Source organism: Mytilus trossulus, chromosome 13 (assembly GCF_036588685.1).
Source record: "Mytilus trossulus isolate FHL-02 chromosome 13, PNRI_Mtr1.1.1.hap1, whole genome shotgun sequence".
Taxonomy (NCBI): Eukaryota; Metazoa; Mollusca; class Bivalvia; order Mytilida; family Mytilidae; genus Mytilus; species Mytilus trossulus.
In genome coordinates this window covers 4,256,935-4,329,023 of record NC_086385.1, presented here as the reverse complement: position 1 = coordinate 4,329,023, position 72,089 = coordinate 4,256,935, and the positions used below count along the sequence as shown (strand labels likewise).

The window sequence follows — 72,089 nt, the reverse complement described above, 5'->3', positions numbered from 1 at the left end:
TTAACTTCATAAGTCTTTTTAACATGGGTGTTACATGTCTTCGGTCAACATATTGAATTTCGTAATTTGACCTTTGACTTGACACTCTTCCCCATTTATTGCTTTTTTTTAAATCCGACACTTTTGTGATACTGCTTACTTTTCCATTTGAATAATAATACCTCTAAATTGTGACCGTCAAAATCATTACATTGATTTGTATGCAACTTTTTTTTCTGAAGCCATCTTTATTTAAAAAAAATATAATATAAACAAATAGGCATAGTCTTCAAACCAAGACGACATTATTTGTGAGGTGAATTTGGAGAATTTATTTTGTTTTGTTTCGTTTCGTTTCAATCCATTTTTCAATTATCTTCAAATCATATCAAATTTATTGTAGAAATACACTGTCCGACCTCCAGCCCCCCGTTCATTCAATGATTACCCCTGATTGTAACTATTAAAATAACATTTGTAAATTGCTTCCACTCTTTAGATATCTTTAAAAACAACTCATTAAAGTATAGTCTTCTAACTTAAATGATTTTATTTGTGCTTGTTGTGATGTGATTTTGGAAAATTGAATTTTGTTTTAATCCATTTTTTTCCATTATTATTCATAAAAATCAAGTTTATTGTACAAAAACAGACCTCCAGTCCCGCTGTTCCCTAATTGTAACCCCAAAAATAGTCTTCTAAGTTAGATGATTTTATTTGTGAGGTGATTTTGGAAAATTGATTTTGCTTTTACCTCCAGTCCCGCCGTTCCCTAACAGTAACCACCCAAACATAATTTGGAAAATTGCTTTCACTCTTTAGAAATTTTATTAGGAAAAAATATGAACTCATTAAGGCGTAGTCTTCAAACCAAGACGACCTTATTTGTGAGGTGAATTTAGAAATACAAATGTACAAATAAATTGCGTTGGATTCCTTAATTGTTTTGTAGTTGTATGTTTGTTATACAAACCAATTGACATCTCTGACCAGGTTGATCTGATAAAAAGATATATACTCAGGTAGCTACAGTACGTTCACACTTATCTTACCTTAACATTTTTGACATTTTACTACGTTTCACAATGGGTATTTAAGGTTTTTCAAACCAGTTTATATCTGGTGTCTGATGTTCAGTAGTTGTCGTTTGTTTATGTGTTTTTGCACTAGTATTTTTTGGGGGTCCCTTTATAGCTCACCTTAATTATCATTTTTCTTTCTAATTTCTTGATTTTACTACCATAGTATTGATAAAGATGATTTTCTTCTGTTGAGATGTAAAAGTACCCCTCAACGTCCATTCTATTTTTTGTTAGATTTTCTGATTGAATCTTTCTGGTGATTTGAGCCTTTCTGTTCCAACAAAGTTTGATAGTCTGTTCTTATGTTGTACTGTTACGCCACTGTCCCTGGCTACGGGGGAGGGTTTTGAGCCTTCAAACTTTTAACCCCACACCATTCTGTATGTGCCTTTCCCAATTCAGTTTTTGTCGTTTGTTGCTGTGTTACATATTTGATTTTCATTCATTACTTTGTACATAAACCAACTAGGCCGTTAGTTTTCTCGTTTTCTCGTTTTCTTGTTTAAATTGTTTTACATTTTTGATTACGGGGACATTTATAGCAGACTATAGGGTATGGGCTTTGTTCATTGTAAAAGGCCGTATGATGACCTATAGTTGTTATTTTCTGTGTAATTTGGACTCTTTTTAGCAATCATACCAAATCTTCCTTTTTTCAACAGAAAAGAGAGAAAATGGGGTATCCATTCATGTCACACAATCAGTACTTGCGTAGCAAAACACACAATAAATTAAACAGCAGAACAGCGCTTTTATTGTTGTACTTCATCTAAAAGTTAAAGTGCTGCATTCAACACGGAGCAAAACCTTTCACTTCACTACCAGGTTATGATTGTCCCTAGCACTGGTTTGAGCGGAATACTTTACAAACTGTTATGATTGCCCCTAGCACTGGTTTGAGCGGAATACTTTACAAACTGTTATGATTGCCCCTAGCACTGGTTTGAGCGGAATACTTTACAAACTGTTATGATTGCCCCTAGCACTGGTTTGAGCGGAATACTTTACAAACTGTTATGATTGCCCCTAGCACTGGTTTGAGCGGAATACTTTACAAACTGTTATGATTGCCCCTAGCACTGGTTTGAGCGGAATACTTTACAAACTGTTATGATTGTCCCTAGCACTGGTTTGAGCGGAATACTTTACAAACTGTTATGATTGCCCCTAGCACTGGTTTGAGCGGAATACTTTACAAACTGTTATGATTGCCCCTAGCACTGGTTTGAGCGGAATACTTTACAAACTGTTATGATTGTCCCTAGCACTGGTTTGAGCGGAATACTTTACAAACTGTTATGATTGTCCCTAGCACTGGTTTGAGCGGAATACTTTACAAACTGTTATGATTGTCCCTAGCACTGGTTTGAGCGGAATACTTTACAAACTGTTATGATTGTCCCTAGCACTGGTTTGAGCGGAATACTTTACAAACTGTTATGATTGTCCCTAGCACTGGTTTGAGCGGAATACTTTACAAACTGTTATGATTGTCCCTAGCACTGGTTTGAGCGGAATACTTTACAAACTGTTATGATTGTCCCTAGCACTGGTTTGAGCGGAATTCTTTACAAACTGTTATGATTGTCCCTAGCACTGGTTTGAGCGGAATACTTTACAAACTGTTATGATTGTCCCTAGCACTGGTTTGAGCGGAATACTTTACAAACTGTTATGATTGTCCCTAGCACTGGTTTGAGCGGAATACTTTACAAACTGTTATGATTGTCCCTAGCACTGGTTTGAGCGGAATACTTTACAAACTGTTATGATTGTCCCTAGCACTGGTTTGAGCGGAATACTTTACAAACTGTTATGATTGTCCCTAGCACTGGTTTGAGCGGAATACTTTACAAACTGTTATGATTGTCCCTAGCACTGGTTTGAGCGGAATACTTTACAAACTGTTATGATTGTCCCTAGCAATGGTTTGAGCGGAATACTTTACAAACTGTTATGATTGTCCCTAGCACTGGTTTGAGCGGAATACTTTACAAACTGTTATGATTGTCCCTAGCACTGGTTTGAGCGGAATACTTTACAAACTGTTATGATTGTCCCTAGCACTGGTTTGAGCGGAATTCTTTACAAACTGTTATGATTGTCCCTAGCACTGGTTTGAGCGGAATACTTTACAAACTGTTATGATTGTCCCTAGCACTGGTTTGAGCGGAATACTTTACAAACTGTTATGATTGTCCCTAGCACTGGTTTGAGCGGAATACTTTACAAACTGTTATGATTGTCCCTAGCACTGGTTTGAGCGGAATACTTTACAAACTGTTATGATTGTCCCTAGCACTGGTTTGAGCGGAATACTTTACAAACTGTTATGATTGTCCCTAGCACTGGTTTGAGCGGAATACTTTACAAACTGTTATGATTGTCCCTAGCAATGGTTTGAGCGGAATACTTTACAAACTGTTATGATTGTCCCTAGCACTGGTTTGAGCGGAATACTTTACAAACTGTTATGATTGTCCCTAGCACTGGTTTGAGCGGAATACTTTACAAACTGACGATCACGTAACAACTGTGCATTGAAGAACACAGCAATCTGGCAAAGCAATCTGGTAAAGCAATCTGGCATATCAATCTGGCAAAGCAATTTGGCAAAGCAATCTGGTAAAGCAATATGGCATATCAATCTGGCATATCAATCTGGCAAAGCAATCTGGTAAAGCAATCTGGCATATCAATCTGGCATATCCATCTGGCATATCAATCTGGCAAAGCAATATGGCAAAGCAATCTGGTAAAGCAATCTGGTATATCAATCTGGCAAAGCAATCTGGCAAAGCAATCTGGCAAAGCAATCTGGTAAAGCAATCTGGCATATCAATCTGGCAAAGCAATCAAACATGTAACATATAACTCTTATAAGCTAAAATGTTATCCGTTGTCGCTTTAACATACAGGTAATACCCTTTTCCATTCTCAATTTTACATATACGTACTTTCATAACAACTCTTCTTAGACAACATAATATTCTTTGAGTGTTTAGGGGTTCATACTACTTTCAAAATTATTGGATACATCTTTCCATGTTTGACATCAGTTTCAGCGCTATTTGTTATTTTGTAGTGGCCAGTATTTCTTCACCAATTCATAATCATTTTTTTATGATCTAGTTTTCCTAGAAATGTTACGTACTATCCTAGCTATAGTAGGCTAATTAAATTTCACAATTTGATTACAGGACTTTCAATTTGTAAAAGCGCTTACATGACCCGCTCCGATCCCTTGCATTTGTTTTTCTCTTTTTTCAAAAATAATATACGTTTTCATTTAGATTTTCCTAATTGACTACATCTTAAAATGCCATCAGAGTAACAGATACATTTGTACGTAGTTGAAATTACGTTTATAATATTTTCACATATCAAGATTAAGGGAGCTTTCGTGAGCTTTTTTATGCTCTGAATTAGTTATGATATGTACTTTTATGCTCTTTTAATTGTTCTTCTTATAAAAATTACAGCAGGAAAGGTATCAAATAATTAAAAAATACGCAATCTGAAAAAAAAATCAACATATTTCTGCTCCAGCCAAATTTTTGTGTTGTTCGGATATTTCTCAGTATAATTCTCGCTCAGAAAGTGATTAAATCGGGGATCAATCATTTATCAAATAAAATATTAAACAAAATTATTAAGGTATTAATATTATCAATGTATTCAAATATTTGTTTCATACTGTAACTTATGAGTAGGGGTGTATTTCATTAAAAAAAAATCTCCACTGACCATTTTTATAAATGATACAGATATTTGCAGATATAATTTTATTCGCAGACAACAAAATATGTGAAGCATCAGTAAAATCACATTTTGAACAGGATTATTGAAGAAGTGTTGATAACGTTCACGTGTGGTTTGGCGAGAATTAAATTTTCTAGATGCATTTGATATTTGATCGAGTTTGGATGAACAGGGACAAAGATTTTGAATTGTTAAAAATCTTCTAAAAATTGCTGGTACATTTATGCGATTAAGAACACATAGTTTTTTTGTTTATTTGAACAAATATAACTTTTATAGATTTTAAAAAGTTTGAAAAGTTAAAAGTGAATTTCATTATTTCATTCAACAAAAAAAGTAAAACTGCTTTGTTAGTACTTTTTTTTGTGCATAATCCGTAATTCGCGTTCTTTTCATGTTAAACGGTTATTACATCTGTAAAACGGTAAACATCATTATCATTGTATAGATGTCGTCTGCGTTGCCACCTTATTAAAACATTTGCAGCAAATTCTTTAAAACAAAAGGATTATGATAAAGTAGGTTCGGAAGACTACGTTAAAAGTACCGAAAATAACCAACCCATCCAGTCAACTTTGGATTTTAACAGATTAACGTACATGTACAAGTTTAATCTATACACCGTTTGATACAGAGAGTTATTACAAGACCAATTGCATCCTGAAACAATGTTTACATTTCGACAAAAGTATCTTAAGGCCGTTATCTACCTTTAAGGACAAACAACGTCTTTCGGTTATTAGTGATACCGGCATGACATAGATCGGCTGGACAGAGTGGAAAGTATCTATGACAATTAATAGCACGGATGCGGATAAACAATCGATTTGGACCACAAAAAGTAAAACTTGATACAAGTCTGGCCTCACCCAGTCTTCAATACGGAAACTGAGGGTATATGTTGGGATTATTTGCAGAAGCTTGATAAAAAAAAAAGATTGGGAAAGAACTTATACAAATACCGAATGTAAGTAAAAAACCAAGTATAATTTGTCTCTCTTATTAAAATGAAATATGTATGTATTCTTAAGTATTCTCATCCTTGCAGTATTTACAATGTTAGGTAAGAAAGTCGTCAATACGGAAACTGAGGGTATATGTTGGGATTATTTGCAGAAGCCTGGGGGGAATTGATAAGAACTTATACTATTACCAAATGTAAGTAAAACAAGAATATTTTTCTCTTTACTTGAAAAAAGCGGTTTTCTTGTTCATAACTATAGGCCGGAGCATATTAATTGCAATTTACAGTAAAGAAAACTATTTAGAACTCACACTTATGATAGTTTTTGTAATAAGCGCTGGTACATACATGTTCTTAGTACTTATTTAAAACTTTTCTTTTAATTGTTTTCTTCTTCGGGTGTTTTTTTCTTATTTTGTAATACTTTTTTTATGAAAGTTCTATTCATATTTTCATTTATTTAGTGTGTTCTTGGTCTTAGGCATACAATATTACAATTTATAAAGTTTATATAGGTTCCTCGATCTATCATAGTCTCATTTTCCGTAAGAAAAAAGGGGCCCAAGCATAAAGCACTTTCGTATTTCCTCCGTTGTGAAAATTTTCTTTTTCCATTTTTCGACTTAAAAGGATCATTAAACTAGAGATGTTATTCTTTTTCATACTTTTTGTTCAACCTGCGGTAAATTTCAATTGGAAATGCCAAATGACTTCAATAGATTTAACATTCTAGGAGTATTTATACAAAACAACAAAACAACAAATAAACAAACTTAAAAACATGCAACAAAATATTTATTTAAATTCCAAGCAAAGTAAAAGATATTGAGAAACACACATACTTGTGATTGCTATATAGTATAGGAGATTCAGAATATGCACAAGTTGATAAAAAATAAGAAACAATGATTGAGTTACTAGTATACAACGAAGGAATAGCCATTTCTAAATTAAACAAGAACATCCAGTCAATCAGAAAGTATACTAGTCAACAACAAAAAACGTAACAAGGCAATTTATTATGTTGTGTACAAGATGTAAGTTTGTACAAATTATAATTTATACAGGGTTTTTGTACAAGTTATAAGTTTTTTGACACCTACCTTCTTGCAACAGGTGATACAGGTTAAACTTATAGAATGTACCAGTATAATGTTTTAAATTCAAAAAAATATACGGCAACCTAACATTTAGTGCTATTCTCCCGGTTGCCTTCAAACTGGAAATGAGGATACCTGAATGGTTTTAATTCTTATTTTATTTTTTTCCTTATGCCGTATTCATATCTCTACAAAAATCTTTGTGTGGTCTTACAATGTTTTTATATCAATGCTCAGTAAAAGACTGTATCATGAAGTTGTGAAAAATTGACAGAAATATGAACAAAAGACTGTGTGCTTGCATCATCCAATTTTGTTCAGCAGGACATAAAACACTGATAACTTGTACAAAAATTCTTTGTACACAACATATACATGTTTAATGAAATTGGATAGACTGTACCAATGTGCCCAATTGGTCTAATATTTACAGAGTGTTATTTTCTTATCAAAACCATTGATTTACTGCAAACACGAGATTTTTTTGGGCAAGTTTTGTTATTTCAAGCCCAGAATTAAAAAATCGAGTTTAAAATTTTTAACTTAATCATGATCTGCTTTAATTTGTACACTTACAAGGCCAGTCTCATCAGGGTTGAGATCTCATAAACATGTTTAACCCCGCCGCATTTTTGCGCCTGTCCCAAGTAAGGAGCCTCCGGCTTTTGTTAGTCTTGTATTATTTTAATTTTAGTTTCTTGTGTATAATTCGGAGTTTAGTATGGCGTTCATTATCACTGTACTAGTATACATTTTTTTAAGGGACCAGCTGAAGGACACCTACATGTACGGGTGCGGGAGTTTCTCGCTACACTGAAGACCCATTGGTGGCCTTCGGCTGTTGTCTGTTCTATGGTCGGGTTGTTGTCGCTTTGACACATTCTCATTTCCTTTCTACATATTAATTTCATCTTCAAAAAATAAGTGCCGATTTTCGTCATCATTTGCCGCAAAATAATTTTGACCCCTAAATGCAGTGACATGGTACTTTTTCACTTTCAAATTTAGTCAGAATACTTTGGTGATATGCATGAATGTTTTTCATTGGATAATATAACAACTTTTCCTTTTCATTATATTCTATGAAAATTTAGACTTCAAAATATTGTTTCGTTACTTTGGTTAATTATACAAAAAGAAGATGTGGTATGATTGCAATTAATGAGCCAACTCTCCACAAGACACCAAAATGACACAGAAATTAATAACTATAGTTCACCGTACGACCTTTAACAATGATCAAAGCCCATACCCCATAGTCAGCTATAAAAAGCCCCGAAATGACAATGTAAAACAATTCAAACGAGAAAACTAGCGGCCTTATTTATGCACAAAAAATGAACGAAATACAAATATGTAACTCATAAACAAACGGCAACCACTGAATTACAGGCTCCTGACGGGACAGGCACATGCATATTGTAATATAGTATATTACAGAAATAGTCTCATTTTTCGTAGCATTATCATTTTTGTCTAAAGTTTCAACGACACACAATTGGTTGAGTTTTACTGTATGTCAAATAGTTTATACTTAACGGGACGAGAAAAAACAATATATTCATGGCATGCAACCGATTAAACATCTTTGAATTCTAATTCGTAAACTCAAACGAACATCAAATATTTATCAAAAAACCACAAACTCTTACATGGGAGACGCCACTTGTAGAGACAAGCTCACATTTTATTATAAATATAATGAGTATAATATTGTTGAAAGTTCATATACATATATAGCTATTAAGCAGCTGGTACTGGTTTCCCCATACTTGTGGTCCACAAATCTGAAAATAAATAATATGATTAATAATATTATTTATTTTGCAAAATGCTACTGTACACTTTGACTGCAATGGCTCGAATGACTTTAAACCACATTTTACATGGTCGATTTTGTACAACTTTGATAAATACATCAATTTGACCTGAAGAAGATATGTTCCTTGGTATCTATAATACATCATGCAAAGCCGAACTAAAACTGTCTTTGTAATAAAAAATCATACGGTTTTTTGATTGAGTTAAGTCTGCCAATTGATATCTTATCGTGTGTTTTTCTATGTTGTGATGTTATGCTTTTGTTTCATAAAAAGGGAGAAGGTTTGGATTCATTAAAACGTTTAATCCCGCTGCAAATGTTTGCACCTGTCCTAAGTCAGGAATCTGATGTACAGTAGTTGTCGTTTGTTTATGTAATATATACGTGTTTCTCGTTTTGTTTATATAGATTAGACCGTTGGTTTTCCCGATTGATTGGTTTTACACTAGTAATTTTGGGGCCCTTTATATAGCTTGTTGTTCGGTGTGAGCCAAGGCTCTGTGTTGAAGGCCGTACTTTAACCTATAATGGTTTACTTTTTATATTGTTACTTGGATGGAGAGTTGTCTCATTGGCAATCACACCACATCTTCCTATATCTATTATTTGAAAGAGAAAAAAAATAGGTTTAATACTATTTACCTGTATTTTCCTGTAATACCGACTCCAATGAAAGATTTCAATTTTGGCGCAAACTAAATATGGTTTGTGGCTCAAATGAAAGCTAATTTGGCGAATATGAAATTTCTATCGGCGCAAAAGCAAAGCACCGAACAAAACATGTCAGGAGTTTCATGATTAATGTTAATATTCAATTTTACTTCTTTTTTATAATAAATATCACATTGGTGATGCTAAAAAACAAATTATATACATGAAATATTTGCTGCTGGCATTCATGCTATTAAACAACTGATAGCATATAGTATTTGCCGCTGGCATTCATGCTATAAAACAACTTATATAATAAAACAAGAAAAGAAAGATAAGAAGTTAGCAATATCCTTTAACTCTACTTTCCGCTATATAGATGATGTTCTTTCACTAAATAATTCAGAATTTGGTGACTATGTGGAACGCATCTATCCCATCGAGCTAGAGATAAAGGATATTACAGATACAACTAAGTCGGCCTCATATCTTGACTTACATCTAGAAATTGACAATGAGGGTCGGTTGAAAACAAAACTTTACGACAAAAGAGATGATTTCCAATTGTGAACTTTCCATTTCTAAGTAGCAACTTTCTAGCAGCACCTGCATACGGGGTATATATATCCGAATTGATACGATATCTCGTGCTTGCATTTCCTATCATGATTTTCTTGATAGAGGGTTACTGCTCACAAGGAAGCTATTAAAACAAGAGTTCCAAATGGTGAAGTTGAAATCATCCCTTCGTAAATTTTACGGACGCCATCACGAGTTGGTTGCCCGTTATGGAATAACCGTTTCACAAATGATATCGGATATGTTCCTTAAGTCGTAACTACAATCCCCTTCCCTTTCATGATGTGACCTACCGAATTAGACTATTTACCGGATTTGTTTCCACATAAGCAACACAACGGGTGCCACATGTGGAGTAGGATCTGCTTACCCTTCCGGAGCACCTGAGATCACCCCTAGTTTTTGGTGCAGTTCGTGTTGTTTTTTTCTTTAGTTGTCTTTGTTGTGTCATGTGTAACATTGTTTGTCTGTTTGTCTTTTTCATTTTTAGCCATGACGTTGTCAGTCTGTTTTAGATGTATGAGTTTGACTGTCCCTTTGGTATCTTTCGTCCCTCTTTTATAGCATGAATTATTTGCCATTGGCGTTTATGCTATAAAACAACTTATAGCATGAAGTATTTGACGCTGGCATTCATGCTATAAAACAACGTATAGCATAACAATAATAATAATAATAATAGCTTTATTTAAAGAGAGTAACTTATTTGGATTAAACCAATTTTCAATAAGGCTCTCTATAATATACATACAATGTTAACAATATGAATTAAACATAATTAATCTACTATTACACACATGTTAAGAATTGGCATGAATTATTTGCCATTGGCATTCATGCTATAAAACAAATTATTGACATGAAACATTTGCAACCGGTATTCATGCTATAAAATATATAGAGGCATCTAATATTTGCCGAATTATAGGCATGAACTATTTGCCACTGACACTTGTGCTATAAAACAAATTATAGGTATGGAATATTTGCCACTGGCATTCATGCTATAAAACAAATTATAGGTATGGAATATTTGCCACCGGCATTCGTGCTATTAAATAAATTATAGGCATGAAATATTTGCCACTGGAATTTAAAAAATAAAAATAAAAAAAAAAAACAGATCGATCACCGTCTTCTTAATTTTTATATATCACTACTGCGTTGCAGATTTCTTGATTTCAGTGGATATAAGAAAGGCTAGCACATTTGTGCCTAATATTAACAAACCTGCACCTGTCTTAAGTCAGGAATCTGATGTACAGTAGTTGTCGTTTGTTTATGTAATAAATACGTGTTTCTCGTTTCTCGTTTTGTTTATATAGATAAGACTTAGGTTTTCCCGTTTGAATGGTTTTACACTTGTAATTTTGGGGCCCTTTATAGCTTGTTGTTCGGTATTAGCCAAGGTTCCGTGTTGAAGGCCGTACTTTAACCTATAATGGTTTACTTTTTAAATTGTTATTTGGATGGAGAGTTGTCTCATTGGCACTCACACCACATCTTCATATATCTACTGAACGTAATTGGTATATATAAGCTAGGAGAAAGAGAGAAAAAAAGAGAAAGAATAATGACGGACTCTAGATGTGTGTGGGGGATGATAAATGGTGTACCTTGTGAGTTATTAAAGAATTAAATTTCAACGTAAAGCGAGAAATGCTAGATTCATAGCTCTTTTTCTTTTTAGAATCCTCGACCCCGCCCCCTTCCTTTTTCCAATCCCACGTCCCCTTCTATTATAAGGTCCTGAGGCCGCTCCTATAGGGGTCACACCATCTCAATCTCACCATTACTAATAACAACAGCATCAGCATCGTCTGGTATGTGAACAATTCTGGATCCAGGTCACCGAATCGTTTATTTACATATATTTCTCACCTAAGACCTTTTATCTAACCATTACCAGCTGACCATCTTGTTAAAACTGTCCCTCATATTTCTCTTTTTATCAAATCCCTTTAATCCTTTGTATATCTAATTTAAAATTCTTTCTTTTCTCTTTGTGTGGTAAATATTAAGTGGTAAAAATAATGACCCACTTTATTGGAGTCTATTTATCTGTTTGTTTTGACAAATTATACAATTTATTTAAGGATAACTTTTACCTGCTTTAGGACATATGTTGTGGGATTTTTCAAGACATACCATTGTAACCCGTATGTAGAGAAATACCATCGTTACCCGTATGTAGAGAAATATCATTGTAACCCGTATGTAGAGAACTATCACGTCAGGGATTAGCTAACCTTTGGAACTGAAAGCTATCCGCCTTGATGATGCTTTGGCTTATTGTCACGTTTTTTTTTCTTTTTTAACTTTTCATATTTGAACAAAGTTAAAGTAGTACAAATAAACACAACACCTACAAAAGAATGAAGGACATAAAACACGGCCACTAAACAGCTACTGAAAAAGGTGAACAATTTACTCTTTCTCTTCCCTCTTAATAAATTAATAAATTAAATAATATGTATAGGAAAATTAGAAGAAATAAAGAACACTAGACGTCATAATTGAATTATGACCAATCATTTGCCGGCCAAGACTACATTTAATCCACTTGATGTTGGATGTGTACGGCTTGATATTTTAGTCTTAGATGCATGATTTTTTTATTAGTTGTTAGTGGCTTCGAACTAGCTGTCAGATAGCTGCGAGTACTCTAAAATCTGTTCATTGTGGGTTTTTTTTTTGTGTCGGGATGTATAAGTACCCGGCCACATCCACTTGTATTTTTGTCCATCTGATGAGTTAAGACATTTTTCAACTGATTTTTATGGATCCCGTTAACATGTTTATCCCCGCCACATTATTTATGTATGTGCCTGTCCCAAGTCAGGAGCCTGTAATTCGGTGGTTGTCGTTTGTTTATGTGTTACATATTTGTATTTCGTTCTTTTTTATATATATTTATAGATTATCGTTGATTATCTCAACGAGATTGATTTTCTCGCTTGAGCTGGAACAGCGAAAGTGAGAAAAGCAATCGAGTTGAGATGACCAATGATAATCTTTTTATCGCTATTTTACCTATGACGACGTTGTCAATTTCAATGTCAATTTCGTTAACAACGCCACGTGGCCTCCTTAGTTTCTAGCAATAATTTTTCCATATCAAGCGAGAAGCATGATATGAAAATTATCACAAAAAAGATCAAAGGAAAAATGCACAAAATAGCGATAAATATATATATATATTTTTTTTTATATGTATATATATACAACTCGTCTAAACATCAACCCAACAATGTTAGATCTGTAAATTTGCTTTCGCAAATTTTTGGTTCTTCCCTCGCCGGGATTCGAACCCATGCTACTGTGATATCGTGACACCAAATCACCTGCACTGCAGCCGTCCCGCTAGACCACACGACCACCTGGGCTCTCAAATAAAAGAGCTTTCGCTGGCCATATGTTACCTTTCCACGTCAGTTTTAGTCTAGCGGCGTACTACAGTACATGATATATAAGGCATGAAGATGTTATTGTTAAAGATCAGCTAAATTATCTATAGTATATATATATAAATAAGGCCGTTAGTTTTCTCGTTTGAATTGTTTTACATTGTCTAATTGGGGTCTTGCATAGCTGACTATGCGGTACGGGCTTTGCTCATTGTTATAGGCCGTACGGTGACCTATAGATGTTATTATTGCCTGTGTCATTTTGGTCTATTGTAGACAGTTGTCTCATTGGCAATCATACCACATCTTCTTTTTTATATTGAACCTTGATATCGAGACATGTGAAAAATTGCATGAAAATTAAAGATATTTTTATTGAAGTGCCAGTCTTTGTAAGAATCAGGCAATTTTTGGTAAAAATCAAAACATGATTAGAAAAAACCCACCGAGCTAATCATGCTATTTAATACTAACCATCATCCTGAGTTAAAAAGTATTACTCTTTCGTTTGTGTGTGGCTGGTAATATCAAATAACATGGTTAGAACATTGGTTAGAATGATTGCAAATTATAGAGTTATCTCCCCTTATTCGTTAATTTCTAGTGCATTTCAACCAAATTGTATCTTCTATTACCAGAACAGAAAATGGAAATGAATATTATTTTTGTGCATAAATACTTATTATGAACTGAAATCAATGTCAAGTTGGGTGGGTTTTTTTTGTCATGTTTTCACCACTGCCTGATTCTTAAATAAAAAATAGATAAAAAAAATATGAATTAAAAAAGATAGAAAAAAACAGAAAGTAATAAATAAGGAAACGAAAAAGGAACAAGAGAAAATGAAATCAATTTATAAAAACTAAATACATGAAAAAGTAAGAGTTGAAGACAACAAAAAACAAAGCACTTTATTTTGTTCTATCTTTATGTTATGTTCGGTGCCTACATGAATTGTAAACAAAAAGAGAGTAAAAAATCAAAGTTTTATTTAAAAATATTTGTTTAGCAGTTGTTTATTTGAGAAACATTGATATTCATTAAATGCGTTTTTCCATTTAATTTGATTGACTGTTTGATAGACGTTTATCTATGGCCGAGTGACACATATTTCATACTTCTTTATACTCGTTATGTATCGTTTGTCCTTTTAATTTCATAAACTGGTTGGCAACGTTTATCCATGACCCAGTGGCAAATATTTCGGGACGAGAAAAAAATAACTGAAGTATCTGAAATTGAAGGCTCTATCAATGATAACACGGCGATGAAGAATTAGTAAATTTTGACAGTATTTTTAAAACAAAGTATCATGTTACATGGTGTATAGTTCAATGCGATTTTTAATTTCTCTGTACCTTATACACTTACGTACCCAGCAACCTATTATTTCTGTATATTTTGGTTTTTTAATTGGAATATATTTCTTGTTTTTGTCATGTTTTGACATTTCAACACCTTTCTCCTTGTTTTTGTCCTAATAAAGAATTTTCTGACAAGAACGGAAAGTTCAAATGGTTCTAAATGCTATTTTGATTTGTGGTTTATCTTATATACATCACTTTTACGTAATCGCGGACATTTTGTGTCATTTCTGGTTTTCCAATAATAGCATATAAGTACAAGTATGCTGTAAATAACACTATTACTAAGAAACCTAGATTTGAAATGTGAATTGTGTTTCTGAGGAACAAATATTTGTTTCTTTTGGGGCTATAGAACACGACAAAACATGTAAAATTAATAATTCATAAATAAATCAAACTATCATTTAATAAATTATTCAATAATGTATTATTCAAATAATAATAATAATAATTATAATAATAATAATAATGTCCCCTACCCCTTTCCCTTCTCCCACACATACAGTGACAGGGACAGATTTGTATTCAAGAAACATTGCACTATACCATTTCCAATTAAGGAATGACTGTAATATTTTTTCTGTCTATGAAGACATATTAACATAAAAAATGTGGTGCACACTGAATAACGCGCGTAGCGGTTTATTTAACAGTGTCACGATCACATGACTAAATTATGTCTTTAGGCTAATAACAAAATAACGTCAGTCAATCAGAAGACGCGTTACATCCAACATTAAATTATTATTCTTTAGACCATATTTACTTCTATACAAGCCTTGTTTTTATACCTTCTTTGGTATTGATAAATACTAAAAGTTACGTAATGTATACTCAAGTTATCTTTCCTTTATTAATATTTTGAATATCAAATTCATTATAAAATATGAAAATGTGATATCGTAACCAGTGAGACAACTTAAAAGCAGAAATTCTGTTTTTAATTGAAGATAAGTGAAGCAATTCTAGGCTGGTTATCGTAAGGCTAGAAGTTCTGAAGCTAGATTTCAATAGTTTAACGATGTTCTTTTAAAATGTTATAACAAATACTTACATGTATACATACAAGCATTGATTATATCAAGATATATGCATTTGCATAAAATGTGTAATCTTTAGTAAATAATATTAAATAAAGAAAGAAAGAAAGAATTCATGGTTTGAAGGACTATACAAATGTAGTTTGATGCAAAAAGTTAACTTGGGACATATAACGGGAAACTCGTGTTGTGTATTCATTTTTAGTATGTTTTTATAATTTTCATTTGAAAAATACACTGAGTCAGGCAAACATATCTAATACAGATATCGAAGAACTACAAATATAATCATAAAACATAGTTATAAATGGTAATTAATGTAACCTTTGATGGACATGGACCTCATTTTCGTAATTCTAAAGATTGCTTTATAAAGTTACCAACTTCTCTGTCAAAAGCTACGATTCAGAATTTAAAAGTTGATTTAGCTGTAAAAGTGGTCGAAAATTTGTATAATCAGGGTTATTATAATATCATTAATCAATATTTAAAAGCAATTATATCCGGCATTGTAATTTTATGTTGCATTATAAACACATCACATATCGGGTATATAGAGGGATTGAGGGAGCTACCATTTGATTTTTATGGGGTGGGGGTGGGGGCTAGGATGAAATTTGAAAAAAATAGGCAGGACAGGAGTTTTGAGTAAAAGAAAAGGCAGGATGAGACACTTGCAAAAAAAAAGTCAGGACGATATTTTAGGTTAAAAAAAAAAAAAGGCAGAACCAAACAGAGTGAAAAATAAAAAGGCAGGACAGGGATTACAGCTAAAAAAAAAATGCAGGACAAAATTTGTCATCCTAGCCCCCCCCCCAACCCCCCCCCCCCCCCCCATAAAATTCAAATGGTAGCTCCCTTACTAATAAGTATGAATATAATCAATTCTGATGCGGGTTTTCGTAAATTGTGCATCAGCCCAACGAATAATAATCCAAACTGAACGTAAAATTTTTACAAAGGTCCAAATACGATCTATATAAATAAACTGTATAGATATACAGTATATTATTAAATTGTCGCGAGTCTAGAAAATCTGTAATCCAATCAGCAGACTAGCAAATGAGACTGTCCACAACGTTCCCAAAATAACAAAATCTGTAAATGATTAAAAAGACACTCTTATTATTTTGATATTACAAAAGACTTCATGACATGATTTGGACATTTGGCGGGGTTGTCCCCTGATCAGGGTTTCCCCTGGGTCAATTATTTTTTTCGCCACCTCTTTCGCCAAAACAATATATTTTTCGCCACTTTATTATTTTTTTCGCCAAGTAACAAAAAATTATATTTCTTTTAAAATCTTCCTTTTTTCCAGCCCCCCCCCTAAATAAGAAGTGGTTTTTACAACAAAACGAAGCATCATGTATCACTTGAAATTGATCCCTCGTGTAAGTTGTAGTCATTACATTGAAGGGTAACTCTCATCCTTTTGAATAGACCACTTCATAACGACAGTTTTCTTTTCTAGACCATCGTAAATAAGTCAAACTATATGGCTCGAAAAAGTTATCAAAAGTTATCTTGAAACACGTGTGTCACTGAAACGACTTTGAAGTACAAAATCAAATCAATGATTTATATGAAAATTAAACGATAAAGTTTCAAATCAGAGACCTTTCGTGCTTTTGAACATTTTTCATCATAAAAACAATTTTCTTTTCTGGACTATCATAAAAAGAAGGAGAGGAAGCGTAAAAATTTTGCTTCAAACACGTGCGTCGCAAAGTGGTTAATAAATCCTTTTTGTGACATTGACAGAAGCCATTTAATCATATCATTTTGTCATATCATACAATCAACACCTTTTATTAATTAGTCCTTTGATGTCGATAGCTATGAATGCCATCAGCTGATTATTGATTTTGTCAAAATCTTTACGAGTTCAAGGTGAATTCCGAGTATTGTCTGATGGGTAAAGTCTGAGAAACCCGAAAAAAGTAAATAAACAAGATGGGTGAAAATAAATCGTTATATATATTTCTTTCGCCAAATTCTTTCGCCAATGAAGAATTTTAATCGCCACAATTATTATTTTTTCGCAAATTGCGAAAATGGCGACCGCCAGCGGAAACCCTGCCCCTGATCCATATTCAATGAGCCAGATTTATCAGTCTGCGGTTGCAGACAAAAGTTGATATTACAAAAGACTTCCTGAATTTGGACGTGTGGCGGGGTTTTGTATAATTATTATTTCCCAACTCCTATATTTTTTTTTACCGAACGATATTTGAACTAGGTCTTTTCCTGCAGAATATTCAATGAGACAGATTTATTAGTCTACGCATGTTTTCTGCACGAAAAAGAAACACTAAAGGTTAATTAAAGGCTACCATTTAAATATCCGTCTGGACAACTGTACTACGAAATTCCATCTTTGTTTATCAAAGTTTGACACCAAACATTGTAATTTAATAACTGTCCGTCCTCAGTCGCCAATAATCAAAGTTATTAATCCGCAATCAGAATGTCTTTTGTTGTATGTTCGTGATAACCGAATCACACAAATTTTAAATTAACATTCCGCAGGTGCTGAGTAAGGGAAAGATTTTAAGGCGCGGATACAGAAGTGTTTTAGTTGTTACAAACCCGACACAAACTTGAGAGTTTGATGTACACAGATAAAAGTGAAACTCCAGTTAATTATTTTCTTGATAAGAAGCAGTTACGCTAGAAATAGTTGATTAGCAGACCTCATTTTGCTAGTTACATGTATAAAACATCATAATGATAAAATTCTTCATTAGTTTTGTTGTGAAGCTTTAAAGTTAACAAAACAAAAGTATTTGTATTATCTCAGAATGATATAAAACGATTAAAAGGGTTGATACAATTTTTAAGTACTCTAACATAATTAAGTAGGTTTTTTTTGTGCATTTTAATATGTAAACTAAATGAATACATGGGTACATGTAGCCTCCGACTGTTTTCTGCTATTGGTCAGATTGTTGTTTCTTTGATACTTTCCCTATTTGCATTCTCAATCATAAATCAATCAATAAATCATAGATCAATATATAATCAAACTCAATAAACGCCTGTTTTCAAAAATATTGTAATAGTTTAGGCCCATTTTAGTCATATAGCTGTCCTCATGTTTTGGTACTTTTCTGTGAAGGTTTTTGATATCTTATTAGTACCTATTTTATTATTTATGTGGTCATTTGTCAAAGGTCGCACAACGATTGTTTAATTATTCGATTTTGATTTCACCCAAAAGGATAAATGTAATGCATTGGAAAACATCTCCTTTATGAAGTATTTTTGTATCTAGGGTCGACAAAAAATTCCTATATAACAGACATGCAATTTTATTTTATGCTCTGGAATCTCAGACTCAGTGAATCAAACTCAGTTAACCCAACTACCAAACTTCAAGCCTTCGAATCACCCAAAAGTGCTGAAAATAATCCAATCAAAAACCACAAAAATCAGTTCTGTAACTTAACAACAATTTACAACTTTACAAATGTTTTACTAGGACTTCTGTTAAGAAAATGTGCATATCTGACCCTTTTCTACCTAAATCAGAAACATGTCGTTCAGGTGTTGTCGTTTGTTGATATGCAGTGGCGGATCCAGAAATTTCATAAGTGGGGGCCAACTGACTGACATAAAAGGGGGCCCGCTACAGTCACGCTTCAGTGATTCCCTATATAAGCATCCTTTTTTTCCAAAAAGGGAGTGCCCGGGCCCTCTGCCCCCCTAAATTCGCATCTGATATTGTTTATAAGTGTTTCTCGTTTCTTGTTTTTAATATAGATAAAACCGTTGGTTTTCCTGTTTTCCTGTTTTGATTTAGTCATTTTTATAAAATTACATTGCATATAGATATAAGCAGATGTGGTAAGAGCATGTTCATTTTTAAATTTTCAAATAAGGTAATAGTTCGGTATCCATGCCTCGCTATAGGCTTTTTCTTCCTCGTTCTTTTACTCTGTTTCCGGAAATGACAGATGACTTGTTGGTTGCACGAGAATGATAGAGGCCCTGGTTGGGGTGTACAGAATAATAAGCAAAATGAGCACAATAAACGGTTAAAAATGTTTAGAAAGGGGGAAGAGGATAGGCATCACACATTTAGAAAAGAGAATTAAATGGTGATAAAATAGAAAGAATAGAAAATAACAAAAAATCTTTATGAAGAATTCAGAAAAAAGGCATAAAAAAGAATACAGAAATAAAGATCCCCCATCCAGACCCTTAAAACAGGTTTCAGAGATGTGATACTTCTTAATTAAATATTTTCTTAATATTTCTTTTTTTCCCATCGTTTGAAGAATATTGTTGATTTAAAACAAAGCATCCGGTTTTTTTTTAAGTCAGGTAGGTGATGCATGATTTTAAGTACAGTAATAAAAAAAAACTTCTGATCGGTCTTGAGCTCGACATTGTGTTTTCAAATAGTTTGTTATTGAAGCTTGTATGTTAAGCGGACGACAATTTTCATAGGAAGAGGGTGGCATAATCATTTTTTGCAGACGGGATATTCATTTTCAATTGTTGTTAATCTGTATTTTGTCCGTTACGTAACTGTCACGTTTTGTGTGGATGGCGTAATACTGCATATTTTCAGTTCTTTCAGTCTATGTTATTCATTTTCAAAATCCTTATAATTTACCTTTCTACTCTGTCAAGAATAAGAGCAATTGAAAGAAGTATGATTAATACCGTCTTTTTGTTGATCATGTCCCTTCAGTTTTTCACTGGTATAACTATGATGGTTGTAATACTAATATTGTTCACAGTTATTTCCGGCTGAAAATTTCAAGCACAGTAAAAAAAAAAAAAGTTATAGAATGGCGCATTAGGCAGCAACCATTTGATTTTCGGGGGTGGGGGGGGGGGGGCTATTGTGTTTTTTTCTGTACAAACAATCCATTTTTTTTTAGCGACAAACCGAAAACATTTTTTTCTTTCAATATAAGCATTACACATATACTGGCAGCTGAGGGTGAAACAAACAGTTTTTTTTTTCACAGGGTCCAAAACAAATTATTTTTTTTCACCAAAAATTGGAAACAATTTTTTTTTCCAAAAAAATCCATAGACTGTCCCAAAACCCACAAGTGTTGATGTCTGTCCCAAAACCCACAAGTGTTGATGTCTGTCCCAAAATCCACAAGTGTTGATGTCTGTCCCAAGACCCACAAGTGTTGATGTCTGTCCCAAAACCCACAAGTGTTGATGTCTGTCCCAAAACCCACAAGTGTTGATGTCTGTCCCAGAACCCACAAGTGTTGATGTCTGTCCCAAAACCACTCTAACTAAATCTATGACTGCACTTGATGCTTATAAATAATGACAGCTTTACAAATAAAGAAAAGATGATAAAAAAAAGAAAAGAAAAAAATAGCAAACAAAAAGAAAATTTATCACAATTTTTGGTTTTAGTTCTAATATGTGGCAACAATAGATTGAATGTTAGTGTAGTTTCGATCAACGATTTGTAAAATTGTTAATGTACGCAAGTTGAGGAAAACATTAGATCCGAAATTCAAGTTTTTAAGTATTCCTCTTTTTACCAATCCTTATTTGGTATGTACCGTTTCATTTAATTGATATCTATGATGAGGTTAATCTAAAAGAGGATTGTAAATACTATGATCAAAAGAGAGATGTACACATATTCTGGTGACGTCATAAGGAGACGTACGTCAGAGAGTAATGGGCATGTTTGACGCATACAGTCCTTTTAAATGATATAATCCGTAATCTTAAATCTCGAGTTCTAAAAATTGACCTAATATAATTTTCCCTCACCTATTTCAATTTAATATTTCTGTAGATAAAATACGCTATTTCATGTCGCCAGTGATATTTGATTATAGCTTAGAAGGTATTTTACTAAATAAATACTATTAATGTTAATAAAGTATGTTGACTGTTATAGAGTTATATCAAACAGATTAATATTGAAACAATTTTAATATTCAACAACTCTGTATGTCCTTCTGACATTTTGGTTCAAATAATAATTTATTCAATAAATTATGTCAACTTCAGTCTTGTCTAGTGTATATCCAGTAGGAGCACTATCGCGATGCATTGTATCTAAATGTGTGTTTTGATTATTTTTGCATTGCTGAATTATTTTCGTATGGTCCACTAACTTTTTTACACATACACTTTTATGATATAAATGTCTTTTGTTAATCTCTTAACTCCTCAGTAGTTTACTATAGTTAAAAAAAGGAAAATGGAATAATAATATCAGTTCGAATATGTATTTGTCGTTTTGGTATTTTATTTTGCGTTATAATAATTAATTTTGCCAAATCAGACTTTTGACCTCAATTTCACGATCCACTGAACATAGAAAATGAAAGTGGGAGTTTCAGGTTAAAGTGTTTGGTCAAGGTAGTTTTTGATGAAGCTGAAGTCCAATCCACCTGAAACTTAGTACACTTGATGCTTATAATATGACCTTTTTCATTTTAAAGCCGAATTAGACTTTTGACCCATTTTAACGGTCCATGGAACATGAAAAATTATAGTGCCAGTGGGGCATCCGTGTACTTTGGACCCATTCTTGTTTTCAGTATGTTTTTATAAACATAGAATAAGGCTGATGTTAACTACGAAATTTCTTGTCAACCACTAAACGGTTTTGCCAACTACAAAACGCATCAAAATGTCCACAGCGTAACATGAGTTATACCTTCATATGTGAGGTACTGTTTAATTTTTAACGATACGAAATGGTCCTCCAATTCAGAAAAAAATGAGATATTTCTAGTATTTAAAGTAAACAAACTGGAATGTTTATAGGAAACATTTAAAATTACAATAAGATGTGTGTTTAGAAGCAGTTTCGTAGTGGACAAATGTCCTTTACGAAACAGTACACAAATTATGAAAATAATATCATTTTAAAAAGTACTACGAAACTGAACGTACGGCCTTCAATAATGAGCAAAACCTTGTGCTGTCGTTTTAAGAGAGTAAACCGTAAGAAGGTTCTCAAATCAAATGCGTCGTTATTAACTGATAGAAATTGATTAAACTACCTATTACAAACGCCAAAGCAAACTGCTAATATAGAGTTACTTCCCTTTATACCGATTCTTCGCCCCCAATATAATTGTATTTTCACTTTGACAAGATCAAGTACTGTATCTACAACTTGAATGAAATAATTCCAAGGTTACACCCTACCTGAATTTAAAACCATTTAAGAATCAAATTCTGTCAATAATCCAATTTGCAATTTCGACTGCAATTTACAAATGCTTAGTATTTAAAAACACAGCAATATATTTGATTAAATTAGTTTGTTTGTGTATTTTTTGTTGAAATTGCAGTGAAACTTACCGAATGAATGTATTTCTTTTAAAGTTAATGGTAATTATACATAATGATGTAATTTATGTCTAAGTGCCAAACTGTAAATAAAAAAAAAATGCAAAATGGAATAACAAGTAAATTCTAGCTGCTTTCATCCTGTACACTTCACAGTTTGGGAACACCAAGCTCCTGTATCCAAACAAAATAGAACGAACAAAAATTAAAACTTTGATGCCTTTTAAAGAATAAGTAAGTTGTTACTCTTGATCAATTTTAATCAGCTACATCAAAGATATGTTTGCATATTAACTTGCATAATTATCCATCTTCTCGTGAAGTACACAATTTTCATATTTATATATTTCTTTGGTATATAAAATTGAGAATGGAAATGGATAATGTGTCAAAGAGACAACAACCCGGCCATAGAGCAGAAAACAGCCGAAGTCTTCAACACAGCTAGAAAATTCCGCTCCCGGAGGCGGGCTTCAGCTGATTCCTTAATAGAAATGTGTACTACAAATGTAGTTCATTGAAAATAGGCATCATACTGAACCCTAAAACATATAAAATGAAATACTGCCTCACTTTAGCAAAAGGCAACATTGTAAAAACACATTTAACAGAACACAGACGTTTGTTGTTCTTTTGCAAATTTTAGATCGTCAATATTGGTTTTCAGATATGATATTGTCAAGTCCTTTTTAGGGTCTCAATTTAGGTAGTTACTGTAACACATTTTAAATGTTACATACCGATTGGGAAAAGGGGGCACCAATAATTCAAAATTAGGAGTTGAACTTTAGCAATATTTGAGGCTCCATAAGAAAGCAAGCAGATAGCTGTGTATATTAATTTAGTAATCGTTCTTAACCTCAGATCAGAACCTTTAAAGGTAAAGTATACCGTGGAGGAACTTCGCTGTCTTGTAAAACAAGTTTTCTCCTCTGAAATCATTGGTCCCGAACGCCCCTGGTGATAGTCTGAATGTAGTTACGTGTTCCATGCATTTCAGTATGTTGTTACATGTATGTAAATTATTCTGTAAGTGACCCTCTTAAATCATTGGTCCAAAAGGCACCTGGGCATAGTAAAGCAGTTACATCATTCCGTGAATTTATGTTGTTATATGTACATGTATGTAAGATATATACTTCTGCAGATGCCCGCGAAATCATTGGTCCCGAACGCATCTGCCGATAGCAATCCATGCACATACATTGTACGTCGTTACCCATGAATGTTAAGTATATCTGCAGGAGTACTTTATATTAAACATATTACTTCATATTCCAACTGTACAGCTATACAGATGTCATAAGTTATTAAAAAGTTACGCCTTTCCTCATAAGAGAAAGTATGGTATTTTGTAAAATATTCCACTACTGTAAAGACATACTTATACAAATATTATACGCCAACTCATTTTTTAATCGTAAGTTGCATATCATAAATACCAAGTATCATCAAACGCCATTAGAAAGTGTCCATATCTACCGGTAGATTAATTGTCGGCAATCCTTTTATTGGATTAATCTACTGTTTTAAAGTTAGACCACATTTGACACGTGAAAAACAGATTAACAAGTTAGATATGGTATGTTTAAAACAAATATCTATTTAATATTTTCAGTGTAGCCTCCGTCAACGTTAACTGGATCCAGAACGAGGCTGATGATACTGAACACCTGATGACAAAGATATTTACATCGTGATGGAGTAAAAGATACCGCCCTCAAAATAGTTCCGTTTGTAACTAAAGCTGTATTTACAAACATTTCTCCGCCCTAACAAACTTTCGCCATTTTATACCAAAATGGACCCTAACAATATAAATATTCATCCTTCGGAGGTGACAGCCAAAAAGACATTAAAATGGTGAGGCGTAAAATTATTCAACATTTAGTCATAATCATAAACATTGGTACGCATATTTTTTTGTCGGAAATGATTTTGAAATAAATAGGAAATACTTTTTAGAATTTAATCAAATGAATATTTCGTTTGTTCCGAAAAGAAGAATAAATTGTGAACAGTTTATCACTTATTTGTAAATGTTTACGGAAGAAACAGTAAACGAGTAGGTTCATGTTGAAACAATTAGAAAAAATCTATTTGAACTTTTAAAATTTTTAAATAACTGAAAAGTAGTTGCTTATACTCAAATTTTTAAAATTAAGAGAATCTCATACATAAGTGTAGACTTATATACACTTTTCGGTTTCATTTTTTTTTTAGTTTGAAAATATACCCTGTTTCATTGAGTTACCAGAAAAACTGAATTTAATTTGTACAAATGTGTAGAAAAGTACAGCATACATGTACATAATAGGAATACAATGTTTTACGCCAGATTCTAGTTTCGTTTACAAAAGACCAATCAATGGCTTTTGAATTAAAAAAAAAAATCAAAAATGCCAAATAAAGCACGAAGTTGAAGAGGAAAATTACAGTGTTTCCTAGAGGAATGATAAATATAAAAGCTTCAGGACATTAGAGAGGATTAATGCTATTTCATTACTGATGACACTGTCGTGCGTTCATGTGAAAAAAAGACATTATAAATCTATGTCATGGGCAGTACCAATACTCATATAAAAACCGGAAGTAAAATATAGTGCGTCGAAAGAGTGAGTTAATATTGCTCTGTATGCGGTTCCGGCATTTTTATTTTTTTTTATTCTGTATTTAATTTTGTGTTTTAGGACTTTCGGATACATTTTAAATGTTCTATTCTGTATTCAATTTTGTGTTTTAGTACTTTCGATTATTTTAAATGTTCTATTCTGTATTCAATTTTGTGTTTTAGGACTTTCGGATACAAGCAGAAGTACCAAATAACCAACATGGCAGCAATATACAACAATGTACAGGTAAGAAATTTGACGTGACAAAATATCTATGACTTTACATCGTGGAGGGGTGGGTCCTTTATTTAATTTTTTTCTGTTTGTGATATTTTTGGTAATTTTTCTCTACATTTTTTTTTATCTCTTTACATTTAATCCCCATTTTGTTATCTGTTCCTTATTTATTTGACATATTTTCTCTTATTCTTTTAATTTTATTCTTTAATTATTTTTCTGCATTGTTTTTTACCATTAAAACTACTTATTCTGTAAACTCAATCCACACCCTCGTATATTCAGTTCTGTGCAAAGTTTTTATATTAATGATGTAATGTCTATGCTGTTGTTAGAAAACAAATTCTGAAAGAAAAATTGTTTGTCAGAGAAAGAAAAGAAGAATTAATTTTTTTTTCTATTGAGAATAAGTTAAAAATTAAGAATAATATTGATTCGAATAATTGTATGTTTGTTTTTTTATTGAGAAGCATAGTTGCATTTTATCTTAAAATTAAAAAAAACAGCGTTTTCTCGAAAAATAAATTAAAAAAAATCTTTTTTTCTTAACCTTTTTTTTAAAACTTGCCATACAATTTTCAATATTAATCCTTTTTATATTTTTGTTCTTGTGCAAGCCAATGACTTTTGAAATAAATCCACACTGTGAAAAGAAATTCATTTATCTTTTTATGAAGCAAAAACTGTTTGATTAGTGTTGAAAAAGTCAAAAATAATTGCTATTGAGACACTTACCACAATATAGTTTTCTAAGTAAATCTGAGACTGTTTTACAATCAAATCTATTGTATGTTACTTCAGAATTTTTAGAGAAAGTACTGTTAATTTTTTTTAACAAATGAAAAAAAGGATGAAAAATGTTGTCCCGCATTTTTTTTTAGCTGTAATCTCTGTCTTGCCTTTTTATGTTTCACTCTGTTCGGTCCTGCCTTTTTTTTTTAGTTTATCCATTTTGTTTTTACCTAAATTGTCGTCCTGCCTTTTTTTTGCAAGTGTCTCATCCTGCCTTTTATTTTACTCAAAACTCCTCCTGTCCTGCCATCCTAGCCCCCCCCCCCCCCATAAAAATCAAATGGTTGCTCCCTTATGTCCTCAATGCTATTCAACTTTGCCCTTGTTTGGCTTTATAACTATTTTGATCTGAACGTCACTGATGAGTCGTATGCAGACGAAACCCGCGTCTGGCGTATTGAATTATGAGTCTGATAACTCTACATGCAGCATGCTTAAATAGTGTTTAAAACAACCAATCTATAAGAATTTAAGAATTAAGACCAAATCTCAAATTATTGAAAAATAGATCGATTATGATTGCTCCATGTTTCTTAACCATTTACAACATAATGTATAGACATTCTGTTGCCAATACTTTATTACTTAGATAATAACATGTAAATGTATTATTTTCCAATCATCTATTATATGTCGAAGTAGTTGCATATTGAGTATAATTTATCTTGTATTATATCTGTTTAAGGTGGTACCCAACACCTTCACTAAAATAAATTTGGCTCGTTTAATTTCCATTAAATTTTGTCAAAGTATTTTCTTTGACACTTAAACAAAAATATAAAAATATAAAAAAAATTGAACCGTTTTGTCAGAAAAATTACACTGGTTATATAGCAATTTGACAAACACTAATTTTGATCATTGAGAAGCTTTATATTCTTTTTACAACACAACGTAATTAAAACGTTAAGCTGACTTTACAGAGTTATCTCCCTGTAGTGTTATGTACCACCTTAAAGGGGTGGCAAATGTCAAAGTGTTATGATATAACACATCAAGTAGGTTCAAGTAAATGAAATCATTCTTTTTTTTATTAATTTTAGACTTTGGTATTAACAGCGTTTCGTTTTTTATATCTCTTTGAATATATTTTCGACCTTCTCTTAGACTCAATCGGATTAAGAGAAGGTCTGAATATGCACGGAACAATTACCACTGGAGGTTAGCAACCCAAAATTAATCATATCTTAAAGTTAGCTATTTAAGGCATGATATATAACATGGTTTATAATATATCATATATATGTGGACAAATACTACAATAAAATATGCCAGAAATTTAAGAATTAAAAAAAAATGGCCAAAAAATAAGGAATAGAAAATAATGTCGTGATTAAACAAGTTTGAACAATAAGTAAACAGTATTATGAAGAGAGAATAATAGGTTGTTTAATCAAATTTGAATAATAAATAAAATATATGATAAGCAAAAAAATTATGCATAGAGAATTATAGGCTGTTTAATCAAATTTGAATAATAAGCAATGGATAATGGGTTGTTGAAATATATTTAAAAAAATAAGTAAAACATATTATGAATAGAGAATAATGGTGTGTTTAATCAAAATTGTAAAATGAGCCAAAAAAAAAAAAAAAAAAAAAAGGACCTCCCATCCGGATCATCTTCTATCCGACTCTTGTGTACCACAAAAAATGGTATGCAGAAAATATTTGGTAATTTAAAGCTGTTTGGTTAATTGTTTGTTAAAACATCATCTTGTAAAAGTAAGACAAGGTATAACTATGAATGTAGATTGTTTAAATAGTAAACAGGCGACTTGTAAAAAGTTAAGTAGTGCTAAAGACAAGGTCAAATAAATTGACATCGAATTTATAGTATGGACTTGTATTTTACAAATTGATCTGGGACTAAAAGTGTAAGAATTTCGATAATGATTAAAATTTGCTAGATCGAAATAAAATGAATTTCATTTTTTTTTATTATTGGAAATTTGTAAATAAAATAATATTTCAACAAGGTATTGTAATCAAAGCTTGGACACTGACAGTATAAATGTACTTTCATCTCTTTATTTGAATGAATGGAGAAAATGTAAGAAAATACAATTATAGTCCGATTTGTCACAAACTAATAGCCCAATATGCAACAAAATATAAAGGGCGAAATGCCACAAAATAAACGCTTGACTTGCCACAAAATGACAGCCCGACATACCACAAATTCATAGCCCAATATTCAACCAAAGAGAAAGTATAAAATGTCTCAAAAACAGACCAACTTGTTTTTAACTATATGTTTTGATTCAATCCAATCAGCTGCATTATATTTCGTTCCCCTTTCCCCTGGTTTTAGTCTTTCTTACAGTTATATGTAAGAATATTTACGAAAAGCTGACGCTCGCAAATAAAAATTATTAAAAGAAATCATCAAATTTATGAAATTAAAATTTTGAAACAAGTGATACCAAAGTTCAATGATGCCGCTGTTTATTTTATTCACACCAAACAGAGGGCGATATTCGTCCGCCATAATCTGTGTTGTTTATAAATTTTAGTATGAATTACAAATTGTTAGGCGTTGGACAGTTTTAACTAAACCATTTATATATATAAATGTACCAGTAATACTTTTGTATATATTAGCCTGATTCATTAATAAAGATATCAAATTCGTTTCGTTAAAACAACCAGATTATCGTATTCTTAAAATTTGTGTAAAGGTTTAAACTTGTTTATCATAAAGTATAATTCTACCTTTAGATCTATTAGTTTTCTAGAATTGTTTTGTTTAGCTCATGTTTTCTATTTAAGCATTATACATGGTATATCACTGAAAACTAATCTAATTATTTTAGTTATTTAAATGTTAAACGAACATGGGCTTTGGTCATTGTTGAAAGCCTTACGGTGACATATAATAGTTGTCAATTTCTGTATCATTTTGATCTCTTTTAGAGAGTTGTCTCATTGGCAATCATACCACATCTTCTTTTTTATATTTGATCCCTTCTCTATTATAGTCGTCTTTCTCTCCTGTATGTCCAAGACTGCTGCTATCTGTCGAAGGACTTGGTCATTGTGCCATGTATATCTGCTATCCTTTAGAGCTGTGCTGCAAGACGACAAAACATGTCCAAGATTTGCTTGCTTACCACACAACTTACAGCAAGAGTCTTCAACCATTTTCCATATTATAATGTGTGTAGGAAAGTAGGAAACTTATTTTTCTGTCCGTTTCATTGGCAATCATACCATTTTGTCTATTGCTTGGTCCGTTTCTGTATGTGTTGCGTTTCGGTGTTGTGTCGTTGTTCTCCTCTTATATTTAATGCGTTTCCCACAGTTTTAGTTTGTTACCCCGATTTTGTTTTTTGTCCATGGATTTATGAGTTTTGAACAGCGGTATACTACTGTTGCCTTTATTTATATACCACCGCATCTTCGTTTTTTATCTTAGTTCTTGGGTGTATCCTTCTGCACTCACGTGACATCAAATAGATATTTTGTGTAACCATTCGAATACATTACTCGCATAACCATCATACGTGTGTATCCCTATTGTAACATTTCTTTATTTAAGTGCCAGTCTGCCTAAGAATCAGGCAGTTGTGAAAACATGACCAAAAAAATTTGACATTGATTTCAGTTCATAATATGTAGTAATGCACAAAAATAACATCCATTTCCGTTTTCTGTTCTGGTAATAGAAGATACAATTTGTTGAAATGCACTAGAAATTAACAAATAAGGGAAGATAACTCTGTAATTTGCTATCATTATAACCAATTACCTATCCGAGTTATTTGATATTACCAGAAAAACACAAATGAAAGACTAATAATTTTTAACTCAGGATGATGGTTAGTTTTAAATAGCATGATTAGCTCAGTGGGTTTTTTCTGGTCATGTTTTTGATTTTTACCAAAATTGCCTGATTCTTACAAAGACTGGCACTTTATCTACAATGATTTTAATATCTTTTTTTTTTGTTCACATATCAATATTTCTCAATTAAATTCCATTAAAAGTTATCATTTGTTTAATATATAGTATCTTAAAGTCATAAGAAACGAGTGACCGGTGAAAAATTATGTTCTTCCAATTCTTGAACCAATGCATACACACATCATAAACTTAGTCTTCTGTGCACAAATTTATCATTTTTTTCGCATAAATTTCGTATAATCGTAAATTTTTTTTTCAATCGGTCAGTGTTGTTGAGAAAATATGGCAGGTAATTAAAGTTCGTGTTTTGAAGCCGAAGTTTAACGATGGTCACCTGTTTGTCAACAATCGACAAAAAATTAACAAAAAAGCATGGAAAGAGAGCACGTGTTTAACATGTGTATTCAGATTATAGTTTATTTTAAGGACATCCATGCGTATTGTGATCACCGGAGTTTTACGAGATGGGTTACACTGAGGTCACTTTGCATACGGAAAATATGTCGGGGGAATTGTTTGCTGCAAGCAAGCAATTAAAATAAAGTAAACTTCTTCTAAATATGAATAAATTAAAGAATTTTCTTCAGAAAAAAGTATATGTACATAAGTTTTGAAAACTATCCATTGAGTTATAAAAAACATGTGCATTATTTTTTTTTGATTTGAGGTTTCTTATGACTTTAATGATTGTATTATAATAAATTTAACAGTAATGGCCGAAACGAATGGAAAATTGTATTATAGCTTTTATTATATATACATGTATATATATAATTTTTTTAGTTATTTTGGATATTTTGAAGTTTTGCCTCTTATTATGAAAATATGAAAATTACTGTTTTTATTTATATCATTTTGTAAGCTTGGGCGATTATGAGACAACTATTCTCTCTATCATTGCAGACCTCTTGTTCACTACCAGATTTTAATTCATGCTTTGATATATTGATGTCTCAATGCCGTAGATCAAACTCCTACTTATAAATCTATGATATTTTTCAAAAACTTTTCGAAATGCACTATACTCATAAGTAGGGGTAATTATCAAAAGATCGAGAGTCATCAATGTGGGTGAACTGTCTGATGCATTGTGGGTGAACTCTCTGGTGCATTGTGGGTGAACTGTCTGTTGGTATAGAATTATTTGCAAATACAAGATTAAATATTTGGAGTACACTCGGTGTTTTATAAACACAAACACTTCTGATCATATAGGAATCTATCACTTGAAGATAAGACAAAACTGTGACTGTTTCTGGCTTGTGAAGTTTATACATACATGTCATTAAAGGAATCTGATGATCTAAACATTCTTTTCCGTCTTCTTACAATTATCGAAGTTCAAAGTGTTGAACAACACTATTCAAAGAGTAAAATACCAAAAATACCAAACTCCGAAGAAAATTCAAAAAAGGAAAGTCCCTTATCAAATGCCAAAACCAAAAGGACACACACACCAAACGAATGAATAACAAAAAGGAAAATCACAAAAAATACTGAACTTTGGGGTAAATTCAAAAAGGAAAGTTATGACAAAATTGAAAGCTGATGTCAACTTTGTTTTCATTTAACGGTCTTTTTATGAATGTTTTCCTAAAAATCCGAAACTGATAAAATTTATTCCAGAAGCATTCGGATCCCTCCAGTCTAATAAAAGTAATTCCAGAAGCAGTTAAATTGAATCTGAAACATTCTCGTGATCTTAACTTTAAAGATATAGCGAGTCAATTGAAACATTTGTGAAAGGTTTAAACAAAGGAGGATCTTTCCGGTTTTAAAATATTTACGTGCAGTTAAACTCATTTTCACACTACAACACATTCATCAGGACGTTACATCTAAATATAAAATCAACGTAATTAAAATAATTAATTATGACATCACACATTACAAAACTTATAGAAACACCCATACACGTCACAGTTACGAGCACGTTTGACATACCGCAAAGTCTAAATATGCCTATCACTAGCTACCGTGTTTGTTTAGTCATTCGGAACGCCTTTCCGACTTTCCCTTTTGCCAAACCATTAAAGACATATTACCTATATTTGTTTATCATCTAACAAGGATGCTTAATCTTCTTATCAGCTTCAAAGATTCTTAAATGCCCGGCTGTAGATGTAAACGTCTTTATTTAATTCTGTTTACATGATTGTTTGAAAGTAAGGTAAATAAAATATCATTAACTTTCATCCGTTTCATTTGGTTATTTTGGAATATTATAGATTGTTGTACGCCTTCGTAGCTGATGAGCTCGCACTTGCTTCATGAATTTGTACAAACAATCAAATTAAATATGTTTCGTGTGAATGCGATGATAGTTGAGTTAATTAGTAATGGAATTAACAGTATCGTCTGCTGAAGTCTGGACACCAGTACGTTTGAGGAAAATTTATGCCGGTCTTGTAAGTTGGAAAAGCACTACACATTTCGGAAATTTATATCTACAATGATAGTGAAAAGTTGAATACAAGAAAATACCTGTACCAAGTCAGGAATATGACAGTTGTTATTCGTTCGTTGAATGTGTTTGATCTTTGGATTTTGAAATGTGGTTACAGACTTTTCGTTTTGAATATTCATTGGAGTTCGGTATTGTTGTTATTTTACTTTTGTCATGCATTCATTCAATATCAAATACTTCTTTTACAATACTGTGGATTCATTTATTTTCGTGGGTATCAATTTTCGTGGTTTGAGGAAAATTTACATGTTCGTGGATATTTGATTTCGTGGTTTTGGCAAAGTCTACACTCATTCCTTTAGAAAATTTGTTATTCGTTGAACATTTGAATTCGTGGTTCTCCTGTACCCACGAAATCCACGAAAATTGGTATCCAACGAATATTAATGAATCCATTTATTTTTGATTACTTGACGGTAATCTTTATTGTGTTTTAAACCTAACACTATGTCTATTTGTTTCTCTTGCATGGACATTTTAACTAGCAGGAATTAAATGACCACGTCGCGTTATTGGCAATAAACAATTGCAAAACCCTGCAATATCGTCAATCCGGGAGTATGGAGTTTATGTTGTTTGAGACTTACACTATTAACGTCTTCTGTAATATTTCATGGCGATGTAGCAGAGAGAAATTTTCAAATAATGAGTGAAAAGGATAATACAATTATTCTATTCACTGTTTGGTCTATTGTTGGTAAATGTAGATGAATACAAGTTCTTTTTGGCCATTTTGCTATTCATTTGTGTTTAGTCTAATACCGTATAGCGGGTTATTTTCGCGGGTGTAAAATTTCGAGTTTTTCATTGAATAAGGTATACGAAAAAATTTGGCGGTTATTATTTTGGCGGACTCAACATTTTTAACATAACCTTTGCATGTACACTTTTAAATTGGCGGAATTTATTTTGGCGATTTTGTTCTATCCGCGAAAATAAGCGAAAATTTACACCCCGCGAAAATAACCCGGTAAGTCCATGCTTATTGGCTTTCAAACTAGATGGTTTGATCGTTCTAGATAAAGGTAAATCTGGAAAAAATCAGGAAATTAATCCATATTTTTGTTACGTTGTTCTTGGAATATGCCGATATTTGAGTTGTTGCTAAAAAATCTACCACTTCTGGTCATAAATGGTGTAACATCATCATATTGTCGCTCCAAATGTGGTCTTTATTTCCCATTTGATTTCATTGTGTTCAGTTTATTCAGGGCAGAGTATTCTGTGAATTTAGATAGTTTTTATTTGTATTTGCTAGATTTTTGTTAGGATGGCAGGTATATATTTTGATCATTTAAAGCCGTGAATTGCATTTGTTTTCATCCTTGTTCCTAATCCGAATGATGTCTTATAACTAAACATAAACATATAACTGTCTTTTTGTCAAAATGATTTCTGTAAACCATCCAACAATTTGAATTTTTATTTCAATTTCATTTAATTTTAGGAAACTGCCCCTGTCAAAGATATTGATGGTACACTAATCAACAGACATATTACGTTACCAGAAATGCAGGAAGATCGTTATACTAGCACTCAAACACTTGTTCAGAAAGACAAAAAAGAGGTACATGTGTTACCCGGTATATATATAGTTTACTGCTGATGGAGATTTATTTCTCCGAGGGAACAACCAGCGCAGTAGTCAGCACTTCTGTGTTATCATTGATATATTCATAATTATATATTAATTGTTTTCAAAACTTAAAATTTTTGAAAAAAAACTAAGGCTTTTCTACCTCAGGAATATATTACCTTAGTTGTATGTGGCAAAACTTTTAGGATTTTTGATTCTCAATGCTCTTCAACTTCGTACTTTATTTGGTCTTTTAAACATTTTTGTTTCGAGCGACACTGTCGAGTCTTTTGTAGACTACTTGGGTATGCTTATTTAAGCGGTAAGTTTTTGTTATTGAACTGTTTTCTATTTTTCATATAGGTGACATTTATAGCCATCTGCTTATCTGTATATTTATACCACTAAAATTATCATTATGCTTATAATCAACTAATCTTCTAACTTTGTTTTCTGTCAATTTCAAATTGATATATTATATATTGGCCACGAGCATCACTGAAGAGACATGTTTTGTCGAAATGCGCATCTGGTGCAAGAAAATTGGTACCGTTAATTTCATTAAATCACAAGAAACATATTAACCGAACAGAAATGTGATCAACCCGAAAACAAACCAAAGCTTAGACACACAAAACCCAGAAAAATGGTGATGGGAAAGTATACCCAGTTCCAATAGACGAATCCGTCGTGTTGATCATGACATGATCAAATACAGTGATGTTATAAATATAAAAAACACAAGAAGCATGGAGTCGTGAAATATCCGAAGATATCTGTGACTAGTTCGACCAACAAAACTATCGTTTTTTTAATCATCTTCGTATGGTTGTTGAATTAAGTCGTCTCTCTTTGCATTATAAAGTTTTATTTCTTCGTGGATTTAAATAATTTAGTTTTTACCATCTCAATAATTTATTTGGTATATTGCTATATTTTGTTTTTTGAATTTGGTTGAAAAGTAATTTAGTAACCGTACAAACATTTAAACAATATAATGTTTTTCGTTTAGCCTATGCCAAATGGTGTCATAAACCCAGCGTTTGACGGTTCAATGGATCCGGTAAACATCGACGGAAATGCCTCCTGGAGCGACACCAGTAGTGACAACATGAAAATAGGAGGAGATTCAAGGGCATCAACTCTTACTAGAAATATTGAAGCAGCAGCCATTGAGGAAGAACAGCAATCTCAGACCGAAAATAAGTACAACACTTATCCTCCTAAATATGTACAGTAAGTGTCAATCATATTTCTTTATAATTTTACCACTTTAAAGGAAAATTCTGCTTTTCAATTTTAAATGCTATTTTGCTTTTCCGTTATCGTCCTCTAATTACTGATGTTGTTTTCGCTTAATCGATACATGTCTTTTGACCGGCTGCATACTATTGTTGCCTTAATTTATGAAGGAAATTTAGGGCTGCATTTATTTTCTTCGGAATTATTCTTTCCAGGTCAGGTATATGACATTTGTTTGCCGCTCTTTCCGTTGGTTAATAACGTTTACTTTGTCAGTTTTTATTGATTGTTCATCCCCTTTTTTAATTTACCGTTGAGTTCTGTATCTTTGGTATCTTTATTTTTTTATGAAAGCACAATCATTACTTCTCTCAGTGATTGAGAATGGTACAATGTCAGTGGCGGATCCAGGGGTGGGGGAGGGGGCGATCAATGCATTTGAATGGGGACATATAGTTGGAACCCCTTTTTAAAATGACTGGATCCGCCACTGAATGTAACAATAGCAAAAGTGTTTTAGAAGCAGGATTTTTCTGAATATAGGATCATATTATCAATAAAACATTCATTTACACGGCGTTTTAACTTTAGATTAAGAATAGCTTAATCTAGGTAACATAATTGTTTTTATTGAATGATATAACAGTTCGTATAGTTCGAGTAATAATGTCGCAAAAAACTTTGGTAATTTATATTTTATACATCGTTGAATTTAAAACATTAGGCTTTGGCCGTTAATGATAAAGGCAAATAAAGAAAAGTGTTTTGGACGCATGACATTTATAATGTGTTGTTTTCTTTTTTCTTCTGAAAGTTTATGTATTTCAATCCAATGATAGATCTGATTCGAGTTTTGGTTCACATAATCCCAAATGGCTTCAGGTTAATAGAGAGGTAAGCATGCTGACGTTTTCAGATACGTGTAGATGTGGATTGGAAATCCCCCAGTTATGTATCAGATACGTGTAGATGTGGATTGGAAATACCCCAGTTATGTATGCGTATTACGTAATCGAGTTCGATGTTGGTTTATATTTTATTTTTCAGACACAAAGATCCAATTATAGACAGACCCGAGGTCAAACTGCCAACCAATAATTCAAAGTGGGATGTTTTTCGAGTTACATCTAGAGACAAAGACTCAGGCATAGAGGATGATTACATTAGCATCTTTAGAAAAATTGTCAAGGTCATCACAAGTATATTTCTTTCAATTTTCATCATACTCATGACAATGCTCAGCAAAAGTACATTATTACTTATAACTTCAAACGTTTATAAGAATGTGACATTAGATTGTGAAACTTCTCGATCAAAAGAAGGCATTGCAATAGTAACAAAATGTCGACGTGTTCCGCCTGACCTACCGCAAAGAGAAAAGTATCAACTTTCACAGAATGTAGAAGTTCGATGGTTGTGGGCTTTGTTTGTTGTGATAACGACGCCATATTTGTTTACATTTTGTAAAACTTTATGGAGGATATGTTTCAAGAAGACAAGACAGCCAACCCTTGCAGTTCTAGGAATAGTAAGTTATTTATTATAACGCAACATCGTTTGTAACGTTCATTTTGATTTGATAACGTCACAAATTGTTTTAGAAACATTCAACATTTGATTCTTTGAAAACATACACACAAGCTAAAACGACGTATGCCAGATTTTAAGTGTATGATTTGATGTTGTTTTCTGTCAGTTGGATAGTACATTAAAGTTATCTCCTAGTTAATTTGTTAATGTCAGAAGCATTAGCCCAGTAGTCAGCACTTCGGTGTTGACTTGAGTTATCATTGATATGTTTTTATTAATAAATTAACTGTTATCAAAACTTTGAATTTAAAAAAAAAACTAAGGCTTTTCTACCTCAGGAATATTTGCTTAGCTGTTTTTGGTAATAGGTTTTAGGAGCTGATGGGTCTTTTGTAGGCGGTCTAGCGTAAATATAAAATTTCAATCCTGGTATCTATTTTCGATGAGTTTATTTACATCTTTTGTTACGTTGATACATGAAGCGTTTTCTTACTTTCCTTGGAATTCGATATTGTTGTTATTTTACTTTCTACATCATTTATGTTATTGGCTAAAAATATCCATTCCTTCAAATTTATATTTCAATTGTTAAAATCTTATATTTCATTTGAATTTGCAAACCCAAAATGATATATACATTACAACTTTGTAATATCTATTTATTTTATAAATAGGTTCCTCAGTGTAGTTGTTGTTATGTTGTATAACGGTTGAATCTTCAGATTTTGCGTTGTAGAAGTTTCCAATGATTGATTGCCATGTTTAAAAAAAATCAAAATGATATTTACATGCTTACCTTATAAATTCTATTTTTTTCTTTTTCAGGTTTTAGTTGTAGAAACCTTACATTCAGTTGGAATCTGTATCTTTGCGTTTTATGTGTTACCAACAATTGATTCGATACGAGGTCTCTTTCTATGCTTCGGTGTGGCTGTCGTTCCATCGTTACTGAAACTATTTGATTGTCAGGGTGAAAGAGGACGTAAGTTTTACATCGTAATGGCAGACATCGTCGCACTAATATTTCAAATATCGGTTTTGACACTGTGGCCAGTAATTAGCATACTTCGTGGTGAGAAGACAGCTGAGAGTTGGGGTATTCTATTGTCTCTGATTCTTATATCGCTCGGTTGGTGGGAGAACTACGTTAACAAATATACAAAACTTGGAAAGCTTGGTGACAAGTTGAAGGAATTGAAGAAAAATATTCGAAGAATGAGAACAAAAATTTACGCGGTTGTTAGCGCGTGGAAAATTATTCTAACATTGTTGTTGATGACTGCTCTTATGAGTACGTTCAAATCGTCGTGTCTTTCAGTTTTATTTTTTCATGGAAATAATAATGCAACAGACTGCCCACATATGGTATATCCACTGTATGTTTCTAACGTTCAAGGAGCGAGTTACTACAACGACCCATTTTGGACCGCCATTTTACAGATTTTTGCTTGCCTTTTGTGTTACACACTTTCGAAAACTGCGTGTAAAATAATGCTACAAGTTGCGAGCTTTTCGTTACCGTTAATGCTGGTTGCACCAATAATGGCAGGTGTTTTTATGAGTGATTGTGAATCTTGGAAATCTGGGAGTCAGACGAATTCCATAATGCCAGATTATTTACAGTGGACATGCGATCTACATGGAATTTCTTATGATTTCCTGGAAAAGTTGATTTCAGTTTATTATCTTCCGGTAGTTATTGGATGGTGGTTGTCCTTTATGTGGGTGACATTTCACATCTGGATTCCAAGAGTTGAAAGGCTGGTTCAGACTGAAAGGTAAGAGTTTATATAATTCCATAGTAGGGAATACGCATGTATGATTGGTCATGTCTTTAGAAAAACACATCAGAAAAAACGAAAGACATATTAACACCACCAAAATCGGGGGTTATCTTATGTGTACACGTATTTATTATTAGTATATTGTTTTTAAATTGTTTGCGATTTTTAACCCTTTCCGTTCATTTCATTTATGAAGAACTGTGAAAGAGTAAATAGATGCTTTTACTATAAAATTTATTTGTGTGTTTCTTGTTGTTATAGGATATACATAGCAAACATAGCCTACAAAATATACACACATTTAGATATACATAATCAGTACCCAATGATCATGTGATGTCTAGGTTCGGTTTTTCTGTAGCAATGCTAGACCATTCATAATGCAAATAACGAACATTCTGCATCTTTGTTCGTATAAATTATGTTATATAAAAAATATCAAATATAATTTGCAACCTATGTATTTTTGGGTATTCTTTGAGAAATAATAAATGTTGTTTCAGACTGATCGTCCAACATCTGTTTTGTATTGTATGGTATTCTTTAAGAAATGAGAATTATTGTCGTCAGGCTGATCGGACAACCTCCATATTATGGACGGGGTATTTAGTTTGTAACCCGGATTTGTTTTTTTCTCAATCGATTTTATGAATTTCGAACTGAGGTATACTACTGTTGCCTTTATTCATTTATTTATTGCAAATTAAATGTTGTTTTTTCATCAGGCTGTTCGTACAACCTCTGTATTGTGGTGTATTCTTGGAACAGTCGTTGATGTTGAATCGGAGACGAGATGATAGGGACAGAGATTTTCGAGGATCTGGCAAGGTAAACACATAATTATCTCCCTTATCCTGATCTTCTCGTGGAAGTCTTTCTTTTTCTTTCTTTCCTTTTATTTTCTTTTTCCCCACTTTTCTAAAAAACATTAAAGTCATATAACAAAGTGTATCACTCTTTTCTATTCAATATGAAATCGATATGCCACTTACTAATCTACAAGGTTTGCCATAAGTTTTATTTCAGCTCCATATTTTTATTCGTTTGACGATAATCATATATTCATAGATCCAATTAAACTGTCTATGTGGCATTCTGAATATTGCCCGTGTGGGAAAAAAAAGCCAACTGGTTCAACATGTAGAAATAACACTGTGTTGTTATATGATACAGATCAAATTGAACAAATTATCCTGCTAAATATTGCACTAATGCTAAATATTGCACTCATGGTCTTGCTCATGAAAGAACAAGTTTAAGCTAATTCATTATTTTTATTTACTTTTTAATCAAACAAAAAATTATCGCGATTTTTGAAGTATAGACTTATACGAATTGTGATAACGATATTGTTATTTAATATGTTAAATTAAGATCAGTTCTATCAATATTTTCATAGTTTTAAATGTCGTACACCATTACACATGTTACACCATACACCATAGTACTATACATCTTCTACCATTGCACCATATGCCATAAAACATAACACCATACATGTGTTTTGGAAGTTACACCATCCAAGGGCTGTATAGAAATTAATTTTAATGATTCAGCGTACACGCATAAAGAGATGAATAAGGTTCAATCGTATTTCTAAATATAAACTAATTTTCTTTCTTTTGTATTAGACAAAATTGAAGTTTATGCCAGACAGTCCTTTGGCTAAAACTGAGGCCGGATATTTTGACTATAACAGACCTTCCGTAAGGAAAAATCCCACACCAAGGATATACGTATGTGCTACTATGTGGCACGAGACAGAGAGAGAAATGAAGCAGATTTTACAGTCTTTATTCAGGTGAGTAAAATAGGGGCGTTAGACACCAGGGAAACAGTCAAACTCAAAAATTGAAACTCATAGATGTCATGGCTGAAAAAGAAAAATACAAAGAGACATATAATAGTACACAACACACAACACAGAAAACTAAAGACTAAGCACCACGAACCCCACCGAACACTGGTAGAAACCTCAGGAAAGGGAAGTAGATCCTGCTCAACATGAGTAAACTATGACACTTGCCACAATAATGTGTTCGATTGTCTGAAAAGGATTAATAAATACACAGTAACGTCGAGTAATAATGGAGACGTCAAATCGGATGAGCGCTACAAGATGAAACTATTTCAAAGAAGGTCAAATCAAAACGAAGTAAAAAAGATGTGCAAAATACAAAAGGAAAACGGAAATTTCACCGATAATCGAAAAATTTATTGAAAAAATGTTAAAACAAAGAAAAAGACAAACAATAGTGCATATCACTACATACAAATCCAACGAATGATTACATTTTAAGAAAACGGAGAGGTCCGTTCGGAACATACTTTAACTTACGAAGTTTAATGCATATAAGGCAAGCCCTGGATGATAGTTGAATCCGAATATACAATTGAGGCAGTACCTTCGATGACTCCATTCATACAGCAGGCTTTGCCTTGTTGTGGTTTTATTAATTAGTACAGTGGTGTATTTTTTATGATGTGTTTCCGAAAGGAGTGTAAAATACTCCGTTGTGTAAGCTAGGAAAACATTGATACATTTATATTAATTTTGCTTAACCATGGGAAGTTAAAATAATCTTGATTATTTTTTTTATTTCATTACAGACTGGACAATGATCAATGTGCAAGAAAGAATGCACAGAAATTTTTCGATGTCGTTGATCCTGACTATTACGAATTTGAAGGTAAGCTATTGTTGTATCGAACTTCATGTTGCAGATTAGAAGTAAAACTTAAATTCACAAAAAATATTAACTCCGAGGAAAATTCAAAACAGAAAATTCCTAATCAAATGGCTTAATCATAAGGTCTAACACAACAAACAAATAGATAACAACAAACATATTCTTGACTTAAGCTATCTCGTTTTTGCAAAATAGAGGCGAAGTGATACAAAAGTGATATTCAATCTAAGTCCAAAATCATCTAACAAAGCCTTGATGTATAATGCGTTGTGTATCACACAGAGTTTCACGATTTTTTTTTATATTCTTTTCTCATCCTGTTAATCATGTTAATGTAAACACACTATTGAATTAACTACACATTTCTTTTTTTCTTTTGTTTATATACTGTACCCGACAGCGTACTTTAATTTTAGATTCTTGTTTTTTCCTCATTATCCTGGTGATATATACACATAACCTAATACAAAACACTCAGACGGAAAATTCAAAAACGGAAAGTCCCTAATCAAATGGCTAAATCAAAAGCACAAACACATTGAGCATTGATAAGAACTGCCATACTTCTGAATTAGTACAGGCATTTTCTTATGTAGAAAATGGGGGATACTTGCTGTTCATATAATTAGATTAACAACAGTTGGTCGATCTACCTATGATCGTATAATAATATCGTACTATAAATGTTTCAAAATGTGGGTGAATTATTTAATGTATTACAATTTTATTGTTGTAATTTGTTACTTTATACCACATATTTTCTTTGGTGACTATTTTCTTACTTTATAGCACATATTTTCTGTGATGACGCTATTGTTACTTTATAGCACATATCTTCTCTGAGTGACGCTTTTGTTCCTTTATAGCACATATTTTTTTGTGTTACACTATTGTCACTTTATAGTGCATTCTTTCTTTAATGACGCCTTTGTGTCCTTCTAGCACGTATTTTCTTTGATGACGCCTTTGTTACTTAATAACACATGTTTTCTTTGATTACTCATTTGTTACATTTTTTACTTTCTAGCACATATTTTCTTTGATGACGCATTTGAGCCACATGACGATGATGAGTACGAGTACCATGTGAATAGCTTTGTAAAACAATTCATGCGGGTACTGGACACTGCAGCAAGGTAAGCAGAAAGAAGTAAAAACAGCAAACATACCCAACTCCCAGGAATGTTTTACTATAATATGATTTTAATAAATTTCCTGTTGACAAAACTTAGAATTTTTCGAAATACTAAAGATTTTCTTATCTCAGGAATTGATTACCTTAGCCGTATTCGACACATCTTTTTGGAATTTTGTGTCAACAATGCTCTTGAACTTTGTACTTGTTAGGCTTTATAACTTTTTTATCGGAGCGTCACTGATGAGTCTTATGTAGACGAAACGCGCGTATGACGTATACACGGTATACGGTTATGTATACACTGAAAGTCCTTTATCAAATGGCAAACTCAAAAGCTCGAACACATCAAACTAATATGCATACGACGGACGTACATTAAGATCCTGGCACTTCTATTTATTAATATTCATTCATATCCTACTTTTTTTTAAAAATACAAATATCTCGTTTGTTATGTTAAGAATGAATGGACTATTACTAACTAAAAAAGTAAAATAATAAAATTAGCGAACTCCAAATAATATTTAATTCGCTAAGAACTTTATCAAGTGGAAAAAATAAATAGCTCAAACAAATCAAACTAATGGAAAACAACTGTCATTTTCCTGATGTGGTTAAAGCATTTCCTTATGTAGTTAATAGTGGATTAATCCTGTTTTAACAGAGTGCTAAACCTCCCATTTGTATGACAATCCCATAATATTGACACAATGATGTGACCATAACAACCAGACACAATAGGCAAAAGTGTCAACAATTGGGGTACTGCAGGCAATAGTATTATAATCTAAATCGCAATAAAATAAATTACTATATCAACAAAGAAACATTTCAATCCTGGTATTTATGATGAGTTTATTGCAATGTGTTGCTATATGTTTTAAATACGAAATTACTAAACCGAAAATATTTTCTTTTTCTCTTCATCAGCAAAGTACATAATGTAAACATAAAGCTTCCGCCTCCAACTAAATACCCGACACCTTATGGCGGCAGATTGGAATGGACCTTACCAGGAAATAATAAACTCAGTGCTCACCTCAAAGATAAAGTGAAAGTACGACACAAGAAAAGATGGAGCCAGGTATGTTTAAACTTGTCACGTGACTGACTTTATTCCCTGAAGGTATTAGTATTGACATGAATTAGCATTGATATGGTCATAGTAATAAATTAAATGTTTGCAAAAATTTTAATTTTCTAAATACTTAGGCCTTTTTCTTCCTCAGAAATAGATTATCTTAGCTATATTTGGCAATTATTTTAGGATTTGATGGTCCTTAATACTTGTCAACATCACACTTTATTAAGTCTTTTTAACTAACTTTATTCAAGAATCATACAAGTCTTTTGTAGATGAAAGGTGCGTTTGGTGCAAATACAAATGTTCAATCCTGGTATATATGATGAGTGTATTTAAAACCGACTGAAATTTTTGCTAAAAATATTTTACGGTAACCTTTAAAACTGTGTTAAAACCCTTTAACCCTTCCTACATCGTCCTATGTTTATTTACGATTTTTCAATCTTTTTACCTGTTTCTGCCTTTTTCGTATTTGAAGACTGCTGAGACAATTTGTTATTTCTTCCAGGTCATGTACATGTCCTATCTACTTGGATCCAAGCTGTTGTCGGAACCTTCAGATTCAAAACGTTAACAGACCCTTGCTGAAAATACCTATATTCTAGCTTTATTTATTTCAGGTTATGTACATGTACTATCTACTTGGCTTCAAGCTCTTGTCAGAACCTCTAGATTCAAAACGTAAACAGACCCTTGCTGATAATACATACATACTAGCTTTAGATGGAGATGTCGATTTCAAACCTTCTGCTGTCCAATTACTTGTTGACAGAATGAAGAAAAATGAAAAAGTGGGCGCGGCTTGTGGGCGTATTCATCCGATTGGAACAGGTATGCTACATATTCAGTTTGTGCGGAACAGGTATCGAATCATGCTACATAGACAGTGTGTGTCTTCAATAGACATACGTTTAGAATTATAGCTATGGACTATATGTATAATTGGGTTGTTCTTTTAATGTTATACAAGGCATATATTGCAACAAGCATTCTCCATAATTGTTTTTTCTCTTTTTAGAAATTGTTTTCTTAGAACTTTAAACGCTAAATGTATTTGATGGTATAACAAGCATTATATGTAGATACTAAATTAACAAACTTACAGAATTTGAAACTCTATAGATTTTTGTTGACATGTTTCTTATAAAACTCAATTGTTTTTGTTTTGCAAATGACAAATTTATTGAAGGTTTTCATGAATAATTATGAAAACCTTCAATATAGAGTTTCAAATATATAAACGGATATATTAACTCTTTTTTTTTAAAATCAAAATGGCATTCTTAAACAGGAATAAATTAATACAAATATTTATTTCATTAAAGGACCTATGATATGGTACCAGAAATTTGAATATGCTGTCAGTCATTGGCTACAAAAGTCTACTGAACACATGATTGGCTGTGTGTTGTGCAGCCCCGGATGTTTCTCCTTGTTTAGAGCCTCAGCTTTAATGGATGACAATGTCATGAGGAAATACACATCTGTCTCAACAGAAGCCAGGCATTATGTTCAGTTTGATCAAGGTATAAAAGTTATTTTTGGAAAGAATTTAATTTCAATCGAGTCATATGTTTTGAAAAGCGGTTTACTACTGTTGCCTTATCTACATCTTGTCGGTGCATACATTATTTACGAGTTTCAACCGCATTAAAATTGAATAGTGTAACATGCATTATCATATATTTTTAAATTAAGGAATATCTACTGAAACAATGATTTCTTGTCCGAATTTAACTATATCTGATCATATCTATCTGCTCTTAAATGTTTGTATTAGATTTAGAATATTCCAGCAAGTTGGTCTCGAGAAATATTCATCGGAATTTGCACCTGGTGCATCAAATTTGGTACCGCTAATGTTATAACACTAATACACGAAACCTATTCTAGGAACATGTGGATTAATATCATACAGTAAAACCTGATTAAAGGTTATACCTTTTAAGCGATAATCTGATGTGGCAGGTAATTTTCTGATTGTCCTGCTGAAGTAATAGCTATGAGTTTTTATCTCCCAATCAAAGGTCATCTTTCTTGTAAGTCCAGTTTTCTATCGTCTAAAGAGTGAACCTTATACACAGGTTTGACTGTAATATCGATCTTTTTTCCGTTCAAGGTGAAGATCGTTGGTTGTGTACTCTGTTGTTACAACAAGGATATAGAGTGGAATATTCCGCCGCGGCTGATGCTTTAACCTATGCACCGGAAGGATTCGACGAATTTTATAATCAAAGACGAAGATGGTCTCCATCTACGATGGCTAACATACTGGATCTTTTGGGCGATTGGAAAAATGTAATGAGGCTGAATGAAAACATTTCCGGTCTATATATAGCCTATCAACTGCTGCTATTTCTGTCGTCAATGGTTACACCTGCTACTATTTTCCTATTGGTTGTTGGTGCACTCAACTCAGCATTCAAAATTAATTTGATAACATCACTGTGTATAAACTTAGTTCCATTGCTTTTGTTTCTGATTTCTTGTTTCACAGTCCAAAGTAAATGGCAGGTAAGAATGATGATTCATTTTATTTACCGCTTTAGAATCTAATGCATTCTGGGTATTTTTTTTCAAAAGTGTACACCAAATTGTTTTTTTTTTAAACAATTGATATCCAACCAGTGTTGACATTATTTTCATTTTGGGACACGAACAATAACATGAGTGTTTTAGATTCTGAAACGGCCTATTAAAAATATTTTTTACAACCGGCAAGTTTATTATACAGTTATGTATACTTATTGGCTGGGTAAAAGTCGAATAGTAAATGTATTGTCTCCATAGGGTAAACTTTTGCCCTGATGCGTGCAGTTTTGTAGGAGAGAGTAATATCAAAAGGGACAATAAATTAACTATACCACGAATATCCAGTCAGTCAGTGTTTTTATTATACATTTGTATATCGAAAACGACAACAGTCAATAAATAGCGGGTATCAATCAACTATCTTAATATCAAAAGCAGAAACCCAGCTATATGCAATTTATTTAACGTTTATTTCATACATATTATCACCTCGAGTGAAATATATCGAAACTATTTCATACTAGAATTGTAAAACTACTTGATTTGTACTATGTTGATTTCTAACTTCTCATTGGCTGATAGCGCGACAATTACACTGACGTGTATTTAGATAATTTTATTTTCGTTACAGCTTCTTTTTGCTGGGATACTGTCTCTGATCTATGCATTAGTGATGATGGTTGTTGTTGTTGGCCTCGGTTTGGAGATGAAACTTGAAGGAATTTGTTCACCCACCACAATCTTCATGATATTTATAGTCGGAATATTCATTATATCTGCAATATTACATCCACAAGAATTTTACTGTTTGCTTCATGGAGCACTGTACTTCTTACTGATTCCAAGCATGTCTATGCTGTTAATGATTTACTCTATATGTAACTTGCATGTCGTTTCATGGGGTACCAGGGAAAATGCAATAGCAGCTCAGCCGGATAAACCAAAAACCAAAAAGCAGGACAGTAAAATTGCATCGATTTTAAATAAATTTGCAGATAACAAAAATGAGGAAACCAGTAGTTATGCCTTTTCCTTTGGGAATTTATTCAAGTGTTTGTGTTGTCCAAAGGAACCAGTTAATACAGTAGAATCTAAATTTGCAGAAGTACTTGCATCAATAGAAAATCTTGAGCAGAAAATTGTTAAACAACAACCTAATGATGTGAACAAACCAGAAGCCGAGGAGATGATACGGAAAGCTAGTGAAAAGAAGGAAGTAGAAGCAGGCGTAAGATGTAAGTATCGTTGTAATTAAAATTAATCCCCGAAGGACGTAGAAGCAGGCGTGCGATGTAAGTATCGTTGTAATTAAAATTAATCCCCGAAGGACGACCGGGAAACAGAAATATGGTCACGTGGTCTTCTTTCGACTCGTAGTTAAACGGACGCCAAAGTCGGGCGTCCGTTTGGCTGTGCATGATGCAAAAGTTTGCAGCGAAGTCCCGTCAGAACGGGGACATTAAATCAATGCCTCGTGTGAAGAGAGTGCAACGCACTTTACACGTTATGAACCGTTGCAACAACTCTTTCAGGGATCTGTTGGTGACAAGGCAAAATTTCTGTTCCTATCCAGTATACCCTCATTTTCCAGTGGCTGTCCAATTTTACCCTACCGTCATTTCGATTGGCCTTTATTATTAGACCTACCTATTTTATTTATTGTTAACTGTTTTCGTCCTTAGCATGCATGGGATATGTGCCACTGTACGTTAAGCAACAATCAATCAATCAATTGTAATCAAATATTCCGAAGCGTGTGCCAATATCAATGTCATTAAATATGTTCGCTTCATTGTTTCAAAAAAACAAGCTCTATAAAAGCTAGACTTATATATTTAGAAAATATAAAAAAGGAACTAAAAACAGTAGAAATCAATAAATTATCCGTATGCTTGTTTAATGCCATTTTTCATTGAACATTTTGTGGTAAATGGTTCGCTTAACATTTTTTTAATTGATTTTAAATTATTTTGAACTTTTATCTTTCAAAAAGTTTAAAAACAATAACAAGGATTTTAAAGGATTTTTAAATATGGCTTTTTAAAGTGTCTGTAATTTAATTGTTAAGGGGAAAGTAGGGATAAGCGGGTAATATTTATAGTGGCGTCATTACATGGATAAAACCAGAAGATTACGAATATATAGCAAAACAAGAGAATCGAACATCCATCATGTCCACGTTTGGGTTAGCTTACAGAAAGGGGGGACACAGGATATGTTGTCAAATCAGATTAGGGAGCTACCATTTGATTCTTAAGGTGGGGCCGGGGCTAGGATGAAATTAAATGTCCTGTCCCGGACGATATATGACCTGACTCTTCAGACATTTATCTTCTAACTTTCTAATCAACGTTTAAATATTTGTTCAGGGAGATAAACCAATTTAAGAAGTTCTTTTATTAAGGTCTTTCCTTTTACTAAAGGGAAAGACCTTACTGTATTTCTTCTGATTATTATTATTATTATTCTTCTTGTTCCGCCAAACTTTGACAAAATTTCCCTCCGTAACCGTAAGACGTGTCGCTTTCATGTTCACACTTTGTATCGGTGTCATGAATACCTATCCGGAACTCACCCTGTGAGTCGAAATATTTTGTCGGTTCGGAGTAATCCCTCCGAAACCCAAAAACCTTGTTATCGTTCCAACACCGTAACCGTAATAGGTAGAAAAAAAATGAAGGGTGAAATTTGTTCAGGACCAGACCCCGGTTCTTCGTTACATTTGGATCGAAAAGATTCAACGACTCATTGGTAGGGTTATGCCCCTATGAAAATTAACCGGTGTCGGTTGGCCACCAAAACTCAGAAACCGTAAGTCGTAGACACATAGGATCTTCAACAATCATCATCATTTCATGTATCTTTAAAAAATACCTCAAGGTCAAATTTGTATGTTGACCTTGACCTTTGACCTTACACCTTGTTATGGGATAATCTCAGAAACCATTATACTTACAGAAGTTTTAAATGGTGGAAAATGTTTGGGTCATTATGGCGCAACTTTGTTACATTTCGACCAAAGAGATTTGACCTTTCTATAAGGGGCATAACCCCTGTTTTAGGTTTTTGAAAAGACAAAATCAGCTTTTACTATATAACCAAAGGTCCTAGACCCTTAAGGTCTTCAGTAATGGCATTGGGGACCAATGACCTTGACAAAGGTCAAAAGGTCAAAGGTCAAGGTCATGTCCCAGATAGCGAATTTAGTGTTTTTAACCTTATTTAAAGGATTTTTAGTGTGTTTTCGAGCTTTTTAAGGTTGACCTTGACCTTTTGAATACATTCTAGGTCTGTTGGATCATGTATTTTACATTAAAAAAGGAAAGACCTCTCAATTGTTCAAGAACAATTGACAGTTTAATTTGTAATTACTGTGTTTGTATACCCATCTTTTTAAATCCTGTGTATAAAGGAATGTAAACACAAATGTATACTAATGGGTTAGTTAAATGTCGGACATGATAAAAGATGTAATGGTACTGACATCAGAAAGAATTTAAATTACTAAGCAATAAGCATGACTTTGCTAGACAATTTTGTGACAGAGAAGAAAAAAAAATATACGTGCATGTATGATTCATGTCTTGTGTATTTTTGATTTTCTGTACACCTAAGAGAGTTATCATTTGATTTTTAAGGAGGGGAAAGGGTGGGGGGGGGGGGGAGGGGGGTCCGCTAAGATGAAATTTAAAAAAAAATAGGCAGGACTGTTCTTTAAGTTAAAAAAAAAAGCAGGATGATCCACTTTGCCAAAAAAGTCAGAAAAAAAGAAAAAAGAAAAAAAGCCGGATCGAATAGAGTGAAAAATAAAATGACAGGACATAGATTACAACTAAAAGTAAATGAAGGACACAATTGTTCATGCTTGCACCCTATCCCCTTCCTAAGGCTTTTCTACATCAGATCAGAAATAGATTATCTTAGCTGTATTTGCATGATTTGGCAAACATTTTAGAAATTTTTGGTCGTTATTTGTCTTCAACTTTCGTATTTTTTTTGGCCTTCAACATTTTTTATTCGAGCGTCACTGGTGAGTCTTTTGAAGACGAAATGCGCGTCTGGCGCATGCACACTATTGTAATCCTTGTATCTATGACGATTTTATTGTAGTTATCACTAGCAACCAGTTGATAACATATTTATCAAATTCAAGCAAGGGTTATTTTCAGCATAATCACTTTGATGCTGTAAATTGGGTTTACAGAATACAGAATAATAGACAAAACATGCAAAATAGGGGGCCAACAACATAAAGAATAAATAAAAACAGGTTACAAAAAATGAATAACTGGCAAACTTTAGAGGGGCGATAGATACCAGAGGGACATTCAAACTCATAGATCGAAAATAAACTGTCAACGCCATGGCTAAGAAGAAAAAGACAAACAGACAAGTAATAGTACACAAAACAGAAGACTACGCAATACTGCTCTGGAAGGGTAAGCAGATCCTGCTCCATATGTAGCACCTGTCGTTAAGAATACAAATCATCACCCAGACCCTCCATTTTCGTTATTATTAAACAAAATTATTTGTGGATGTACCGCGTCTTCTGATTGGCTGACAGTGTTTTGTCTAAACAGCTCACAGACATAACTTTGTCTTGCGACCGTGATGTCAACAACGTACTCCGGTTTAAAATAAAATCTAGACTTTAAAATTACGAGAAAGGCTAAACTATTGTTTTCTATCTATTTGAATTTCAACATTTAAAATAACCTGCAACGAAGATTTTTCAGTGAGCACCATATTTTTTTTGGGGTAATATGTATTTCTTTATAGACAGAACAATTTTACAGTCATTCCTTGAATACATGTGATACAAACATTATTGTTATTTTCTGTAATTTTGACAGTTTAAAAAATAATATCATGGCGTACAGCGAGCTGTCGGCGTAAACATTGACACATGTAAATTGATGTGTATGATCTGAACTGTGGTATCTACTGGGGGTAATCTATGTATTTAATGAATGGCTATTATCTATTTTGAATTTATTGAACCATAAAACTAATTTTTGACTCTTCACATTAAATAATCCGCGAATCGGATTATGTAAAATGTGAAGAGTCATAAATTAGTTTTATGGTTCAATAAAATCAAAATATATTATTGCCATTCATTAAAAATAAATTTCTATCAAAAGTAAGGCTCAAAAAACTTTTTATATTGTTTATACTAACAATAACAACGTACACACATGTTGGCGTATGAATACACAACGTCAGAGTGGGCGTGTCGCCATCAAAATTGACAACATTGAAAATAAAACTAATAATTTTAGCCAATCAGAAGACAGTAAAAACACCAAATTTATTTATTCTTTTATATTTTATGCTAGAAGTTGAATCTTTTTCTTGGTAAGATTATATAAAAATAAAGCTTGTTGTTCGGTGTGAGCCAAGGCTCCGTGTTGAAGGCCGTACTTTAACCTATAATGGTTTAATTTTTAAATTGTTATTTGGATGGAGAGTTGTCTCATTGGCACTCACACCACATCTTCCTATATCTAATTAAATACATTATATCTTTTTCAGATAATCCAATATTTCAACAAAAAGCGCTTCCCCATGAAGCCGATACGCCATATTGGATTCACGATCCTGATATTGGTCATGGAAACATTCGTTACATTAACAAAGAAGAGAAACACTTTTGGAAGGAGCTGATTCGCCAGTATTTATATCCTCTTCAATCTGATGCGCAACAACAGAAAAAAATGCAGACAGATTTGATACAATTAAGAAATAAAGCAAGCCTGATGTTCTTTATGTTAAATGCCTTATTTGTCATCATCATCTTTAGTTTGCAGTATTCAAATGCTATCACTGGTGCTGGCCTCACCATTCCTCTTCCTTGTAAAGATACCGAAGGAAAATACTTGAAACTAGAACCTATTTCTATGTTTTTCATGGCTGTGTTTGGGATTGCGCTGCTTATTCAGTTTATATCGATGATATTTCACCGACTGGGTACATTTTTGCATATAATGGCGTCGACGGAAGTCAACTGTATGAGGCCGAATCAGAACGAGGTTGCATCAATGGATATTACAAGCAAAGTGCAACTTGTTAAGGAAATGCAAAGGTTTGAGGATGACGAAGATGCCCGCTCTATTTCAACGATAGGTAGCGATGGTGAAGAAGATAGCAGTGTGACAATGGATGATTCACCGAAAGTAAAACGAAAGAAAACCATTAAAAAACTTCTGAGAAATAAACGCAGGGACAAGCCTGTCTCTGGAAATCTAGGTGGAAAATTTTTGAAAAATTTCCTTGATTTAGCCAACGATCTAGAAAAAGAAGGCAGTAAGAAAGAAACTTCTGTTAAGGAAGAAACAGGTCGCAAAAGGAGCAGAGGAAGCAGGAAGCGAAGTAAAAAAGCACTAAAAGCGATTGAACTATTGGAACAAAATAAAGAAAATAAAGAAAGTATACTTACAAAAGCGGAAGCCATTAAAGACAAATGGCAAAAACTTGCTAAATCAGCTCGACCAGAAAGTTCTGGTTCAGGAGACAAATGGGGATCTCTTCTCAGATCCGTTATTCACGGTCAGTCCCGAACGAGCCTCAATACGATATCGGAAGATGATAAACGAAGTTCATGGTTCCGAAGTATAGGGAAAAAAATGAAAAGGACAAATAGCGACTTTTCTTTATCGGACCTTGGGTCTTGGTCGAATAGAAATAGATATGCTGAACCAATCTTAAATATAATTAGTGACGAATTAGAGCCAGTTGATATGGAAGTAGGTGCTACGTCAAAAAATATCCCAGCATCCAAACCTGCCGATACTTGTACAAATGAAACAAGGGCGATAATCGAACGTAAAACCGAGCAGAAAAATGAGAACATATACGATACAGCAGATTTTATTCCATCTGAAGTGAACAGTGACAGTGAATCAGATTCTGACATTTCTGGAATGAAGAGTGATTCAACTTCTAAATCAGACTCGTCACAACCCCAAATGTCAATTCAATTACAAGATATTAAAATGAAGTCTTCTGAAACCAATGACATTGGTGAACAAAAAGGTGATACACAACTATAATAGTAAGACTTTTATATCAATCTGGATTTTTTGTATACGTAGAATCCAATTTTGCAATCGTATGTACTCGGCTATTTCCGTAATAGAAAACATATACGCTATTCATTTTTTGAAAACCTGGAATGATGTTCTAGGTATCTGATATTTTGCCAAACCTTTGATAAATATTTTCGTCAGATTTCGTCCTAAAAAAATAATTCTCCCCTTATTTTAAATTCAAAGCCTTCTTTTGATTAAGTTGAATAGCATTAACGGAACGCGGGAACATCATAGCTTTGTACATTTGTACACCAATTTTGGTTTCTATACTAGAGTTCAAGTGTTGTTACTGTTGAAGGAAACCAGGACACTTTAAATTACAATGAGAAAAAGGTGTGCATAATAAAAACAAATGTTTCTAAATTAAATTTGATTCTTAACCGGGTATATATAAGCATTTTAAAAGGTTTAAAAAATTTGTTTACGCAATGTTTATTAATAGTCTTTCATTGATTTTATATGAATGCATGTACGAATGTTGTGTTGATAAAAGGTAACACTAGTGTATAGATATTATAAAATCAATTATTCAATGTTTATGATTAGCTATTTTGATACATGCACTCAGCAGCTGCATTGTGCTTTTAATCATGGCGAGCTTTACATGCTTGTTATATGGAATCATGACAACTCGGACCAAAAACAAATCGGACCATTTAGTATCTCAAACATTTATGTATTGATTCATAATTGGCATGAACTGTGTTTCAAACTGATCCTAGTGGTCTTTTATACTGGCCCAAATTGTCTTCCTATATGATTCAAGTCGTCTTAAAATTTGTCTGAGTAGGCTTCGTCCGACTTGTCTTCGCTCCGGGCTGTCACATATTCATGTAACAAATATATTGTATTTTATATGCGTCCAAATTTCACATAAGAATCAAATTTTGTGTTGTTGTTATCCTTGCTGTACTTAAAATAACATCATGACCCGCAGGCGGGTTTTAAGGAAGAGATAAAAATTTGAACGCTTAACTTTAAGTGTTGGTTACCTTGAGCAGTAACTATATTCCAAATAAGTTCTCTTTATACGGACATAAGTGTTGAAAGTCTTTCAACACTTATGTCCGTATATTAAGTTATTGACTGGTCTAATGCAATACGAAGCAGTTGTTTCTTTGGATAGTCTCTGCATGAATTATTCTAACAGTAGCAAGAACCTTTCGTTTTCAAATGCCATGAAAGCATCTATGTTAACATGTGTTTTTTAAAAATATATTTATTGTTATGCGTATTTATTATTTTGTTTTTTATAAGCAGTATGAAAAAGCATTGGAAATTCGTCATTTTACGACATATCATATGATTCTTGTTTTGAATTATATGAAGTGAGATCTCTTTATCATGAGTTCTTTTCATCGAAACTGGTTTAAGATTGTCACGTGATTTATCATTTTTTTGTCACGTGGTTCATCCTTTTTTTCAGTCACGTGATTTAATCTTATTTTTGACACGTGATTAACTTTATTTTTCTATACGTGATTTATCCTTTTTTTTTGTCACTTGATATATCCTCTTTTCCAGTCATGTGATTTATTCTTTTTTTTTGTCTCGTGATTTATTAATTTTTAAGTCGCGTGAATCAATGTTTGCAAATCACATGCATACATATTTTGCCTAAAAATCAGTTATAGCACACTAAATGTCGATCAATTAGTTGTGACGAGTTGCACAAAGAACGAATTTTATATCTGTGAATTTTACTTAGCGAATGAACTTTCAATGCTGTATTTAAACTGTTTGTATATATTTAAATATTTTTGTGTTTGTTGTAACGTTATGTATGCATATCTCCATTTATGTATAAATGGCTCAGGATAAAAGTGATATTGTATTTTGATATTGTAGAGACGGTTGTATGTGTAAGTTAATTAGTTCTAACATGGACCATTATTCTTTAATGCGTGTTAGGATTGGAGAATCATTTGTATATGAATACATGTAACATGATATTTGTTTATTTGTACACAAACCATATTTACATAATAAATATGTATGCTTCACTATAATAGTATATTATTAATTCTACATTGTGCAAAGTGCTCCTTTGAAGGAGGGAGTTTCTATAATAAAACAGAATAGAACAGACTATGGCATATCTTCAATAGAAATGTTTATCTATTACTATCAAATTAATAAAACAGTTTTTCTTAACGTCCAGTGGCAACTATCTTATACAAACACATGACAATAAAAAATGACAAATACAAAAGGTAGGTCTTGCAATATATTCATGCCGTCGGGGGTTCAGGTAACGATGAATTGAACTGCCGCTGGCAAAGAGGTTATATTGAAAATAGACAGAAATAAATTCATGCAACAGGCCACTTTCTTAAGGGCCCATAGAATATTTATTGTAGTAATTTGCTCTTAATATGCAGAGAAAGCACGGAGCTACAATAACTCTCACCTCACTGAAAGACGGTCACTTTTAGTACAATTAAGAATAGATATTGGGTATATGTTAAAGAGACAACAACCCGACCAAAAAGCAGCCGAAGACAACCAATGGGTCTTCATTGCAGTAAGAAAATCCCGCACTCGGAGGTGGTTCTTACCTTGCCCTAAAATAAAAGGGTGTACTAGTTAAGGGAAAATGGAGTTGGATCGGAATTATTTGATAAACAAATAAACGTCCTGTTTCAAGAAATACAATGGAAAATTTATTGTAGAGATGAATAAAATCAATAGGTTTGTTTGATGAGGGAGAGTAGGAGGGGTCCTGGTCCCGAAATCCCGGTCTTAAAAATACGAAATTGTCGAAATCCCGGGCTTAAAAACACAAAATCCCGAGGTCCTGAAATTCGAAAATAGAATTCCTGGATCCCGAGAGGGTAAATCCCGAAATCCCGAGCTTAAAAACACCCAATCCCGGAGTCATATCCCCCTCATTGATGGGTATATATCATCGTAATTCATTATCAGCATAATGTTCTTGCTCTCCAAAACTTACCACGACCGAACTGCTATTTACAAATTAACTTTTGAAATCGAATGAATTTCAGACCATAAGAATTCATACAATAAGAATTCAGACAAAAGTATCTTAAGATGAAATATCCAGAGAGAAGATGTAAAGGTTTACATTATATAGAAAACAACGCAAAAACATATTTATACATTGATAAAGAAGATGTGGTGTGAGTGCCAAGAAGACAACTCTCCATCCAAATAACAATTTTTTAAAAAGTAAACCATTATAGGTCAAAGAACGGTCTTCAACACAGTGCCTTAGCTCACACCGAACAACACGCTATGAAGGGCCCCAAAATTACAAGTGTAAAACCATTTAAACGGGAAAACCAACGGTCTAATCTATATAAAAAAACGAGAAACGAGAAACAGCGTATATATTACATAAACAAACGACAACTACTGTACATCAGATTCCTGACTAAGAACAGGTGCAAACATTTGCAGCGGGATTAAACGTTTTAATGGATCCAAACCTTCTCCCTTTTTCTGAAACCATGATAGCATATTAACATCACAACATAGAAAACACACGATAACATATCAATTGGCAGACTTAACTTCGGTTTAGGGATGGAGGAATTGAAAGAGGGGCGAAAGATACCATAGGGACAGTCAAATTCATAAATAGAAAATAAACTGACAACGCCATGGCTAAAAATTAAAAGGACAAACATACAAATAAGGGTACACACTGAGACACAACATAGAAAACTATAGAATAACACAAACCTCACACAAAACTGTGAGTATGTGTTGTGCTTCGGAAGGAGAAGCATTTAGTGTTATTACAAACTCCACTCGATAAAAAAGTATAATTCGGTAGGTCATATTCGTGGTGACACTTGAATCGATGATTGTTAAACTATCAATCATTATTGTCTCATTGGCACTCATACAACATCTTCCTATATCTACATGTATATGCACAAATATTATTCGATAAGATGAAAGGCGTATTACTATTTAAATACAATCGTGAAATTTATATTACTTGCCCAAATATTGATGCAGACCTTTTTCTGATTATCTTTTTAATTAACTTATTATTTGATCGTTAGTTTGGCTTATTAATGATGTTTTTGGTATTTTTGTCAGATTTTCGGAATCCTCTGATTTATCCATTTGAATGCCTTAACAAAATTTGCACATTGACCCCCTTTTTCTTTATGGGGTTTTCATTGTTGAAGGCCGTACGGTTGCCTATTATTACTTACATCCACTTCATTTCAACTTTGGTTGTTAATTGTCTCATTTGCTATCATATCTAGACTTCTTATTTTTATATAAAAAAACAGTCCTACAAAAAATAGCAACAATAATGAAAGCTTTCATTTTTCAAATAATTAATAGTAATGTCAGTAGATTGTGCATGGCATAACAATATGTCTCTTGATGATAATGAGGAGGGAGGAGAAGGAGGAGGGGATTTTGAGGGACATATATTTTTGTAAAATCATGCAAAAAAGAACAATCCAAGGACATAAGAAAGAATGAAATATTAAATGCAGTGCATTATAATTACATATATACACGTTCAAAAACGTTTACAATGTCGTTTTAAATGAATTTGAACTGTGCAAACAAGACACTTGATGATAATGATGAGAAGGAAAGGGGTATTGTGTTGGACATATATGTTTGTAAAATCATGCAAAAAAGAACAATCCAAGGAAATAAGAAAGAAATGTAATATTAAATGCAGTGTACAATGTCGGTTTAAATGAATTTGAACTGTGCAAACAAGCGTTTTTTTATGACAGGATAAAATTTCAAGTTATAATTGACGTTTATCGAGTTATATCTATAAATCAACTAAAAGATTTTAAAAAGATCCATAGAGATGACAGTAGTCCTTTAAAAATCCACTTCACTCTTCTGTGGTGAATGGTTAACTTATAAGTATTACGTAAATCCTCTTCATACAATCTTGATAGTTACTACTCATTCGGCAATCCTCGGTATAATCCGCTTCTCTCCGATCAGGGTACGGAATCGTCCGAATTGAGACGAATGAGTTACTTCTATCTCATCGTTATCAGATTTACCTGCGGGAGCCTCCGAGAAATTAAGTGATTACGTTACTTACATCCAGCAGACGTTATCAAATTAACCCGCGGGACCCTCCGAGAAACTAAGTGATTACGATACAAATACATCCTTAAATCAAAAGAATGTTAAATTATCTAGTTACAGAATAATTTGGACATTATGATATCTCCGTGCTGGTAAGATTATTGTTTGTACATGTTTATTTTCTTTTTTTTTTCAGAATGGTTTTTATCAATGCTTAAAAACATGAAAATACGAATACAATAAAATTGAGAATGGAAATGGTGAATGTGTCAAAGAGACAACAACCCGACCAAATAAAAACAATAATAACAGAAGGTCACCATCAGGTCTTCAATGTAGCGAAAAATTCCCGCAACAAGTATAGGATAGGGTGCAAACTATGAGGTCCTACACTTTATTGTGTGTATGCAATTTTTCTCTTTTGTTTATAATTTCGAACCCCAGAGTTTAATATTGAGAATGTTAATTGGGAATGTGTCAAAGAGACAACAACCCGACAACAACAGAAGCTCACCAATGGGCCTTCAATGCAACAAGATACTCCCGCAGCTGGAGGATTCCTTCAGCTGGCCCCTCTGTCTTATTTCTCTATTTTATTTGCCCTTAATTCTATATCTATCGTCTACAATTCTTTATTCTGATAACCCAACCCGAACCCACATGAAGAGGAAAAGAGATTTTTTTTTAATTACAGCTATTTTCCTAATGCATGCAGATAAAGACTTTAGTTAGATTGCTTACTTTGCTTGTTTATTGTACAATTATTTTGGGAAAATGTCTAATTGAATTAAAATAGTATATATATAAATATAACTATGTCATATATATTGTTTGGAGATGTTAATCTTAATTACAAAGCTTGAATAAACAATTATGCAAACAAAGCAAGCATTTGGAAATTAGCTGTAAAGTTGGCACCTGTATCTGTTTATTCTATGTTATGCTCATAAATTGAGGTTCAAAATCCAGATTACAAAATGGATGTACACTTAAATCAAAGACCGTGTCAATTTATTTGTTTTGAGTCTAGTAAATCTTGTGAACCAGTAAAGAACAACACTCGCCCCCCCCCCCCCCCCCCCCCAATCCCTTACCCTAAAAAGGATAACAAAAAAACATACTAGTCAGGAAGAAAAACAGAAAGAAATAACACACCTAACCTATCCCTTTTCGTATAAAACTATCATAAAATTCCCTGTCTATTTATTTGTTCTGAGTCTAGTAAAAATAAACCAGTAAGAACAACATATGCAAATATCACCCTCCCACAACTCATTCCATCTCTAACCCCTTAAAGGATTAAAACACTTACTAGTCAGGAGTTAAAATCAAATAGAAATATCCCAACCGCCACTACCCCTTTTTGTATAAATCTATGCAGTTTTAATATTAACATCAAACTTTTTCTTGAATTGATCGACCTGCTAACAACATAAAAGTAATGAATTTTAGGGCGAATTCAGCCATTTTTAACCCAGGATAAATGAGAGTTGCAAGGGGTCTAACTCCGGACCTCCAACCCCTACCACACAAACACTATATCTGCCACATAATGTGTTTCGTCCGATTATAATGATAAAAAAAACATATGATATATTTGATGATAATTTACCTGGTGTGAGTGTGGTCTCAGCCATGGTACATATAAAGTGCATACAACGTGTTCATGGTAATTACAATTGAGAATAGAAATGGGGAATATGCCAAAGAGACAGCATGGATGTGGAATGTGCCAAAGAGACAGCATGGATGGGGAATGTGCCAAAGAGACAACATGGGGAATGTGCCAAACAGACTACATGTGGAATGTGCCAAAGAAACAACATTGATGGGTAATGTGCCAAACAGACAACATGGGGAATGTGCCAAAGAGACAACAACCCGACCAAAGAGCAGAACACAACCGAAGTCCACCAACGGGTATCAGATCTACTATGCAAGTTAAATTGAAAGGATAAAGTACACAAAGGGCAGTATTTGGACCGCCTGTTTTGTCCCAAAACCATTTGCAGAAAACAAATGAACATAGCATCGGACAAGAATTTCATATATCTGATCTTCAGTATTACAGGTGGGTTTTTTTCTGTACTACAGCAGACACTAAGTTTTCACATTTTGTACCGTTTATTTTCGTTGTTTCATTTTTTTCATCAAATTTTAGTGGAGTAGTATCCAATTGAAGATTATTTCAAAATTGTTTGTTGCTAAACGTCCAGTCGCAAATATGTCACGCATATTTATGTTGAAACATTTGAAAAATTGTATTTTAGAAAGTCTTTTTCGATAAAGATTGCTCATGTACGGTTTGACGCAAAATGTGATCATAACTATGTGTGGTAAATTTCAAGTCATTAAGCAATTATAATTACTTTATAATAGGACAGACATATTAACTAGTTGTGTTGCGGATTTTTCTTTTAATGAAAATAACTAAATTATTCAAGAGGGATTTGTTTTACTCTTTTCTGATCTATTTGTATAAACTGCTTATAATTCTGCTACGATTTACTACCAAGGAGTGAGTGAAGTATGTCTTTAAAACGTTTAGGATATACATTTTGAGGCGTGAATATAGAATTTCGTTTGGCCTAAAGTATTAAACTAAAAATATCATATGTTTTAATTCAACATTGAAACGAGGCGTTTATTTACTTTTTGGCTTATACATTAATATATAATATTTCTAACTAAATGGTCATATACTAGTATTGAAGAACAGAAAATCTTTGACTTTGACGCTTGACAAATATTATTTATCAATGTATTTTTTTCCGAATTTAACTGCATATGATTTTTATTCTGACAGAACATCGATTGATCAATTTAGTGTTTACTTACCAGTATAGTATTACCTAATAATTTTATATTCTTCAGTTATTTTTAACTAAATGGTCATATAATTTTCTGCATCCATCTATCCATTTTCTTGTATGTCTCTACTCTATAAAAACCCATACAGACCCTCATTTTTTATACTGATATTCGGTTACAAAATGTGTTGAATTTTTAAAAATGCGAAATAATTCAACAGTCAGAGACCACCACAGTCTTCGTGACATAATCTCACAACTGACCAAATGGACTCAGATACATGTATGACCCCTCCCTTAAATAAGATACTGACGAGTTTTTCCTACCTTAAAAATACACAGGAACATGTGGAGTGGTTTAAAGTTTGTTCAAATTCCCCCTTTTTTCTTTTTTGATACATCATCGACACTGCTAAAGGAAGATACCAATTTCATTGGAGGCGCAATTCCTCTGAAACCATACAATATCGGAAATATTTGTAAATTGACGTATCAATGTAGTGATTTTTACTTCCAATTTGTCTTTTATACAGTATTTTTGTCCATAGAACACGCTCTGTTTTCGATCCGTGTATTACACTTTTTCGCGCACGCTCAGTTGACGTACTGCCCACTTTATCCAAAAAACGCTTTTTAGCTCACAGGGGCCCGAAGAGCCCTATCTGAGCTTATGCAATTACTTGGCGTCCGTCGTCGTCCGTCGTCAGTCGTCGTCGTCTGTCGTCGTAAACTATTTAATGAATCTTCACCTTTGAAACTAATGGGCCAAATACCTTTAAACATGTAACTATACGGATTTTTTGTGTTATTAGAATTTGCTGTTACACAATATTAAAATTATTATAAAGGGAATGTATCTCCCTCATGCAAAGCTCTGATCAGGGCCGTAAATTGCATCTCCTGGAAGGGGAGGCACCCCGCCGAGCGGAGCGATGCGAAAATGTTATTTGGACCCTTTCTAGACAAAAAATGATTAATTTTTTTTCGGGTTTTTTCCCTATATGCAATGTACCTCCCCAGAATCCACCACTTGTTAAAATTGTGTTACATTTCAATAATTTAGCGCCTAAAAATATTGAATACAGTTGTCTGCTCTATGGTCGGGTTGTTGTCTCTTTGACACATTCCCCATTTTCATTATCAATTTTATAATTCAGAGTAAGATTAGGTGTAAAGTAATATTTTGTAATGCTTTATACTGCTTTATGACTGCACAAGCCATTTTTACTAAGTTTTAGTGAAACAATTTGCGAACTTAAAATGAAAGACTCACTGACATTGCCAACTTGAGCATTTTTTGTGGTTTATCTTGCTTTGTTTGTCTGTTCAAATCGAGCTATTTTAATTTCGCTTCACAGACACAATTTACAAACCTTAAACTGTAAATTCACATCATAAATTTCAAATTAATATAATGTTATACTGTTTGTTTTAGTGATTCTTTCACGGATTTGGCTATACTTTTTGGACCTTTTGGATTATAGCTCTTCATCTTTTATATAAGCTTTGGGTTTCAAATATTTTGGCCACGAGCATCACTGAAGAGACATGTATTGTCGAAATACGCATCTGTTGCAAACAAATCTTCTTCTTTGAAACAACTGGGCCAGTTACCTTGAAACGATATTTTGTTTATAAATATCATCCGAAGTTTTTCCTAAAAATCTGGCTGGGTAAAATTGTTGAATTGGTCAAAATGTATCGGCCCTGAAATTATCAGACGAATCGAACAACCTATTGTTTTTTTTTTTTGCTGCCACCAAATCGGTAGTTTTAACAGAATTCAGCATTTGTTTGTTATTATCTTGAATATTATTATAGATAGCTATACACTGTAAGCAGCAATAATGTTAAACAAAGTAAGATCTACAAAAAAGTTTAGATGACCACTATTGTCAATTAACCCTTTGAGCAGTTATTGCTCTTTAGAGAAAATTTTACACAATATATTCATCAAGTTTGCTAACATTTAAAAATCTTCTCCTCTGAGAAACAGGTGAGCGATTCAGGCTCGTGAGAGCCTCTTGTTTCACCACTTGTCATAAATTGATAGGAAACTCAAATAAGATTTTTTTTCTCAAATAGTCTAAAGCTTAACTGAAAATTGTAAAACTAAAAGTTAAAAAAGCATATTTTATATCGTATTTTCGTTAAAACAAGAGCATAATGCGTCTAAAAGATTGAACTCATCAATTTTTAGCATTCATAGAATATGAACAATTTGTAAAAAAAAAAATGAAATTAAAGTAATGATCTAATTTGTCATAAAGATGCATAGTTAAGCCACCGCATTTTTGCGAATGCCAAAGTAAGGAACCTATGGCCTATGCTCGTCTTCTATGATTGTTTAGGAGTTTAAGTGACATCAATTTTCGCTGAACTAGTACACTTTCTTAGTTTAGGGGGCCAGCTAAAGCCCGCCTCCGGGTACGAGATTTCTGGCTGTGTTGAAGACCCATTAGTGGCCTTGGTACGTGTTCTGCTATTTGTTAGATTTGATTTCTCTAGCAAACATTCCCCATTTCCATTCTCAATGTTATTTGATATATATGCAGGTTATCGGCACTAACTTTCATCTTGCTGTTGGATTTAACATGTGCACGACAGATAGCATTATTGATTATTGATGTCCAAAACTGTTTCCTACCTGGTGGAAGTCTAGCGGTAACCGAAGGAGATCAGGTGATACCATTAATAAACAATATCCGGTCAGAATTTAAAGCAGACCTTTCATTGGTGGTTTTATCACAAGACTGGCATTGCAGTGACCACATCTCATTTGCGTCTCAGCATAATGGTGCCAGAAAAGTAATTCAGCTTTTGTATGATAAATCAGGTAACAATCATCAAATCTTAGTAATATATAATATTTTAACAAAATATATTTGACAACATCTCAAAAAAAAAGTCCATGAACATTTCAGTAGAACACGTAAGATGTTTTTCCTTCAAATGTTGTTAATGTGGTACATACCACTACAGGGAGCTAACTCTGTAAATATCAGCTGGACGTTTTAATCACATTCTATTGTTAAAGAAATGTTAAGCTTCTCAATAATCAAATCAGTGTTTGTTAAACTGCTCTATGTTTAAGTGAATGAAGAGTTAGTATCCTGAATGAAATGTGAGGTTGGATTTATTTAGTCAAAGGGTCAATGTAAATATTTTGTCAACATTTTTTGAAAATTATATTCCAGCCAAATTTATTTTTGTAAGGTGTTGTTTTGTACCTCCTTAACACGAGATCACAATATGAACTCCCAATCCTTGATCTCAAGTTATTGATTTCATCTTTACTTTCTGATTGTGCTATTTTTTTAACTAGACTGTTGTTTGTATTTAGATTTCTATTTGATTTAGTTCTTATTCGTTGTTTTGTTTCCTCCAACTTGTGATATTAGATTGCCATTTGAGTAATTTATATCTATTTATATATTCAATTAGGTTCCTTATGTGATGAAAACAACAGTTGCACTGAAGTGGCATACAATCTTACACAGCACATGTGGCCTGACCATTGCGTTATAAACACTCCATCAGCTAACTTTTCACACAACTTGGTTCATGAGCCATCCGACCTTGTTGTTAGAAAAGGATATAACTGCAAGGTAAGTACTTAATAAGATGTCCGTTGATTTATCCTTACCAACTAACGTAATATCACGTTAAACTTTAATGGAACGAGAATATTTGAACAATCGGAATGTAGCATATCTGGAAAGTAAATGGAATCATGTTTAAAATCTCTAATAACTAGTTCTACATTACAGTATGCTTCAACATATATATGTTATGAACATCAGCTTAGGAGACATTCATAACTTTGTTTTACCTTATATGTTCATGTCTTTTAAGTATCTCGTTCTTATGGTAATTAAGACATGATCACAATAAAATACAGCAAGTGAAACAATAAATATTAAAGATAGAAAAAAAACCACCAAGCACGAAACATTCTACGCCTGCTTTTCTTGTGTTACTTTAGGTAGATTCTTATTCTGCATTTTACGACAATGGCGGTTTCCGCCATACGGAATTGCACGATAAGCTCCAGGAAGCCGGAATAGACGCTTTAATTATAACAGGACTGGCACGTGATTTCTGTGTTTACTATACAGCAATGGATGCTAAGAAACTGGGTATGTGTGATTTTCATTTCTGATTATTGTACCGATCAGGGAAAAAAGGGGGGATAACATGAACCGGCCATAATTTCTGCAATGTTTTCAATACTGTTACCAATCAATACACGTTTTTAATTGTTCTTTTCAACATTCATGTGTTATCGCCGGGATACAGTCTTTTTGTGCTAATGCGGCGTAAAGCAACCAACAAACAATCAATCAATCAATCAATCAATCAATCAATCAATCAATCATTCATGTTTTGAGTATTTGTTTATCAAGTATTTTTTTATGGAGGAGGGACTAGATGACCTTACATGTGCAATTTTTAAACATACCTTAAGCTTATATGTGTAGTTATATGCGATAACATGAACATATCAACAGACTTTACATAGATTACCTATGTATTCGGCACAACTTTTTGGAATATTGGGTCCTCAATGCTCTTCGACTTTGTATTTGTTTGGTTTTAAACCTATTTTGAGCATAGCGTCACTGAAGAGTCTTATGAAGACAAAACGCGCGCCTGGCGTATTAAATTATAGTCCTGGTACCTTTGAAAACTATTTAAATATGTAGTTCTAAATAGTTTCTTGTTCAAACTAGACAAACTTACAACATACTCGTAGTCGTCTTCGAATATTTTCAGCTCCGCCACATTCTATAGGTGCCTGTCCCAATTCAGGAGCTTGTTATTCAGTTGCTGTATATCATATTTGTGTTGGTTCAACGTTTTGCATAACATGTCTGTTAGATTTCCGTTTGAATTATTTTGCATTTTTCATTTGGGGGCCTTAAATAGTTTGACTATACGGTATTGGGTTTGTTCCTTGTTGAACACCGTACGGTGCCCTTTAGTTGGAAATAGCTATATCAATTGAAACTCTGGTGAAGAGTTGTCTCATTTAATATGATACCACAATTTCTTGTTTGTATAATTTTTATAGTACTAATTCGAATGTCCATGTTTTCTGTCATTTTCAGGATATGAAACATACGTTGTATTAGATGCGACAAGACCAGTCACCAAGACAACAGGAGATTCTGCGGTAGCTGATATGAAAATAAAAGGTGACAAAAAATGCTAACCAAGATTTAAAAATGCTTAATGCGCCTAAGAAACGCACATATTCTAGTAAAAAGGAGCGAAAGATACCTTAGGGACGACCAAACTCATAGATTTATGAAAGTAACTGACAACGCCATGTCAGAAAACTAAACAGATAAAGAGACAAATTATAGTAAATATGACACAACATTGAAACCTAAAGACTGCAATACGAACACCTTCAAAACCTGAAGGTGGTCTCAGTAGCTCCGGAAGGGTGAGAACGGGTTCTATAATACCATTTGATATTCATTATCAAGAAACTCTTCACAGTTACTTAGATTAAATTGGGGTTTCTAGCACCAGACGCGCGTTTTGTCTACAAAAGACTCACCAATGACGCTCGAATCCCAAAAAGTAAAAAAAGCAAAATAAAAATAATGAGTTTAACAATTAAAAACAATTTAGGACCAAAGATTTCTGAAAATTTTGCCAAATAAAGGTAAGGTAATCTATTCTTATAGAGATCATCACAACGCGTTGTTCTTTTTGTGGTTAAGCCAACAAACAAATTGAACAAGTTAAGTCTATTTGTACGGTTAAGTGCTAGGCGGATTATTTTCGGAATCGATTTATTTTTTCCTGCCGTATCATTACTGTATATTTGTTGAATGTAATAACGGCTATTTGTAAGAATTTTGGCGAAAACAACTCACTAACAAACACAAGAGAGTCCGAAATGACTTTATTTGAACAGCTAGTTTGAATTAATTAATACAGATAAAGGAAAACAGGAAATACTAAACATAGCAGACAGTGCAACGGATCACAAAATCCATCAACATCTCACTTTATTTTCTATTCTTGATATTTTAGCACCTTGTTATTCTCCATTTTTTCGTCCATTATTCTCATTGGTGGTAACCCCTCCAGTCCCACTCTTATAAACACAAACTTGTGTATATCGTTTTCTTTAGGTCTGCGATGACGTTTTGACAACATCTCTTATTCTGACTCATATAAACACAAACTTGTGTATATCGTTTTCTTTAGGTCTGCAATGACGTTCTGACAACATCCCTGATTCTGACTCATATAAACACAAACTTGTGTATATCGTTTTCTTTAGGTCTGCAATGACGTTCTTACAACATCCCTTATTCTGACTCATATAAACACAAACTTGTGTATATCGTTTTCTTTAGGTCTGCAATGACGTTCTTACAACATCCCTTATTCTGATACCGATGACACACTTTTTACATATGGACCAACATGAAGTTTTTAAAACCAGTAACTCTTTATTCTAATGCAACAACGTTTGTAACGTTCATTTTGATTGGATAACGTCACTTTCTTACATGGCATCAATCGACAATTGATGTTATAGGACGTACGCGCAAGCGCAGACGACATATGACAGATTTTAAATACATGTTTTAACGTTGTTTTCTGTCAGTTTCATTAGAATGGAGATAACAATATTGTATTTTAAGCTCCGACGGCATCAATTGGTGATTTGGTGGTCGCAAATACCCGCTTACTGTCTCCGCTAACGCGTCGCCAGTAAACCTAATTTGCGACCATCAAATACCCAATTGATGCCGTCGGAGCTTAAAATACAATATTGTTATCTCCTAAATCAAGTAACCACACTATTTTACATGTCTTAAACACAACAACCACAATTCGTAATGGCTTTGAAAATAGTTATCGACCACCATTAAGGAACGCCCATTTAAGGGGGGATGTTTTTTGATGAAGCAGATGACAAAAAAAATTACTCTGAATGCAGTTTTTACCTATAACTTATAGTGTTTTAATTCTGTCGAAAGACTAAGCTTAGCTTAAAGTTTTTCTTGGGAAAAAAAACTTACCCCCTTGAAGTGTTATGGTTGCTCTTGTATCATAATGTTTGATCAAATCATTCAATTATAAGTTGTATTGATGTTCAACATAGGATTGGTGTTTTATTGTTACTCTCTTTCTGATTGACAGCTTTGACTTTTTTCATTACAATAACATTGATGTATTCATTTATAATTTATTTTTCAGGTATTCAGATAATCGAATCACCAGATGTAGCTCGGGTAATTGCTCAGCTGACCAGTGATGCGAACTATTTACATTCAACGTTTATATTGATGATTTCTATAATTCTATGTTTCTTTAAGTGCTTGTAGTAAATTGTCAAATATAAAGCCTCACTAATTTTTTCTCGAACCAAAGTTCATCCGGGAAGGTGTCGTGATTACTTACTGGTAGGCCAAAGTATTGTTAAACAATCTAAGTCACACTAGGCCAAAGTTGAGTTATACGTCACAACTTGCCATAATGTGTTATATTTGACATCAGGCAAACATGTGTTAATCGTCACACTATGCCAAAGTTGTGTTATACGTCACAAACTGCCATAATGTGGTATACGTCACTACAGGCACAACATGTGTTAATCGTCACACAAGTCCAACGTTCCGTTATACATGTACATCACTAACGTTGTGTTATACTCTATACATTGTGTTGAATGTAGTTATCAGAGGTACCCGTTTTATAATTTCTCGTTTAGATTGTTTTACATTGTCTTATCGGGGCCTTTTATAGCTGACTATGCGGTATGGGCTTTGCTCATTGTTGAAGACCGTACGGTGACCTATAGTTGTTAATGTTTGTGTCATTTTGGTCTTTTGTGGATAGTTGTCTCATTGGCAATCATACAACATCTTCTTTTTTAATATTGATACACAAGACGCGCTTAAATAAGACTCAACAGTGATGCTCAGATCAAAATAATTATAAAGTCAAACGAACCTGACTGGTGACATCCCATTAGTCCGACAACCATTATTTCGACATCAAATTACTCGGCCGACAGCCCAATATTCTGACAGCCCCTTACTCCGACAGCCCACTATTCCGACAGCCCATAATTCCGACAATGCATCTGTCTTGTGTGTATGAGTAAATTTCTCTAAAAAGACTAACTACGCGCCTGAAATGGGGAATGTGTCAAAGAGACAACAACTCGACCATAGAAAAAACAACAGCAGAAGGTCACTAACAGGTCTTCAATGTAGCACGAAATTCTAGCACTCGGAGGCGTCCTTCAGCTGGCCCCTAAACAAATATATACTAGTTCAGTCATAACTGAACGCCATACTAATTTCTAAATTGTACACAAGAAACTAAAATTAAAAAAATACAAGACTAACAAAAGCCAGAGGCTAAATCCACATACAATTCGTATTTTAAATCGTAACATGTGTATTCGATTTACAAACCTGCACATGTAGGTAATTGACAACATCTGTAACTATGACGGCAACATGAACCTGTGTTCCATACCATTACATGTAGGTGTCTGGCAACATCTATAACTATGACGGTAACATGAACCTGTGTCGTCTTCATCTACATGTAGGTTTTTGGCAACATCTATAACTATGACGGCAACATGAACCTGTCTCTTCTTCATCTACCGCACACGTCTGTTTACCGTATTCCATTACCAGGTCTGCATTGGCGTGTATCTAGATAAGAAACATTGATACAAATATTATTTCTATTTTTTTTAGAATACCTGATTAAGTGTAAGAAAATAAAAACCCAGTGTTAGTCCTAATTGTAACACTGTGTCTACCCCCCTGCTGGTTAACTGTTAGGTATAACACAATGTGACTGCTGTCCTCGTTTTTTTTACCTGATTACTTATTATGTCTATTAATTTTGTTCACTAATCGTTATCAAGATAGTGTGACTGTTATGCAAGTAAAATGTTGAGTTAGCTATAAAACCAAATTTAAATTATCATGTTTAACTGTTTCTTTTTAAGAGTACATTCTTTTGATGTGTTCAAGACTTTTCATTTTAACATTTCCTGAATGATTTCTCTTTTCTCATTGGTTTATTGGTTAGCTTTGTAGCTTTTGATTTGTGCCATAAAATAGAAAAGAAGTAAATTGAGTTTAGAAAGTATGAAAAAGATATATACAATGTTTTCGTATTTCTACTTACTATAAGAATTGTAAAAATCAAGTTAGTCTGACTACTTATTATCATCGGTTTTTACAAAAAATGAAACTCAAAAGATTCGTTGGAAATAAGATATAAAAACCACGCATCTTGTTGTTTGTTCTTTATATTCAAAACCAGACTGTAATGAATTCGAAAACAATAAAGATTTATATTGCATAGCAATAGAATATTTCCCACAGAACGTAACCAAAAGTTAGCGTGCAATAAATTGTAATATTGCACTAGTGCGATAAGTCTTCAAAATCCATGACGTCATCAACGACAAAGTCTTAGATAAAACCATTTGTTTTTATTTTAAATATCATATTGCTATACCTTAACATGGTCATTTCATGAATATTGGGGAATACATGTATTGTCCCTTGTAAAACATATATTGCACTAGCAAGCTCGTGCAGTATCAAATTCTATTCTGGACAATTTTCCCCAATATTCACGCAACAACCCTATAAAGCTGTATTGTTCAGGTATAATTGTACTGTGACTTTGATATGATCTTTCTTATTTCAATGCCCAATTTAGAGATTTTATCCCATTTTTACGGTCCACTAGACATAGAAAAAATTATAGTGCGGACATCCGTGTACTTGGGACACATTCTTGTTTAATCAATGTTTTTTTTTCTCTTTCAACAAGGATCTTTGCTTTATAAAATTGAGAAAGGAAATGGTGAATTTGTCAAAGCGACAACAACCCAACCACATAGCAGACAACAGCCGAAGTCCACCAATGGGTCTTCAATTTATAAATATCTATGACTGTGCATAAAACGGAAATCAGTTATGACAATCTTAACTTGAAAAAAACCATAATACGTATGCCGACCAGACAGACATGCTTTTATTTTATAAAAAAAAGTAGTTGGTGTAGTATTATAAAATCATCAGACCCAATGGAATTGAACCATCAATCTTTTCACAAACAAAAGTGAAGCGGAATAAGTCATGTAAATCCAATCTTTTGATTTACAGTTACAAATATATACTCTCACTTGTTTAAAGAAAGATTTCATTGTTTTCATGGACTTTTTGAAAAAAGAATAAGGGGCATCACATCTTTTAAGATCCTCTTAACGATCATCAAAATGATGTACACGATCTTTCACGATGCAAAATATCAAATTTTACAACTATAACCGTTTTTGCAAAGTTTCTGAATTAAAAATCCTCAAAATAACGATAAGAACTAATCATGTAGTACTATTGAATATTTTTTTTTAGAAAAAGTAGTTTATGTATGAAAATTTGAAAAACTACGAAGATCAATCTGCCTTTTGAA

The 72,089-nt window shown here is 33.0% G+C and overlaps 2 protein-coding genes across 4 annotated transcripts; both read left to right on the top strand.

The window, feature by feature from the left end:
* The first annotated feature begins 24,688 nt into the window (after positions 1-24,688).
* LOC134694580 (chitin synthase chs-2-like) lies at positions 24,689-55,745 on the top strand. Of its 3 annotated transcripts, none has more exons than XM_063555597.1 (16): positions 24,689-24,921; positions 25,853-25,916; positions 34,520-34,639; positions 35,661-35,884; positions 36,938-37,418; positions 38,246-39,198; positions 39,930-40,032; positions 40,836-41,005; positions 41,815-41,894; positions 42,922-43,030; positions 43,963-44,116; positions 44,737-44,947; positions 45,442-45,642; positions 46,236-46,630; positions 47,280-47,883; positions 52,187-55,745. In XM_063555597.1, exons 1-16 carry the CDS (start codon positions 24,860-24,862, stop codon positions 53,701-53,703), a joined length of 5,448 nt encoding a protein of 1,815 aa, XP_063411667.1. In that variant the 5' UTR covers positions 24,689-24,859; the 3' UTR covers positions 53,704-55,745. The 3 variants fall into 3 exon arrangements, with proteins under 3 accessions (XP_063411667.1, XP_063411670.1, XP_063411669.1); XM_063555600.1 differs by having other exon boundaries at positions 24,897-24,967; XM_063555599.1 differs by lacking the exons at positions 24,689-24,921; positions 25,853-25,916 and adding an exon at positions 32,839-33,013.
* Positions 55,746-58,794: 3,049 nt separating this feature from the next.
* Positions 58,795-68,977, top strand: LOC134694797 (nicotinamidase-like). The gene is made up of 6 exons (XM_063555858.1): positions 58,795-58,943; positions 64,157-64,437; positions 65,046-65,209; positions 65,587-65,740; positions 66,713-66,799; positions 68,832-68,977. The coding sequence occupies exons 1-6, from the start codon at positions 58,927-58,929 to the stop codon at positions 68,957-68,959; spliced, it is 831 nt and encodes a 276-aa protein (XP_063411928.1). The 5' UTR covers positions 58,795-58,926; the 3' UTR covers positions 68,960-68,977.
* The last annotated feature ends 3,112 nt before the right edge of the window (positions 68,978-72,089 follow it).

What these genes read in the sequence shown, in the direction of transcription:
- LOC134694580 (XM_063555597.1), top strand. Translation starts at nt 24,860, where the DNA reads ATGGACCCTAACAATATAAATATTCATCCTTCGGAGGTGACAGCCAAA. An exon ending in TATCCTCCTAAATATGTACA is followed by an intron (nt 35,885 to 36,937) that starts GTAAGTGTCAAT and finishes TTTATTTTTCAG; the next exon opens with ACACAAAGATCCAATTATAG. An exon ending in ATTTTCGAGGATCTGGCAAG is followed by an intron (nt 40,033 to 40,835) that starts GTAAACACATAA and finishes CTTTTGTATTAG; the next exon opens with ACAAAATTGAAGTTTATGCC.
- LOC134694797 (XM_063555858.1), top strand. An exon ending in GAAAAGGATATAACTGCAAG is followed by an intron (nt 65,210 to 65,586) that starts GTAAGTACTTAA and finishes GTGTTACTTTAG; the next exon opens with GTAGATTCTTATTCTGCATT. An exon ending in AATGGATGCTAAGAAACTGG is followed by an intron (nt 65,741 to 66,712) that starts GTATGTGTGATT and finishes TGTCATTTTCAG; the next exon opens with GATATGAAACATACGTTGTA.